Raw genomic sequence first — 72,089 nt, forward strand, 5'->3', positions numbered from 1 at the left:
TATTATATTTATATAATAAACCGTCGGCAAAGAAGATCCAAACTTGTGTGAGCTGTAAAAGCAAACTCCGCGAGTTGCGGAGTTTGTAGTGAAAAAATACCGCGACTCGCGGAGCCTCCCTGGACTAAAATGCCTATAAAAGCTCGCGCATTCTGAACGTAAAATATATCTTTTTCTTCTCCTCATTCAACGTAGTATATATATATATATATATATATATATATATATATATATATATATATATATATATATATATATATATATATATATTTTAATTTCAATTTTAATTTTAAATCCTAATAATAAGGGTATGTTAGCGAATGTTGTAAGAGTGTAAGTCGAAATTCTGTCCGTGTAACGCTACGCTATTTTTAATCATTGTAAGTTATGTTCAACCTTTTGAATTTAATGTCTCGTAGCTAAGTTATTATTATGCTTATTTAAAACGAAGTAATCATGATGTTGGGCTAATTACTAAAATTGGGTAATTGGGCTTTGTACCATAATTGGGGTTTGGACAAAAGAACGACACTTGTGGAAATTAGACTATGGGCTATTAATGGGCTTTATATTTGTTTAACTAAATGATAGTTTGTTAATTTTAATATGAAGATTTACAATTGGACGTTCCTATAAATAACCATATACACTCGATCGGACACGATGGGCGGGGTATTTATATGTACGAATAATCGTTCATTTAACCGGACACGGGAATGGATTAATAGTCTATGGAATTATTAAAACAGGGGTGAAATTATGTACAAGGACACTTGGCATAATTGATAACAAAGTATTAAAACCTTGGGTTACACGCAGTCGATAACCTGGTGTAATTATTAAACAAAGTATTAAAACCTTGTTACAGTTTAAGTCCCCAATTAATTGGAATATTTGACTTCGGGTATAAGGATAATTTGACGAGGATACTCGCACTTCATATTTATGACTGATGGACTGTTATGGACAAAAACTAGACGGACATATTGAATAATTCAGGACAAAGGACAATTAACCCATGGGCATAAAACTAAAATCAATACGTCAAACATCATGATTACGGAAGTTTAAATAAGCATAATTCTTTTATTTCATATTTAATTTCCTTTATTTTATATTTAATTGCACTTCTAATTATCGCACTTTTATTTATTGTCATTGTATTTAATTACACTTTTAATTAACGTACTTTTTAATTATCGCAATTTTATTTTATCGCAATTTCATTATCGTTATTTACTTTACGCTTTAAATTAAGTCTTTTATTTATTTAATATTTTACATTAGGTTTTAACTGCGACTAAAGTTTTAAAATCGACAAACCGGTCATTAAACGGTAAAAACCCCCCTTTTATAATAATAATATTACTTATATATATATTTGTATTTTTATAAATTAAAACTAATATAACGTTAAGCTTTGTTTAAAGATTTTTCCCCGTGGAACGAACCGGACTTACTAAAAACTACACTACTGTACGATTAGGTACACTGCCTATAAGTGTTGTAGCAAGGTTTAAGTATATCCATTCTATAAATAAATAAATATCTTGTGTAAAATTGTATCGTATTTAATAGTTTTTCCTAGTAAAATATAAGCTATTTCATATACACCTAGCATAACATCAAGTATTTTTGGCGCCCCTGCCGGGGAAACAAAATCTTGCTTAAAAGCCGGAAGCGCAACGCTATATAAAAAAAAGGATTTTTATTTTTAAGTTTACTTTTATAAAAAAATACGCTTTTGTAAAAATACGTTTTAAATATTCGAAAACATAAAAAGAAAACAAAAATATAAATATTTTTAAGAGTTTGTTAAATATTTAAGTTTTATAAAGTTTCTTTATTTTTATAAAAATATAAGTTTTATTTAAATATTTTGTTTTTATTTAAAAAAAACCGAACAAAAAAAAAAATATATATATATATAATTTTTTTTTAGATTTCTATTTATAAAATTATAAAGTATTTCTATTTTTATTTTAGTTTTTAAAACATAAGTTTTTATATAATTTATAAATATTTTATTTAATTATTAAAACAGAAAATATAAAACAGAAAAATATAAAAAACAAATAAATAAAAAACTGACCTGTCGAAAACTTGACCTGTCTCTTTTGAACCTGCAAACTCCGCGACTTGCGGGGGTTTTGAACTGGGTTCACCGCGACTCGCGGAGCCGCCCTGGCAGGCCAGACAAGAACCCTAATCTCGCATTTAATACAGAGTAATTAATTATTATTATTATAAAAACCCTAATTAGGTTAATGTTTTAATTTAATAATTAGTTTTAATTTTCTTATTTTGTTTTATTTAGTTTTAATTAGTTTAATTAATTTACAAAATTAATAGTTTTATATAATATAAAAATAATATTTTTATAAAAATTGTACTTTTTACAACTTTTAGTTTATTTTTATATTTTGTCCCTTTTTATTCGTTTTAGCATTATTTTTTGTATTTTTAGCTCGTATTTAGTTTTAAGTTATAGTTTTGGCCATAGTTATTTTTACTTCTAGATTTTTAGGCTTTGCCGTAAAATCCCTTAAGTGCTTTTTCTTTAGACTAAGATTTAAGTGCTTTAGAATTTTGCGACGCCTATCTAAGTTTTAGTACCTTTTTAAGTTATTGCCATTTGGGATATAGTTTTTCTTGTAAGCTTTAATATTTTTAGACGCAACTTTTAGTTTTTAGTTTTTAGTTCCTTTTTAAGTTACGATGCGCTACTTTCTTACTTTTATTTTTCGACGCCTTTTACCTATGTATCAATTATCACTCCAATTAGTAATCTCAATTTGCAATTTTAATTTTAAGTTAGTGATAGTAATAAGGTTGGGTTAGTCGAGTGTTTTAAAGTTTTATAAGTATCTCTTTTTCTTTCTTATTTTTCGACGCCTTTTATTTTTCAACCCTTTTCTTTTTCGACGCGCTCTTTTTCTTTCTTATTTCTCGCCATCCTAGTTTTAGGACATAGATTTTTATTCTACTTCTTATCTAAATTTCTTAAAATTACGAAAATTTATTTTAAGTGGTTAAATTGATAGACATCAAAATTTTCTGGTTCGTAGTAATAGTTGGATTTGTACGTGGACCGGGTTATTGGAGCCAAACAGTACTCAATTATATTGAGACCAAACGAATCCTGCCCCTCTGCTGCATCTTTTGGCTATTCGAAACGTGGGCAAAATCAGAAAAGTCTATTAATTGGATAGCTTATATAATTTTTCTTTCCTTTTAAAAACTTATAGGATATTTAGTGAATGCACCGAGCAAGACGTTCACCACCTTTTGTAAGTTCACCACCTGTAACCAGATCAAGACATCTAGCAAATATTTCCGTCGTTGATTTTTCTTTAGAATCGTCATCCAGTCGACCAAGTACTCTAATTCAAATTTCCGATAATCCATTTTTTGAACCCGACCTCACAATTGAGAATCCGGAGAATATTCAGGGACGATTCATAGATCCTGAACCATTAATTTTTCCTCCGGAACCACCAATCATTCAAACAGAGATTGTTGAAGAACGAACCATTAAATCAGAATCCTCTAGTGATTCAGATTCAACACATTCAATTATGGAAAATCTGGAACCTCTAAGTATGGAAGACCGAATGAGAGCTAAACGCACTGGCCAAGGTCACGCAATTACTCATCCAGACATTAATGCGCCAGATTATGAAATCAAAGGACAAATTCTACACATGGTGACTAATCAATGCCAATTTAGTGGTGCGCCGAAGGAAGATCCAAATGAACATCTTCGTACCTTTAATAGGATCTGCACACTATTTAAAATAAGAGAAGTTGAGGATGAACAGATATATCTCATGTTATTTCCCTGGACTTTAAAGGGAGAAGCCAAAGATTGGTTGGAATCGTTACCTGAAGGGGCGATTGATACATGGGACGTTTTAGTTGAAAAATTTCTTAAACAATTCTTTCCGGCATCTAAAGCCGTAAAACTTCAAGGAGAAATTGTTACGTTCACACAGAAACCAAATGAAACTCTATATGAGGCGTGGACAAGATTTGGAAAGTTATTAAGAGGATGTCCGCAACATGGTTTAGACACTTGTCAAATAGTACAAATATTCTACCAAGGATGCGACATCACTACGAGGAAAGACATAGACATAGCAGCTGGTGGTTCCATTATGAAGAAAACAGAAACTGATGCTTACAAAATTATTGATAACACTGCTTCCCACTCACATGAGTGGCACCAAGAAAAAGATATCGTTAGATCATCTAAAGCAGCTAGAGCTGATTCTAGCCATGACTTAGATTCCATTTCCGCAAAGATAGATGCTGTCGAGAGACGAATGGAAAATATGACTAAGGATATTCACTCAATACGAATTAGTTGTGAGCAGTGTGGAGGACCACATTTGACAAAATATTGTCTTAGTATTGAGCTAACGATGGAACAAAGAGAGAATATTTCATACATAAACCAAAGGCCTGGAAATAATTATCAGAATAATTATCAACCGCCAAGACCGATTTACAATCAAAACCAGAATTATAATCGAAATATTCCATACAACAACCAACAAGGTCCTAGTAATCAACAAGTATCCAACAATACTTACAATCAGCAAAGACCTAATTTTCAAAACAAACCACCACAAATCGATGATAAAAAGCCGAATTTAGAAGATATGATGACGAAGCTAGTTGAAACTCAAACGCAGTTTTTCACATCTCAGAAACAAACCAATGAACAAAATGCTCAAGCATTTAGAAATCAACAAGCTTCTATTCAAAACTTGGAACAAGAAGTAAGTAACCTAGCAAGGTTAATAGGTGAAAGAAAACCGGGAAGTTTACCTAGTGATACAAATGCAAACCCCCGGAATGAAACAGCTAAAGCCATTACCACAAGAAGTGGTACAACACTTAAACCACCTGAAATACCTGTAATTTCTGATGAAGTTATTCCTACTCCACAAGAACCACAACCTGATCAAGATAAGGAAAAAGAACCGATAGTTGAAAAGGTTAATGAAGATAACACAGTTAAGGATAAACCTTATGTTAAACCATATCAACCACCACTTCCTTACCCGAGTAAAATGAAAAAAGAGAAACTTGAAGCCGAGCAATCCAAATTTTTGGATATGTTTAAACAGATAAATGTAAATCTTCCTTTTATTGATGTGATTTCAGGAATGCCTAAATATGCTAAATTCTTGAAAGATCTGATCACAAATAGAAAGAAAATGGAAGAACTCTTGGCTGTTACTATGAATGCTAATTGTTCAGCAGTGCTGTTGAATAAGATACCAGAAAAACTATCAGATCCAGGAAGTTTCACAATTCCATGTTTTCTGGGTAGTCTTAGTTCAATAGAAGCATTGGCAGATTTAGGTGCTAGTATAAATTTAATGCCGTATTCACTATACACTAAACTAGACCTTGGAGAATTGAAACCAACACGAACAAGTATACAACTATGTCACGACCCGGAAAATTTCGACTAATTTTGAACCAAACTCATGATACTATTTCATAATTCTGACATGATAAGCAAAGTCCGTTATGTTGCGTCTCAAAAATTTTGAACTGTTCCATATATTCAATTGACCTTCGACTATTCCCGACGGTTCACGAACAACTATTTGTAAATAGATACATATATTTTAATATATATATATATATATATATATATATATATATATATATATATATATATATATATATATATAGATACGTATATATATAAATAAATATATTTATACAATAACTTGAACTGTTAGTAATTTATTGATGAAATTATTATTAGAAATAATTATGTAAAATAATATAAGACATGATAAGGTTGATATTAAAATGAATATATATATATATATATATATATATATATATATATATATATATATATATATATATATATATATATATATATATATACATATCTATTATATAACATTACATAATTAAAATTGTAATGTTGATATATGAAATTACAAGTTATAATTTAAACAATATCATAGATATTATTATATTATTATTATCATTCGATTATTATTCTCATGTGTTTACAATTGATATAGTTATTAGTCTAACTTTTTGGTGCCCATATCTAGCTATCTTATTCTATGTATATTTTTGATAAGTTCATTGCATGAATAATTCCACCCACTTGCAAATTATTGCTTTTCAATTTATTTCAACATCCAACCATTCCCTTAAATTATGCTACCCGTGAATTTATTTAAGATAATGATTGAATTGATTGGTGTTCATTACTGTTGCCTTTTAGAATTTATTTCCAACTGCATATTGTACTATATATGTATATATATATAATATATATACATATCACTTATAGATACATAGGGAAAACACAATATCATTTTGAAACCATCTTCTCCATCATTCACGTACGCCACCCTACTCCACATTCGGCCGCCATCCTCCTCCCCTAATCGCCAACACCCAGGAGACCACCGTGAGTCACCTTTCATCCGCCACCCTAGAACCACGAGAACCATCTCTCTATCTATATCCCTCTCCTTATCGTAAAACATGAACCACCACCTGCGTTTTGTTTCATTATCGTGATCACAACACCCTATAACCATTATCCGTCTCCACTAGTCACCCTAGAAACCCAACCGTCACCACATGTTCTCTCTCTCTCTCTCTCTCCCCCTTATTCTATTTTGAAACCGAAAACAAACACCACTTCAAGACTACCACTAAACCACCATAACCTTCACTCTATTATTTTTTTTCTTTCTTTCTTCCTGTTTATGTTCTTGTCGGAAACAACCCAAACAACCACTCCTAAAACCGCCACAACCACCACTTCTAATCACCATTTTTTTTCTTTGTAAGATAATTACTATCATCACCCATCACTCTTATCTCCCTTCTTTCTTTGATCAATCACCAACCTTCGTTGGCCGTCATCCCCAAATAACCGCCATCACCATCGTTTTTCTGGTTGCTACTGTTTACGGTATTATGACCGAACAAACCACCTGCAACTTCTTCTAATTTCTAGTTTCCTGTTATTCGAAACCCAACGTCGTCTCACAATTTCTGTTGCAGCCGCTGTATTTCTTTCTGTATCTATTCTAATTCGACCCAGATTTTTATTCGCCTCCCTTTTGTTCCTGTTCAATTAATTAAATGAAAGGGGTGATAGTGATCGTTTGATAATGATGAGATGATGTACCGAAATGATTAAAGAAAGTGGGACAGCCAAATACCAATTCAACTTTTAATCCACAAGCAAAAAGATCGAATCCTTATTTACTAGCTTCTGGGCCGTGACTTGTTTTAGACTTGGGCCGTGTTTTTATTAATGTTACTAGGCCGAGACCCGAGTTAATAATGATGATGAATTGATTTTATTGAATGTTATATACGTATACATTCTGTGGGTACCCCGGGTTTGAGCTAAAAGGTGATGTGATAAGAATAATTACGGAAAAGAAGAAGATAGATGGTAAGATTAATTAATAATGATATGAGATAGATGATGAAACCAGGGACCATCGAAATCCATGTGAATTGCTATTAGTGTATGGTCTATTTTGTTCCCATTTAATCAATTTAGTTTACGGGCTTATGGATACACTTAATTGAAAGAAATGGGTTTAGCTAAATGGGTTTAGGAAGTTGCTATTGGGCCGAAGGAGATATTGGGCCGTGAACTTGGTTTTATTATTGGGCCTTGGATTAATCCTACAAAAACATGTTGATTAGAAATAAAATGACGATGAAGAGATCATGATAAGTAAAACGGGTTATAGATATTAGTATGTCAAATAAATCAAAACCGAAACTGACAGAGTATTGGTTCGGACTGTTGGTGTTAAACGTGAGGTCCTAGGTTCGAGCCTGGACTGGGGTATTGTTTGTTTTCTTTTTCTTGAAAAAGAAAATGAAACAGAAAAATAAGTTTAATAAATCTAAATCCTAGTTATATTCAGAAAAAGTGTGATCAGATGAATGGTTAAGAATGTTATCGGGACGTCGCGGGTTCAAACCCGGACTTGGGCATTATTAGGGCTACTTCCTTAAGGATCTTGAATCCGAGACCAGCCCTATACTTATTCAATGGTGTCATATGTATTTTTACTACAAAATACAGTATGGTGAGTTTCATTTGCTCCCTTTTTAATTGCTTTTGCAATATATATTTTTGGGCTGAGAATACATGCGCTGCTTTTATAAATGTTTACAAAATAGACACAAGTACTTAAAAATATATTCTACGTTGAGTTGTACCACTGGCATACTTCCCTGTAGCTTGGTAACTACTATTTACATGGGTATTGTAAACGCGAATCCTGTTGATAGATCTATCGGGCCTGACAACCCCAACCGGATTGGACGACCAGTATTCAAAGGTTGCACAGTACTTTGTTTCGGTGACTACACTTGGTACAGTGTAGTGAGATTTCATAATAAAGGGAATATGCGACGTTGATTAAATGTTAAGTATGGTTACCAAGTGCTCAACCACTTAGAATGCTTTACATACACTTGCGAGTGTATTATGTTTATGATTATGAAATCTTGTGGTCTATTAAAATATTGAAATGATTATTATGATAAACCTCTGAACTCACCAACCTTTTGGTTGACACTTTAAAGCATGTTTATTCTCAGGTACGAATTAAGTCTTCCGCTGTGCATTTGCTCAATTTAAGGACATTACTTGGAGTTGATCATTGCAATGGGACCAAATGTTGATGACTTCGTCCAGGTGGATAAGGACGGGTCTTTACAATTGGTATCAGAGCGTTGGTCCTAGCGAACCAGGTCTTGCATTAGTGTGTCTAACTGATAGTTGTTAGGATGCATTAGCGAGTCTGGACTTCGACCTTAGCTACATATTATAAGTATTGTTTATCATTCCTAGTGGAAAATTACCTGCTTATTATTCCTAAGTCTAGACACGATTTCCTGCACTTATTTGATAGATAGTGTACAGATAAATTCATATCTTAGCGAATCTGTTACTGTAGACTTTATCTGACACGTTTCCTTAATTCTCTCCGTAATCTACGAGATCTTCTGTACTATACATAGATATTCTATGTAATTAGAATATCATCCGATATTCGAAATTCATTTCATACCAAAAACTCTTTATCTAACCGAGCAAAATGGAACTCACCACTAGTTCAAGCCTCTCGGATTCCGATATGGAGTCTCACTCAAGCTCCGAAAGCAGTATGACCGGAATGGACCAACCAATTCATCTGATGGGTTCGTAGTCGACTGAATTATTGGAGGCAAGAAGAAGGTGATCATTTCCACCAATCGAATTCACCTCTTGGCGAAGAACCTGAAGCACTTACCGGTGAACCAGTCCGAAACATCATTTTCACCCTCATTTCCTGAATATCTCATCATGATTATATTCTATCTCAAATTCAAAACCTTATTCACTCGCTCGTTCCTACCGACAATCATCCCGGAGTAATAAGTCAACGAACTTCGCACCTGAGTTGTAGCCTTGAAAAATATGGTGCAAAACGTACCAGCTTTAGCAACATCACCGGCACCAATAGTACCATCAACATCAACACCAGTACCACCAACAACCCAAGTTTTAACATCACATGCCTCAATATCTCATTCTGTACCTCGAGCATAATCATCGTTCTACGTATCATTCTATCTACTTTATCTTCGTTCTACATATCGTTCTACATCGATTATTTTCGTTCGACATGGCGATTATGTAATCTCTAATGTTTTAGAGATTACATATTCCTATTCTAACGGTAAATCAAATGAGTTTAATGTCATATTAACTCATGAATCCATGATTACATCTGAAGAAAATATATATGCATATATGTTTTCATAAAGATTGTAATTAAAAATTCTTTTGTACAAACTGTTAATGGTGAAAATATTTTAACGGGTAGGTAATACCCGAGGAATATTTAGATTTCACATTAATAAGTTACATTGTACATTTATCGAATCTGATTCAACAGTCATTTACTATCCTACTTACATCCACCTATATACGTATCCGTTCACCAAAGAACAACTATTTTCATTCAAATTCAATTTCATATTTGGATTTTGACCTATCAGAATCCAACAAGTGGCATAACGAAGAAAACATTAGACAAAATAAAATTTGTTAGAAACAAACAAATTAACTATGAAAAATTTTGTTAAGAATCCACGCTAACTGTTCCTAGCTAACTGTTCCTAGCTAACTGGTTACATTTAATTTATCGCAATTTAATTATCGCAATTTACATTCTCGCAATTTTATTTATCGTCATTTAATTTCTGTATTTATTTTACGCACTTTAAATAACGGGACACGTATACAAGGTTTCGACATATCATATTGACCCATCTATATATATATCTTGGAACAACCATAGACACTCTATATGCAAATGACGGAGTTAGCTATACAGGGTTGAGGTTGATTCCAAAATATATATATAGTTTGAGTTGTGATCAATACTGAGACCGGTACACGGGTCACGATACGTATTAATTAATTCGAATATTATATATTAAACTATATATGAATTATTGGACTATTGGACTACTAACTTTGGACAACTAAAATGGATTAAAATATTGATTATAACATATGAAACTAAACAATTCTTCAAGTTTGCCACTTGATTTCATTTTAATCCTCAATTGTATCTTGACGATTACAATCAGCATTCAAATCTTTCATGATTCTTGAAAACACCTCAATCGAGAAGATGAACCAGCCGCACTTCATCTACGGAAGAAAATATTGATGCATATAGTTATGCACCTGAAAAACCCTCGGAAACCTGAGTAAACGTTTAACACGTATCTGTGCTAGCTTCTTTGTCGTTGTTAATACCGAAATAACTCTGTAACCCCTTTCCAAAGTAGCCAATTTTGTCACAGTTTCAGCAAATCAACTTCGACTTTTCATTCGAACAAACCATATTTTAACTTTGGTATATAAGTTGCCCTTCATCATCATTACTGGAGAACCTTTTATATTCCACCATATTACCATCAGCGTTTAATCATCTAAAAACACAATTCTCCTGAAACCACCTCGGTTTGATAACCGATGATCCAGATCCGTTAACTTTGAAAATGCCGACGAAGTAGTATGTTGTAGATGGTCTTAATGGCCAAAAGTTGATGATAAAGAAGGAAGTGTTAGGGACGCTCGATAGAAAATTTGGTACTAAAAATCGGATTGAGCACACCATGAAGGAGATCAAGGATAAATACAAGGACCAAACCCTATATTCAAAGAATCCAGGTAATTCGGGACCCGATGAAATCTTTAGAATATCTTGCTTCGAAGTCATGTTAAAATCTTGCGAAAAATCTTTCTTCATCAACCATCGAACTTAGAAATTCTAAAATATCATCATAAATATCTTCGATATTTCTGAGGATATTTTCATAAATATTCTTGTCCAAAATTATCTACATCTTCGTGTTTTCTGCATTCCATTATATTGGAAACTTCTGTAAAATCTAAGTATGAATTATGAATGAATTGTGGAGAAGTGTTGGGAATTGAAGCATGAGTTAGTATAATATAATGACACTTGGCCAACGTGATTATATTACAGTAAGTCATGCTGAATTTCTAATGGAACGTGATAAAGGTTCACAGATCACACCCTCATCATGTGCCATGTTACACAACTCTTTCATTCTATTTAACCTCTAAACATATCCGGAAAATATTTCCGTGATATTCTTGTTCTTCCAAAATTCCAACGGTTTGCTAATAAATCGTGCTATTTTATTTTCTTTCTGATTAGAAGATTTCTTTAAACTCCTTAAATTTCGAGAATCAACTGTGACTACGTCAAAAGTTAAGACGAACCTGTATTTTCCTCATATTAACTCTTTTGTGATAGCTTCACTCATACGTTTCAAGTAACCAAATCGTTTTATCTATATTACTCAATAATGATAAAACTCTATTTAGCAACTCATATTCATCATGAAAACATTTTTGCTGTTAGCTATAACGACCTCGATCAAATTTCGGGACGAAATTTCTTTAACGGGTAGGTACTGTCACGACCCGGAAAATTTCGACTAATTTTGAACCAAACTCATGATACGATTTCATAATTCTGACATGATAAGCAAAGTCCGTTATGTTGCGTCTCAAAAATTTTGAACTGTTCCATATATTCAATTGACCTTCGACTATTCCCGACGGTTCACGAACAACTATTTGTAAATAGATACATATATTTTAATATATATATATATATATATATATATATATATAGATACGTATATATATAAATAAATATATTTATACAATAACTTGAACTGTTAGTAATTTATTGATGAAATTATTATTAGAAATAATTATGTAAAATAATATAAGACATGATAAGGTTGATATTAAAATGAATATATATATATATATATATATATATATATATATATATATATATATATATATATATATATATATATATATATATATATATATATACATATCTATTATATAACATTACATAATTAAAATTGTAATGTTGATATATGAAATTACAAGTTATAATTTAAACAATATCATAGATATTATTATATTATTATTATCATTCGATTATTATTCTCATGTGTTTACAATTGATATAGTTATTAGTCTAACTTTTTGGTGTCCATATCTATCTATCTTATTCTATGTATATTTTTGATAAGTTCATTGCATGAATAATTCCACCCACTTGCAAATTATTGCTTTTCAATTTATTTCAACATCCAACCATTCCCTTAAATTATGCTACCCGTGAATTTATTTAAGATAATGATTGAATTGATTGGTGTTCATTACTGTTGCCTTTTAGAATTTATTTCCAACTGCATATTGTACTATATATGTATATATATATATATAATATATATATACATATCACTTATAGATACATAGGGAAAACACAATATCATTTTGAAACCATCTTCTCCATCATTCACGTACGCCACCCTACTCCACCTTCGGCCACCATCCTCCTCCCCTAATCGCCAACACCCAGGAGACCACCGTGAGTCACCTTTCATCCGCCACCCTAGAACCACGAGAACCATCTCTCTATCTATATCCCTCTCCTTATCGTAAAACATGAACCACCACCTGCGTTTTGTTTCATTATCGTGATCACAACACCCTATAACCATTATCCGTCTCCACTAGTCACCCTAGAAACCCAACCGTCACCACATGTTCTCTCTCTCTCTCTCTCCCCCTTATTCTATTTTGAAACCGAAAACAAACACCACTTCAAGACTACCACTAAACCACCATAACCTTCACTCTATTATTTTTTTTTCTTTCTTTCTTCCTGTTTATGTTCTTGTCGGAAACAACCCAAACAACCACTCCTAAAACCGCCACAACCACCACTTCTAATCACCATTTTTTTTCTTTGTAAGATAATTACTATCATCACCCATCACTCTTGTCTCCCTTCTTTCTTTGATCAATCACCAACCTTCGTTGGCCGTCATCCCCAAATAACCGCCTTCACCATCGTTTTTCTGGTTGCTACTGTTTACGGTATTATGACCGAACAAACCACCTGCAACTTCTTCTAATTTCTAGTTTCCTGTTATTCGAAACCCAACGTCGTCTCACAATTTCTGTTGCAGCCGCTGTATTTCTTTCTGTATCTATTCTAATTCGACCCAGATTTTTATTCGCCTCCCTTTTGTTCCTGTTCAATTAATTAAATGAAAGGGGTGATAGTGATCGTTTGATAATGATGAGATGATGTACTGAAATGATTAAAGAAAGTGGGACAGCCAAATACCAATTCAACTTTTAATCCACAAGCAAAAAGATCGAATCCTTATTTACTAGCTGCTGGGCCGTGACTTGTTTTAGACTTGGGCCGTGTTTTTATTAATGTTACTAGGCCGAGACCCGAGTTAATAATGATGATGAATTGATTTTATTGAATGTTATATACGTATACATTCTGTGGGTACCCCGGGTTTGAGCTAAAAGGTGATGTGATAAGAATAATTACGGAAAAGAAGAAGATAGATGGTAAGATTAATTAATAATGATATGAGATAGATGATGAAACCAGGGACCATCGAAATCCATGTGAATTGCTATTAGTGTATGGTCTATTTTGTTCCCATTTAATCAATTTAGTTTACGGGCTTATGGATACACTTAATTGAAAGAAATGGGTTTAGCTAAATGGGTTTAGGAAGTTGCTATTGGGCCGAAGGAGATATTGGGCCATGAACTTGGTTTTATTATTGGGCCTTGGATTAATCCTACAAAAACATGTTGATTAGAAATAAAATGACGATGAAGAGATCATGATAAGTAAAACGGGTTATAGATATTAGTATGTCAAATAAATCAAAACCGAAACTGACAGAGTATTGGTTCGGAGTGTTGGTGTTAAACGTGAGGTCCTAGGTTCGAGCCTGGACTGGGGTATTGTTTGTTTTCTTTTTCTTGAAAAAGAAAATGAAACAGAAAAATAAGTTTAATAAATCTAAATCCTAGTTATATTCAGAAAAAGTGTGATCAGATGAATGGTTAAGAATGTTATCGGGACGTCGCGGGTTCAAACCCGGACTTGGGCATTATTAGGGCTACTTCCTTAAGGATCTTGAATCCGAGACCAGCCCTATACTTATTCAATGGTGTCATATGTATTTTTACTACAAAATACAGTATGGTGAGTTTCATTTGCTCCCTTTTTAATTGCTTTTGCAATATATATTTTTGGGCTGAGAATACATGCGCTGCTTTTATAAATGTTTACAAAATAGACACAAGTACTTAAAAATATATTCTACGTTGAGTTGTACCACTGGCATACTTCCCTGTAGCTTGGTAACTACTATTTACATGGGTATTGTAAACGCGAATCCTGTTGATAGATCTATCGGGCCTGACAACCCCAACCGGACTGGACGACCAGTATTCAAAGGTTGCACAGTACTTCGTTTCGGTGACTACACTTGGTACAGTGTAGTGAGATTTCATAATAAAGGGAATATGCGACGTTGATTAAATGTTAAGTATGGTTACCAAGTGCTCAACCACTTAGAATGCTTTACATACACTTGCGAGTGTATTATGTTTATGATTATGAAATCTTGTGGTCTATTAAAATATTGAAATGATTATTATGATAAACCTATGAACTCACCAACCTTTTGGTTGACACTTTAAAGCATGTTTATTCTCAGGTACGAATTAAGTCTTCCGCTGTGCATTTGCTCAATTTAAGGACATTACTTGGAGTTGATCATTGCAATGGGACCAAATGTTGATGACTTCGTCCAGGTGGATAAGGACGGGTCTTTACAAACTCGCCGTTCGATCAATAAAATATTCTAGAGGGATAATGGAGAACATGCTAGTTAAAGTTGGTACTTTAGTATTTCCAGTAGATTTTGTTGTTCTGGATATGGAAGAATATTCTCAAGTTCCTCTCATATTAGGAAGACCATTCTTAAACATGGCTAAAGCAATGATAGACGTGTTTGGTAAGAAATTGACCCTAAGTATAGAGGACGAGAGTGTTACCTTTTCAGTTGATAGAGCAATGCAACAACCGCAATCTGCAGATGATACATGTTATTATATTCAAACTATAGAATCACATGCAGAATTGTTAGAAGAATTTCCAGAATTACAAGGAACAGGAGAATGTTCTTTAGGAGAAGGAACTGAACCAATTGATGAAACTGAAATGTTAGCTACACTAATAGCTAATGGATATGAACCAACAACAGAAGAAATTCAAATGCTAAAAGAAGAAGACAGATATCGATACAAATCATCGATAGAAGAACCACCGACATTAGAGTTAAAGCCACTTCCAAACCATTTGGAATACGCTTATTTACATGGTGAATCTGAGTTACCTGTAATAATAACGTCTTCTCTTACTAAAAATGAAAAATCTTAACTCATTTCTGTGTTAAAAGCTCATAAACCAGCCATTGCATGGAAGATTCATGATATTAAAGGAATAAGTCCTTCGTATTGCACACATAAAATCCTTATGGAAGAAGGTCATAAAACGTATGTGCAACGCCAACGAAGACTAAATCCTAATATGCAAGATGTTGTTAAGAAAGAAATTATTAAACTGCTAGATGCAGGTTTAATTTATCCAATTTCTGATAGTCCATGGGTAAGCCCAGTTCAATGCGTACCTAAGAAGGGCGGCATGACTGTCATCACAAATGAGAAAAATGAGCTTATTCCTATTAGGACTGTAACAGGATGGCGTGTATGTATTGATTATAGAAAATTAAATGATGCCACCAGAAAAGATCACTTTCCCTTACCTTTCATTGATCAAATGTTGGAAAGGTTAGGCGGAAATAGTTACTATTGTTTTCTTGATGGATTTTCCGGATATTTTCAAATTCCAATAGCACCCGAGGACCAAGAGAAAACCACATTCACGTGCCCTTATGGTACTTTTGCTTACAAACGCATGCCATTTGGACTTTGTAACGCCACTGCAACCTTTCAAAGGTGCATGATGGTGATTTTTCACGACATGATAGAAGAATGCATGGAAGTTTTCATGGATGACTTTTCAGTCTTCGGTGATACATTTGAAACATGTCTAGCTAATCTTGAACGAATGCTTATTAGATGCGAACAATCAAATCTAGTACTTAATTGGGAGAAATGCCATTTCATGGTTAAAGAAGGCATCGTTCTTGGTCATAAAATTTCAAAGGAAGGAATTGAAGTGGATAGAGCTAAAGTAGATGTAATTGCTAAACTTCCACATCCCACCAATGTTAGAGGAGTTAGGAGTTTTCCAGGGCATGCCGTTTTTTTACCGACGTTTCATAAAAGATTTTTCTAAAATTGCCACTCCTATGAATAAACTCCTAGAAAAGGATGCTCCATTCATCTTTTCAGATGAATGTATCAAATCTTTAAATATTCTTAAAGAGAAACTCACTAATGCGCCGATCATGATAATACCAAATTGGAATATACCGTTTGAACTAATGTGCGATGCAAGTGATTTTGCAATGGGAGCCGTTTTAGGACAAAAGATTGAAAAAAGATTTCAACCTATATATTATGCTAGTAAGACGTTACAAGGAGCACAAACAAATTACACAACTGCTGAAAAAGAACTCCTTGCTATTGTCTTTACTTTTGACAAATTTCGTTCATATCTCGTTCTAGCTAAAACGGTGGTCTATACCGACCATTCTGCTCTTAGATAACTATTTTCGAAACAAGATGCCAAACCAAGATTAATCCGTTGGATCTAACTCTTACAAGAGTTCGATATTGAAATCCGAGATAAAAGAGGAGCAGAAAATCTCGCAGCTGATCATCTTTCTCGTCTTGAAAATCCCGAATTAGAAGTTCTAAATGAATCGGCCATACAAGACAACTTTCTTGATGAATATCTATTGAAGATAGATTATAATGAAATACCATGGTTTGCAGACTATGCAAACTACTTAGTATGTAGATTCCTTGAGAAAGGATTATCGTACCAAAAACGAAAGAAATTCTTCAGTGATATAAAACACTATTTCTGGGAAGATCCACATTTGTTTAAAAGTTGTTCCGATGGAATAATACGCCGATGTGTATTTGGAGATGAAGCTAGTAAAATCTTAAAACATTGTCACACAGGACCAACAGGAGGGCATTATGGGCCTCAGCTAATAGCAAGAAAAGTTTATGATGCTGGATTCTATTGGCCTACAATTTACAAAGACGCACACCTTCTTTACAAATCCTGTGATGCTTGTCAAAGGGCCGGAAAAATAAGTCAACGTGATGAAATGCCACAAAATGTCATTCAAGTATGTGAAGTATTTGACATTTGGGGTATTGACTTTATGGGTCCATTTCCAAAATCTCATAATAATCTCTACATTCTCGTAGCCATTGATTATGTATCTAAATGGGCGGAAGCACAAGCTCTCCCAACTAACGATGCATGAGTTGTAGTCAATTTTTTAAAACGTCTTTTTGCAAGGTTTGGAACACCGAAAGCTTTAATAAGTGATCGGGGAACTCATTTTTGTAATAATCAACTTGAGAAAGTTCTTAAAAGATATGGAGTAACTCATAAAATCTCCACTGCATATCATCCACAAACAAGTGGACAAGTTGAAAATACCAACCGAGCTTTGAAACGTATTCTAGAGAAAACCGTAGGTTCAAATCTGAAGGAATGGTCTATAAAATTGGAGGATGCACTCTGGGCTTTTAGAACAGCCTACAAAACTCCAATTGGAACCACACCTTTCAGACTCGTTTATGGAAAAGCATGTCATCTTCCAGTAGAAATTGAACACAAAGCATTTTGGGCTTTGAAGACATGTAATCTTGATTTACATGAAGCTAGACGTCTACGGTTAAGTCAACTAAACGAATTAGAAGAATTAAGACATGAAGCATATGAAAATTCGTTAATCTATAAGGAAAAAACGAAGAAATGGCATGATAAAAGAATCAAAAGTTCAAAAGAATTTAAAGAAGGAGACAGAGTTCTTCTTTTCAATTCACGATTCAAGCTATTTCCTGGAAAATTGAAATCAAGATGGTCTGGACCATTCATAGTCAAAAGAGTTTTTCCATACGGAACAGTAGAATTAATAAATTCAAATGGGATTGAATTTAAGGTTAATGGTCACAGAGTTAAACATTACATAGATAGTCCGATGGAAGTTGACAACGAAGTTAATCACAATTTCGATACCACAGCTAACTAAGTGTGGGGAGAATCAAGTCTTTGAAGGATAATATGTATTTCTGTTAGAGTTAGATTTTCTAGTTTTCGTGTAGTTCTCGAAAATGGAACCCGAATGGTCTTTCCCTAGCAGACCGTAAAGAACAAGTCTTCTCCCCCCATTCTGAATTTTTATTTTTTTTAGGTTTTACGAAATGAAGATTTCCTGTGAACTAAACCATGGTCTAATGCTTCACGCTTTGATCACTAAACGTAATAATGACACACTTCCAAGTGAAATAGTATCACTAATCAGAGGTAAATTGGAAGGATTAAGAAAAGAATCCAGATGCGAAGATAATAAGTTACAATTTGGTAAAGGAAAATCAAAATCCGCAGCGAAAAGAAGAGCACGATACCTTGAAAGATGTCACAAATGCGAAAAATGGTCACACGAAGGTAAATGTTCAAATAATCAAACCTATTCAAATACCGAATTTGTTACTCTATGCAGAGACGGACCGTTCATATGTTTAGAAGAAAAAACATTAAATGCTCGAGGTTACGCCTATGTAGCCATGGAAAACCAATTAGTCCGACTATCTTATGAGTGGGCTAGAGCATATCACTAAGAAATATATTTCACAGGTAAGTTTGTACAGTTTTCATTTTTATTTTTATTTTTATTTTTAACCTTTTGATAATAAACGCTAATTTGTTCGCTATAAAGTATTAAATTGGTATTCGATGAAATTAGGTCTTGCGACCGATATTATTGATATCATACAAAAAATTTATTACATCACTGCGAAATTTAACGTTTATTCTTAAGGTATAAATATCTTTAATCAATCAACCCAAAATATTTCAAAAATTCGTCATGAGTTAAATTAGGTCATGGAACCGAAATTACTTTACCGAAAAGAGGGGCGCATATTTTTGATAATATTTGATTGATTAAAGTGGGATAAAAGACCAAAAAGATTTTTAATTTTATTTTTACCATGTTTTTTTAAAATTAATATATAAATATTAATTTAATATTGTAAACTTATTTAAAATTGTAAATATTTGAAAAATTAATATAAGTTTGTATGTATAAAAACAAATATATATAATATAAGTTTGGTGTGAATTTTTAATTTTATGCATTCTAAATTTAAGTTTGGTGTGAATTTAAAAACAAAAATTTACTTTATTTCGCTAAGTTAAAAATATGATTTTTAAAATTCGTCGTGAGTTGAAGACTAGGTCGTTGAACCGAAATTGTTTTACCCGAGGGAGGGACGAGAACTTTTATTATCATTATTTTTAATCTTATTGAATTAAAGTATTTCAAAAACATTAAAAAACCCAAAAAAAATCTTTGCTTTTAAACAATCGTTTGAAAAAGACAAATTTTAAAATTTTGTCGAGGGACGGACTAGGACATCGTTCCGAAACGACCTCGTCCTAAAACCCAAGGAAAACAAAATTTTAAATTTATTTTATATTTGTTTTATAAGTTAAGGTTTTTATAAAAAAATAAAAAATAAAATACAAACGCCGCGACTCGCGGAGTTTGTAAAGGGTAAATACCGCGACTCGCGGAGTTCAGAAAAAACGAAAAAATAATAACTGGTCGATCAGACCAGTTTCTCTCCCCATTTCCACATTTTACTGCGAAAAACACCCGAAAAAAACACACAAATCCGCAATTTTTGGCCATTTTTCATCAAATCTTTTACAAAATCATGTTGAGAAGGATGCTATCAAGGAATTACTCAAGGAAAATGGTAAATTTCTACATCAAAACACCCTTTAATCCGAAAATTAGTGTTCTTGAGCAATTTTATACCCAATTAGATTTTGATGCTTTTTAGTGTAATTATGCTTAAATTGCTTATGTATTATGCTTGTATAACCTAGATTGATGCTATTTAACATGATTAGAAGCCTTAAACTTCAAATTTTGAGTAATCTAGGGTTTGTGTTCTTGAGCAATTTGGGACTTTTTGATATAAACAGGTTATGGCCGATTTTTGTCATGAATTATTGCTAAATTAAGTAGTGTAACATGTTTAGGTAGTTAAATGATCCAAACTTTGAGCCTAAACATGATTTTTGAGAATTAAAGTGGACTTTTTCAAGTCTAAAATTCATGAACTTGATTTTTGAGAGATAATGGCATTTGAAACTTGTTTAATTGCTAATAATGATTATTTTGACATGTTATTTGAGTTGAATGCTTATGAACTTGGCGAACATTTTCGTATATGCTTATTTGAAAAAGTGTAGATTTGATAAAAATATGAAAATGAGCATAAGTTTGATATAAATTGAACATGTCATTGTAATTATTTTGATTAATGATTTTGCTGACACTAATGCATATTTGGATGCACAAAAATTGTGTTTGATGTGTTTTGCAGACTGAAAGGGGTGAATCTTCATCCCAAGCTCGCATTGCTCCTCCTGAGAATGCGGAACAACAAGATGTTGATAACCATTACAAACAAGATATACCTCATCCAGTTATGACATTTTCAGATATGCACGTGGAAAATTTGCACCCGAACTTGAGATTAGACAGACGTTGGATAGATTATCCAAAATACCAAAGGGGCTTGCACACTCTTCATTCTAAAGCTGTTGAAGTACCTAGGGTAATAGAATGGGAACCATTAGAAGCTGTAGAATTGGCCGAGCCAATTAGAGAATTACTTACACAGAGGTATGGTAATTCTACTTTTAACGATTGGGTACGATTATTCAACATGCGTAGACCTGTATATAAAGTATGATGTGAAGAATTATTATGTAGTATAGAAATAAATGATCGGGTAGCTAGTTTAACCGATCGAAGTTTTATTAGATTTTTGTTAGGAGGTTCGATGCGCCACATGTCTCTACTAGACATGGCTCAGGCCTTACGTATATATACGCCTGAGGAGCTAGCATCTGCCGATTGTCGAGGGTTGATATTAAATGGTAGGAAGATTGATGAAAATTTTGATACGCATGGTGTATGGAGTCAAATGACTAGCCATCACCGATTTAAAGGGGGAAATTACTCTTATTTGGATATAGATAGAGCTGAGTTAAGAGTAATTCACAGGTTTCTAGCGAACTCGATTACACAGCGAGGTAAAAATAAGGAAAAGGTAAATGAGCAAGATTTATTTTACCACATGTGTATTCGAGACCCACAAAGTGCTGTAAGTATACCTTATTGTGTGGGTTATTATTTATCAGCTATGGTTAGGGGGATGAGACCGCACAGTATAATAGGAGGTGGTATATTTATTACATTAATTGCTGAGTATCTCGATGTGGATATAAGTCGGGGGGGATTATTAATCGAAGAACCAGAACCCCACGATACAATTGGTTTAAATGTATATCATGGTGCTAAGGTTTTGAAGAGGCGAAATAACGCCGAGTACAGTATAATGGAAGACATCCACAGGTTGAGAGAAATCAACAGCCAGGTAATGTGGGAGGGGGAAATGAAATGACAGAAATGCAAAGGTTTATAGCTTCACAAGAGTATGAAAATGCTAGACATCGAGCATTTGAAGATTGGCAAGTTCATCAAAACCACATCATAGCTCATTGCCACCATATAGGTAGACACTATATTCCTACTCCAAATCCCGTATTCCCTCCCTGGTCTATAGAGATCCAACCACCGTATCCTACTTATAACCCAGCTGAAGCATTTTATAACACATACGGTTACGCATGGAACCCCTACTGGTATCAGTAACAACCCTAGTTTATTTAGTTTTATTTATTTTATTTTTGTAATGTTACTACATTTAGCACTTATGTTGATATTGTAATAGTTTTTATAATTTTCTAACTTTTATTAGATTTTAATAATTTTTGAATGTGGGGTAATATACCAAACTTCAAAAATATGTATATATGTTTGCAGTTTATCTTATGTACACAACAGGGTAAAACAATGCATTTTTAAAGACTGGCATTAAGTTCAGCAAAAGCTACTAATTTTGACGACAAGATGAAAAATAAATGTGATGTAACAACAAGACGGAATGAACAAATGATGTGCACCATTTATCATTCAACACAAACAACAATATGTTTGGAAACTTTGGTAAAATTTAATCATTTTTCTACGCTAATCACCCTCAATAATTCAAATTGTTACTGATTTCTTGCAAATGAGGGCATTGCAAGATCTTAAGTGTGGGAAGGGGTTAAATTCTTTCGGATTTTAAAATTTTTACTTTATACACTTGGTTACCATTAGAAATACTAGTAAAGCAGTAGTTGTATTAGAATCTAGTGCTCTCTGATAATAAAGAACAGCCCTAGTCTTATATACTGACTACTCAATTCTAGTAAAAATTTTTCAAAATTATCAATTAAATGAATTCAAAATCATGTTTATACATATTTATGAACGATAAAACTAGGTGTTAACACCGAAATTATTGTTACCTCGGAAAGGACATAAATTGAGAAACAAACCAAAATGTTAGAATTCATTTAAAATGGAATAGAGGAGAACAAAAAGGAAAAATAAAAGCCAAGTGTGGAAAAATTCACCAAGTAATTTTAAACATATGTCACATATTTCTGTAACAAATAATTGAAGATACTTTTGTTTTGGACTAATCTAATCAGTTTTACCTGATTTACTGTAAGAAAGATGGATCTACACGATGAATCAATTCCATCATTAAAAGGAAGTAAAGTCTTCCGAAAAAGAAACGCGCTTCTTGATTTAGGTCATGAAGTTGTCGTCCAGACCAGCTGTAGGTTGACGAAAAACCTAGAAAAGTCATCACTAAAATCAGCAGGAAATCCACGGACCTCAGCATCAAACAGGGTCGCCAAGTGGTCAGACTTATCCTAACCATGAGAGGATCTGTCTTGTAAAATGGGGAGAACGCCGTGCAAATTAGCTTGATAAGACTAATGAATCAGATCCCCAGAAAGGATAATCTCCTTAAAAGATCAAAAATCAGCTTTTAAGACTGATATTACTCAATCCTTGAGATTGACCTTAAAGATTGAGAATTCAAACTCATGGAATTCAATGATATCTAAACTCGAGCTTGAACGAGAAAATATTTTGATCAAATTAAAACCGATTTGTTTTCTGAAAACCCATTTTCAATACGTTCATTACCATTGAACGTAAAATCCTAGGAATTCACCTGGAATTCATTAGGTCACCTGAACTAAATCGGGGGTCAACCGTAAGAACGATGGTTGCATAGTATGGTCAAAGACAGGACCTTGTGCCAGACCAAAAAATTATAAGGGTGAGCTTTACTATTGCTCCTATCAAGGATAGTAATTGCGTCCGACACATTATAAGACCATAATTAAAAGCATGTCAGGGGACATTGCCTTAACAGTTGCTTGTTCAACGCTTTCCTTTACAACCGGACGGTAGTTTATCGAAACGTAATATACGGAGCAAGTATACTGGACGTGTTGCTTTCCCAATACAAGGTTAGCAAGTGGGTGACACAAAACCACAAGTTTTGAGCTAAAATTTTAAATATGAAACCCACCAAACCCACAAAAAGAATTTGCAAACACCGGTGAAGGGTTATTTCGGAAAACTTATCTAGGGTAAAAACTAGATTTAATTTTCAAAAGATCAAATGTTTTCATAAAGATCCAATTTCCTTAATGGATCTAAATTTTTATAGTCATGTGGGACTGTAAACCACATCGTTACTACCATTGTTTATACCGCCGTAAAGAAATCACTGATGTACAAAGTGTGAAGAATAAAGAAGTGATTCTAGTATTTCAAGACTATATTGCTTGAGGACAAGCAACGCTCAAGTGTGAGAATATTTGATAATGCTAAAAACAAAGATATATTTCATAGCATTATCCCTCAAGAAAGACAAGCTTTTAGTTGCAATTATCCTATTTACAAGTGATATTCGTTTAAATAATAAAAGGTGAAGACAAAAGACAGATTCGACGAATTGAAGACGCAAACGACCAAAAAGCTCAAAAGTACAAAATACAATCAAAGAGGTTCCAATTATTGATAAGAAACGTCTCAAAATTACAAGAGTACAAGATTCAAAACGCAAAGTACAAGATATTAAATTATACGCAACGACGTTCGAAAATCCGGAACCGGGACCAAAGTCAACTCTCAACGCTCGACGCAACGGACTAAAAATTACAAGTTAACTATGTATATAAATATAATATAATATATAATTAATTATATAAATTATATATATATATATATATATATATATATATATATATATATATATATATATATATATATATATATTATATTTATATAATAAACCGTCGGCAAAGAAGATCCAAACTTGTGTGAAAAAATACCGCGACTCGCGGAGCCTCCCTGGACTAAAATGCCTATAAAAGCTCGCGCATTCTGAACGTAAAATATATCTTTTTCTTCTCCTCATTCAACGTAGTATATATATATATATATATATATATATATATATATATATATATATATATATATATATATATATATATATATATATATATATATATATATATTTAATTTTAATTTTAAATCCTAATAATAAGGGTATGTTAGCGAATGTTGTAAGAGTGTAAGTCGAAATTCTGTCCGTGTAACGCTACGCTATTTTTAATCATTGTAAGTTATGTTCAACCTTTTGAATTTAATGTCTCGTAGCTAAGTTATTATTATGCTTATTTAAAACGAAGTAATCATGATGTTGGGCTAATTACTAAAATTGGGTAATTGGGCTTTGTACCATAATTGGGGTTTGGACAAAAGAACGACACTTGTGGAAATTAGACTATGGGCTATTAATGGGCTTTATATTTGTTTAACTAAATGATAGTTTGTTAATTTTAATATGAAGATTTACAATTGGACGTTCCTATAAATAACCATATACACTCGATCGGACACGATGGGCGGGGTATTTATATGTACGAATAATCGTTCATTTAACCGGACACGGGAATGGATTAATAGTCTATGGAATTATTAAAACATGGGTGAAATTATGTACAAGGACACTTGGCATAATTGATAACAAAGTATTAAAACCTTGGGTTACACGCAGTCGATAACCTGGTGTAATTATTAAACAAAGTATTAAAACCTTGTTACAGTTTAAGTCCTCAATTAATTAGAATATTTGACTTCGGGTATAAGGATAATTTGACGAGGATAATCGCACTTTATATTTATGACTGATGGACTGTTATGGACCAAAACCAGACGGACATATTGAATAATCCAGGACAAAGGACAATTAACCCATGGGCATAAAACTAAAATCAACACGTCAAACATCATGATTACGGAAGTTTAAATAAGCATAATTCTTTTATTTCATATTTAATTTCCTTTATTTTATATTTAATTGCACTTCTAATTATCGCACTTTTATTTATTGTCATTGTATTTAATTGCACTTTTAATTAACGTACTTTTTAATTATGGCAATTTTATTTTATCGCACTTTTATTTATCGCAATTTCATTATCGTTATTTACTTTACACTTTAAATTAAGTCTTTTATTTATTTAATATTTTACATTAGGTTGTAACTGCGACTAAAGTTTTAAAATCGACAAACCGGTCATTAAATGGTAAAAACCCCTCCTTTTATAATAATAATATTACTTATATATATATATTTGTATTTTTATAAATTAAAACTAATATAGCGTTAAGCTTTGTTTAAAGATTTTTCCCTGTGGAATGAACCGGACTTACTAAAAACTACACTACTGTACGATTAGGTACACTGCCTATAAGTGTTGTAGCAAAGTTTAAGTATATCCATTCTATAAATAAATAAATATCTTGTGTAAAATTGTATCGTATTTAATAGTTTTTCCTAGTAAAATATAAGCTATTTCATATACACCTCGCATAACATCAATATGATACATTTTACAAATATTGCATTCGTTTTTAAGTGACAAACTTTCATTACATCGACAGTTAACGGCATGCATACCATTTCATAATATATCCAACTATAAATGATTTAATAATAATCTTGATGAACTCAACGACTCAAATGCAACGTCTTTTGAAATATGTCATGAATGACTCCAAGTAATATCTCTAATATGAGCAAATGCACAGCGGAAGATTTCTTTAATACCCGAGAATAAATATGCTTTCAAGTGTCAACCAAAAGGTTGGTGAGTTCATTAGTTTATCATAATCGATCATTTTCATCATTTTAATAGACCACAAGAATTTCATTTCCATTTCTCATAAATATACGTCCCATGCATAGAGACAAAAATCATTCATATGGATTGAACACCTGGTAACCGACATTAACAAGATGCATATAAGAATATCCCCTATCATTCCGGGAAATCCTTCAGACATGATAAAAATGAATTCGAAGTACTAAAGCATCTGGTACTTTGGATGGGGTTCGTTAGGCCCAATAGATATATCTTTAGGATTCGCGTCAATTAGGCGTGCACTAATTCTCAAAATTAGTGATGTTCCCTAATTCTTAGGCTACCAAGCAAAAAGGGGCATATTCGGCTTCGATCATTCAACCATATAATGTAGTTTCGATTACTTGTGTCTATTTCATAACACATTTATAAAAGCACATGTATTCTCAGTCCCAAAAATATATATTGCAAAAACATTTAAAAAGGGAGTAATGAAACTCACTATACGATATTTTGTAGTAAAAATATGCATACGACGATACTGAACAATGCAGGGTTGGCCTCGAATTCACGAACCTATATCATTTATATATATATTAACACGCATCATTGTAATCGAACAAATTATATATATATATATATATATATATATATATATATATATATATATATATATATATATATATATATAAATATATAAATTTATTAGTTATATCATTTTTGTATTAATAACCTATATGTTTCATATATTCATTTTATATATTTAACATAAATAAAAATATTACTTTTATTATGTTATATGTATTAAATATATTTTTGTATATATATATATATATATATATATATATATATATATATATATATATATATATATATATATATATAGTTTCTTTGTTAAAATTATAATAATACTAAAATAATATTAGTACTTATAAAAATAATAATAATGATAATAAAGTTAAAAATGATACTTTTAATATTAATGATAAAAATGATAAAAATGATAATTTTAAATAAAAATATTAATTTTAATAATAATGAATACTAATAATAATAACTATAAAAATAATGATGTTACTAATAATAATAATAATAATGATACTAATATTTATATTAGTAACTATAATGATAATTATACTACTAATAATAATACTAATAGTTATGATAATAATAATAATAATAATAATAATAATAATAATAATAATAATAATAATAATAATAATAATAATAATAATAATAATAATAATAATAATAATAATAATAATGAGTAATAAGTAAACTACCTCAAAGGAGTAGCTCTTAGAAAAAAATGCCCAAGTTCGGGTTCGAACCCGCGACCTCCCGCTAACCCGATAATTTTCCCCAACCATCGCTCTATCTGTGTCTTTCTAAATCAACTAGGATTTTAAATCCTTTTAACCCTTTTTATCATCATCACCCGAATCATCATAATTATAACTCATAATCCATGATTATAATCATAATTCGTGATCATAATTATCATATATACATCACGATTATAATCTTAATTATCCTATCATTTTCGTCTTAAATCATCATCGTCTAAACACGATTATCATCATTATCATAAACACTTCATCATCATCACTTGTCATCACCAACGTTCTTCGTTGCTCGTCATCTTCATTCTGTCATCATCCGTCACTAATACATCATCATCATATCTTAACTTCCACTAACATCATCCTTGTGCATCATCGAATATCAACAACAAATAAACACTCGATTTGCAACTGATAATAAGATTGTTCGAAACCAAAAGGTGGTATAATTTATTCCATTAACAGAAAACTCAAATGGGTGTGTATAATGAAGGAGCCCAATAAGGAAATGGATTTAATAGCCCATTTAGAAATCTAAATAACCCACTAGAATTTTGTGGCCTATTCTATTTCGACAATATGCTTCGACCGAAAATAAACAAATACATGCAGTAGTTAATTATGAATGTGTCACTATCTCCTTGTGATTTCTTTTGTACGCCCACTAGTTACTTTTTAATTCCAACATGATGTAGTGGGTGGGGTTTTTTGTGAAACAAAACAACATGTATCCATAATTCAATCGCCTATTATATTATTCCTATAATCATTCATGCCTTCCACATTTGCTAGTTATTGTTGCAGAGAAAAGAAAAGTGGGTAGATGAAGCCCGATGGTTGTACGGGGTTTTTGGTTGGGTTACGTTTGAAGCCAAACAAAAGCAAAAGGAGCAGCAAAATTGTTGTGGTGATATATTTGAATCGAAACAGAAAAATACTGCAGCAGTAAATAAGGCTTGTTTGTGTATGTGAGTTGTTGGATTATAAGGCTGTGAATCAGGAACAAGGTAACAGCAATTGTTAATAATCATGGTGATCATGTTGGTGGTGTTTGTCGACGGTCAACTGTACAACAGACAGGTTATAACGATGGCAGTTTTGATTGTTGAGGTGCAGTGGTAGTGATTTGGGTAGCAATCTTTATGGTGATGTTTCTAACCGAAGAAGAAGAAGAAGATCACATGTTTTCTAATTGATGTTTGAATAAAATAGCTTGATGGAGGTGATGAGATTTGATGGTTTATGATGGAGATATAAATGGTGGTGTTGTTTCACCCAAATCCCAAGCAAACGGTAACTGTAGCAGCAGGAGTTCCATGGTGGAATTGTGATTGTCTATAATGGTTTGGTGATCGAAACTAAATAGTACAACTAATTTCAGATGAGATTTTGGAGTTGCTTTCGTGGGTTATCATATTCATGTCCGTTCAAGAATCATCCATTCTTGATTTAGGGAGTCTAGAACATGAAGCCAGGCATTTGATTTTTGCTAACAATAAGTAAATTTTGACACGGGGCTTTGTAAGGAGGTCACGTGATAATTGGTATAGATGGAACGACAGAAAAATTACATACAATTTACAATTAGTGGATGAAGGTGGTGATTGTAGGTGAAGAAGAAAGTGTTGCAAGGTGATGGTAGTGTGATTGGTGCTCGAACTAACCTCGAAACAGAAACACAGTTGCAACACCTCATTCTCGAGTTGTTTCTTCATGATAGAGACAAAAAAATATATCAAGTGGGTGTTCGATGATTGAGGGTTGGTGATATGGTGGTTGTTCTTGAGATGGTGTTCGAGTGTGGTGGCGGTTGTAGTGTCGGAGGTGGTGATGAAGCGAAGACAATGAGTGGTGAGGCTATTTTTAGGTGATGGAAGATGATTGTGTAAGGTTGGGTTGATCAAAGTGGAGATGGTTGCAAGAGTGGTTTCATCGGTTACATGTAATATGTACATGTATATATATATATATATATATATATATATATATATATATATATATATATATATATATATATATAAGGTGGATAGATAGGAAAGAAATCATTAAGTCAAGTAGATACTAATAATACACAATAAGATGAATTCACAATCAAATGATCACGGGTGTAGTTTAACAATTAAAGTAATAATATAATATTAATAATAATTAATAATAAATAATATAATAATAATATAATAATTAGAAATTATTGAATTGAAAAGTGGGTACAGTTAAGCAGCCGGAGACTTGTCATATTATCAAATCATGCAGTGCGATATCTTGCTCCGTTGTTAATTAGTGGCGAATAAAAAGTCTTTGGAAAAATCCCATATTTTTAAATTAAATAGTTTTATTTATTTTGGTCATTATGGTATAAAATTTGATCATTAATTTGTTAAATAAAGATTACATCAACTGTCCCCCTTAATTCTGGGTAAAATATAAAAAGTGTTGAAATTTAATAACTAGACCATAAATACACTTCTAGTAAGCATAAAATTTATAGAACTCATTTTCGGATCACCGTTTATTTTAAAATTATAAGAGTTCGTTTTTAACTTGTTTAATATCTATCGAATGGTAATTGAGTGTTACTGTCGTTTACTAAATAGATTTGAAATCATAAAATATATATTTAATATATTATATATATATATATATATATATATATATATATATATATATATATATATATATATATATATATATATATATATATATAATATATATTAAATATATATATATATGTTTTAAATAATAATTATCATAATATCATATTTTTATTTTACATAATTAATTTTAATATCAACAACATATAATATTTTAAATTATATTTTCAATTAATATTTATATATACATACACACATGACTATTTACAATTAATTGTTAGTGAATCGTCGAAAGCAGTCGAAGGTCAATTGAATATATGAACTTTGTTTCAAAATTTTCTAGACACAACATTACATACTTTGCTTATCGTATCGAAATCATATAAAGATTAAGTTTAAATTTAGTCGGAAATTCCCGGGTCGTCACAGTACCTACCCGTTAAAGAAATTTCGTCCCAAAATTTGATCGAGGTCATCATAGCTAACAATAAAAATGTTTTCATAACGAATATGAGTTGATAAATAGAGTTTTATTACCCTTGAGTAATAAGGATAAATCAATTCGATTATTTGAAGAGTACGAATGAAGCTATCACTAAATAGTGAAATGAGATTGACAATTTTCATCATAACTTTTCACTAGTCATGGTTGAATTCCAGGATTCAAGGGATTTAAAGAAAATCTTCAAAATCTAAAAGATTTGATTCTTCAGCGAATAAGGAATTAAGATCTCTATAATTAAATTATTTGATCTGCCTCGGTTACTCTGTCTGATATTCCCACTATAAATTAAACATTTTCTGTTCCATTATTTTCACCATCCCTATACTTTCTTTCTTAGTTCATACATCCAAAAGATTGTCAAAATGCTTAATCCCGTTCTAATCCTTGTTATTTTGCTAATTATCATTTCTGTCATCCTTCTTTTCAATCTTCCACCAGAAAAATCTATTTACTTCTACTATTACCATGGGGTGATACTATTCTTAATTCTACCGTGTCTTTATATTGCTATTCGTATTAATATCCACTGTTTGTAACCTCCATGTTGTTATTGGGCTTTATATTTTCTCTTATATTTCGGAGTTTTATGCTTTTATTTTCTCTTCCCGACCTTAAGTCAAGCGAATAATAGTCCAGAATTTGTAGTTATGAAATTTCGGAATGAACATGACTAATGTTCTAAGATGGAAATTGTAATAGCACAATCTTGATTAGTTAAATTACCAGATTTCAAGAGAAAAGATAGAACTATCAACAAAATATGTTCTTGATATGTTTAGAGAGTAGGTAGAATGTAAGAGTCGTGTAAAATGGCACATGATGACGTTATAAACTGTGAATCATCACGATCCATTTAGAAACTCAGCATGACTTACTGTAATATAATCACGTTGATCAAGTGTCATTATATTATACTAATTAATGCTTCAGTTCCCAACATTACTTCAAAAACATTCATATTTTAAATTCGAATTTTTCAGAATTTTAGAAACTAAAACAGTTTCTTTTATGATATAACACAGATAGAGCGGAGAGATGATTAATATCGGACAAAAATATTTATGAAGATATCTTCAGAAATATTGAGGATATTAATAAAGAAAGATACGATGATATCTTAGAATTTCAGAATCAAATTGTGATGAAGAAATTCATTCACGATGATTTAGAGCGGTTAAGGAGTAAGGTATTCGCTAAAGATTTCATCAGAAACAGAATCATCAGAATTCTTTATGTAAGTTTAGTCCTTTTGATTTGTTCAGAGTCTCCTTCATGGTTTGCTCAATTCATTTTTTCAGTACAAATTTCCCATTGAGTGTTTCAAACGCTCCATTCTTTATCATTAAACTTTTGACTGTTAAGGCAGTCTTCAATTTTCACTGCTTCATCAGCTTTTTCAAAGTTCAATGTATTGATTCATAGGCTGGGTACTTTTCAGAATTTCAGAACGGAGGATCATAATTCTAAGAGATAGATGTTATATGTATACATATAAATGTTGATGTAGAGACGCTGCGAGATTTAAAATACTGATTGCTAATTCTCGGTAATTGGTATGGCCATTCTCGTTATAAGATGCGGATGAGTATATGATAGGGTTTCGATAAATATAGTGATTTTTCGGAAAGTCCAAGATCAATGAAGTTGTTGGTAAGTTTTCTGCTAATGTGGTGGAATATAAATGGTTTCCCGGTAATGATGACGAAAGGAAAACTTATATATCAAGGTTATAGTAAGACTATTCAGAATGAAAAGTCGAGGTTGACTTGCTGGAGCTGTGACAAAATTGGCTACTTTGAAAAGGGATTGCAAAGTTATTTTCAACGCCAAAGGAGTTAGCACAGATACGTGTTAAACGTTTACTCATGTTCTGAGTGTTTTTCAGGTGCATAACTATATGTATCAATCTTTTTTCCATAGATGAAGTGCGATTGGTTCATTCTCTCGATTGAGGTGTTTTCAAGAATCATGAAAGGTTTGAACGCATATTGTATTCGTTAAGATACAAATGAGGTTTAAGATGAAATCAAGTGGCAAACTTGAAGAAATATTTAGTTTCATATGTTATAATCAATATTTTAATTCATTTTAATTGTCCAATGTTGGTAGTCCACAGTTAGCAGTCCAATAATTCATATATAGTTTAATATATAATATTCGAATTAATTAATACGTATCGTGACCCGTGTACATGTCTCAGACTCGATCACAACTCAAAGTATATATATTATTGTAGAATTAACCTCAACCCTGTATAGCTAACTCTATCATTACTGCATATAGAGTGTCTATGGTTATTCCAAATAACATATATAGATGCGTCGATATGATATGTCAAAACCTTGTATACGTGTCCCGATATTTAAAGTGCATAAAATAAATAACAGAAATTAAATGACGATAAATAGAATTGTGAGAATTTAAATTGCGATAAATAAATTACGATAAATAAATTACGATAAATAAAATGTAATATGGAATTAATCAGTTAGCTAGGAACAGTTAGCTGGATTCTTATCAAAATTCTTCTCATAATTAAATTGTTTGTTTCTAACAAGTTTTATTTTTATCCAATGTTTCCTTCATTATGCCACTTGTTGGATTCTGATAGGTCAAAATCCAAATATGAAATTGAATGAAAATGGTTATTCTGCGATGAACGGATACGTATATCTGTGGGTGTAAGTAGGATAGTAAATGACTGTTGAATCAGATTCGAAGAATGTACAGTGTAACTTATTAATGTGAAATCTAAATATTCCTCGGGTATTACCTACTCGTTAAAATATTTTCACCATTAACAGTTTGTACGAAAGAATTTTTAATTACAATCTTTATGAAAATATATATACATATATATTTTCTTTAGATGTAATCATGGATTTAATGAGTTAATATAATATTAATCTCATTTGATTTACCGTTAGAACTAGAATACATAATCTCTAAAACATTAGGGATTACATAATCGCCATGAAGAACGAAGATAATTGATGTAGAACGATGATTATACTCGAGGTACAGAATGAGATGTTGAGGCATGGATTGTTGATGGTACTGGTACTATTTATTGATGGTACTGTTGGTGTCGATGATGTTGCTGAAGCTGGTAGATTTTGCACCATATTCTCCAAATTGATTATTCGAGCGCGAAGTTCGTTGACTTCTTATATTATTTCGGGATGATTGTCGGTCGGAACGAGTGATTGAATAAGGTTTAGAATTTTAGATAGAATATAATCGTGGCGAGATACTCTAGAAATGAGTGTGAAAATGGTGTTTTGAATGGGTTCGCTGGTAAGTGCTTCAGGTTATTCTCCAAGAGGTGAATTCGGTTGGTGGAAGGGATCGCCTTCTTCGCGTCTCCATTGATTAAGTCAACTTCAAACCCATCCCCAATTCAGTCAGAATTGAAGATGACTAGTTAGTTGATCCATTTCGTTTACACTGCTTTCGGAGCTTAGGTGAATATCCATGTCAGAATAGCTGTCGGAATAACAATCGGAATAGCTATCGGAATCTGAGGGACTCGAACTGGTTGAGGGATTCATCTCGTACGATCAGATGAAGGATTTTCGATAAGAAATAGAATATAGGATATAGATTAGTACCCTGCAATACATAATTTACATATGCATATATAATACTAAAATCCCATAAGTTACGGAGGAATCTACGGAAGCTGTCAGGCAAAGGTAACAATAATAGATACACTAAGATATGACATTATCTATACAATGTCTATGCCATAGAGGCAGTAAGACGTGTCTAGACTTTAAGAATGATAAGCAAATAATTTTCAACACTAAATGATAAGCAAAACTTTTGACATGCAGACACGGTCGAAGTCCAGACTCACTAATGCATCTAAACAACTATCAGTTAGACACACTAATGCAAGACCTAGTTCGCTAAGACCACCGCTCTGATACCAACTGAAAGGACCCGTCCTAATCCATCTGGACGAATACATTACATTTGGTTACATCGCGAGGTACTGGACCTCTATATGATACATTTTACAAACATTGCATTTGTTTTTAAAAGACAAACTTTCATTACATCGACAGTTGACGGCATGCATACCATTTCATAATATATCCAACTATAAATGACTTAATAATAATCTTGATGAACTCAACGACTCGAATGCAACGTCTTTTGAAATATGTCATGAATGACTCCAAGTAATATCTCTAATATGAGCAAATGCACAGCGGAAGATTTCTTTAATACCTGAGAATAAACATGCTTTCAAGTGTCAACCAAAAGGTTGGTGAGTTCATTAGTTTATCATAATCGATCATTTTCATCATTTTAATAGACCACAAGAATTTATTTTCCATTTCTCATAAATATACGTCCCATGTATAGAGACAAAAATCATTCATATGGATTGAACACCTGGTAACTGACATTAACAAGATGCATATAAGAATATCCCCTATCATTCCGGGAAATTCTTCGAACATGATAAAAACGAATTCGAAGTACTAAAGCATCCGGTACTTTGGACGGGGTTTGTTAGGCCCAATAGATCTATCTTTAGGATTCGCGTCAATTAGGCGTGCACTAATTCTCAATATTAGTGATGTTCCCTAATTCTTAGGCTACCAGGAAAAAAGGGACATATTCGGCTTCGATCATTCAACCATATAATGTGGTTTCGATTACTTATGTCTATTTCATAAAACATTTATAAAAGCGCATGAATTCTCAGTCCCAAAAATATATATTGCAAAAGCATTTAAAAAGAGAGTAATGAAACTCACTATACGATATTTTGTAGTAAAAATATGCATACGACGATACGGAACAATGCAGGGTTGGCCTCGAATTCACGAACCTATATCATTTATATATATATTAACACGCATAATTGTAATCGAACAAATTTATATATATATATATATATATATATATATATATATATATATATATATATATAAATTTATTAGTTATATCATTTTTATATTAATAACCTATATGTTTCATATATTCATTTTATATATTTAACATAAATAAAAATATTACTTTTATTATGTTATATGTATTAAATATATTTTTGTGTATATATATATATATATATATATATATATATATATATATATATATATAGTTTGTTTATAAAAATTATAATAATACTAAAATAATATTAGTACCGATAAAAATAATAATAATGATAATAGAGTTAAAAATGATACTTTTAATATCAATGATAAAAATGATACTTTTAAATAAAAATATTAATTTTAATAATAATGAATACTAATTATAATAACTATAAAAATAATGATTTTACTAATAATAATAATGATACTAATATTTATATTAGTAACTATAATGATAATAATACTACTAATAATAATACTAATAGTTATGATGATAATAATAATAATAATAAAAATGAGTATTAAGTAAACTACCTCAAAGGAGTAGCTCTTAGAAAAAAAATGCCCAAGTCCGGGTTCGAACCCGTGACCTCCCGCTAACCCGATAATTTCCCCCAACCATCGCTCTATCTGTGTCTTTCTAAATCAACTAGGATTTTAAATCCTTTTAACCCTTTTTATCTTCATCACCCGAATCATCATAATTATAACTCATAATCCATGATTATAATCATAATTCGTGATCATAATTATCATATATACATCACGATTATAATCTTAATTATCCTATCATTCTCGTCTTAAATCATCATCGTCTAAACACGATTATCATCATTATCATAAACACTTCATCATCATCACTTGTCATCACCAACGTTCTTCGTTGCTCGTCATCTTCATTCTGTCATCATCCGTCACTAATACATCATCATCATATCTTAACTTCCACTAACATCATCCTTGTGCATCATCAAATATCAACAACAAATAAACACTCGATTTGCAACTGATAATAAGATTGTTCGAAACTGAAAGGTGGTATAATTTGTTCCATTAACAGAAAACTCAAATGGGTGTGTATAATGAAGGAGCCCAATAAGGAAATCGATTTAATAGCCCATTTAGAAATCTAAATAACCCACTAGAATTTTGTGGCCTATTCTATTTCGACAATATGCTTCGACCGAAAATAAACAAATACATGCAGTAGTTAATTATGAATGTGTCACTATCTCCTTGTGATTTCTTTTGTACACCCACTAGTTACTTTTTAATTCCAATATGATGTAGTGGGTGGGGTTTCTTGTGATACAAAACAACATGTATCCATAATTCAATCGCCTATTATATTATTCCTATAATCACGCATGCCTTCCACATTTACTAGTTATTGTTGCAGAGAAAAGAAAAGTGGGTAGATGAAGCCCGATGGTTGTACGGGGTTTTTGGTTAGGTTACGTTTGAAGCCAAACAAAAGCAAAATGAGCAGCAAAATTAGTGTGGTGATATAGTTGAATCGAAACAGAAAAATACTGCAGTAGTAAATAAGGCTTGTTTGTGTGTGTGAGTTGTTGGGTTATAAGGCTGTGAATCAGGAACAAGGTAACAGCAATTGTTAATAATCATGGTGATCGTGTTGGTGGTGTTTGTCGACGGTCAACTGTATAACAGACATGTTATAAATATGGTGGTTTTGATTGTTGAGGTGAAGTGGTGGTGGTTTGGGTAGCAATCTTTATGGTGATGTTTCTAACCGAAGAAGAAGAAGATCACAGGTTTTCTAATTAATGTTTGAATAAAAGAGCTTGATGGAGGTGATGAGATTTGATGGTTTATTATGGAGATATAAATGGTGGTGTTGTTTCACCCAAATCCCAAGCAAACGGTAACTGTAGCAGCAGGAGTTCCATGGTGGAATTGTGAATGTCTATAATGGTTTGGTGATCGAAACTAAACAGTACAACCAATTTCAGATGAGCTTTTGGAGTTGCTTTCGTGGGTTATCATATTCATGTCCATTCAAGAATCATCCATTCTTGATTTAGGGAGTCTAGAACATGAAGTCAGGCATTTGCTTTTTGCTAACAATAAGTAACTTTTGACACGGGGCTTTGTAAGGAGGTCACGTGATAATTGGTATAGATGTAACGACAGAAAAATTACATACAATTTACAATTAGTGGATGAAGGCGGTGATTGTAGGTGAAGAAGAAAGTGTTGCAAGGTGATGGTAGTGTGATTGGTGCTCGAACTAACCTCAAAACAGAAACACAGTTGCAACACCTCATTCTCGAGTTGTTTCTTCATGATAGAGACAAAAAAAAAATATTAAGTGTGTGTTCGATGATTGAGAGGTGGTGATAGGGTGGTTGTTCTTGAGATGGTGTTCGAGTGTGGTGGCGGTTGTAGTGTCGGAGGTCGTGATGAAGCGAAGACAATGAGTGGTGAGGTTGTTTTTAGGTGATGGAAGATGATTGTATAAGGTTGGGTTGATCAAAGTGGAGATGGTTGCACGAGTGGTTTCATCGATTACATGTAATATGTACATGTATAGATATAAATGGTGGATAGATAGGAAAGAAATCATTAAGTCAAGTTGATACTAATAATACACAATAAGATGAATTCACAATCAAATGATCACGGGTGTAGTTTAACAATTAAAGTAATAATATAATATTAATTATAATTAATAATAAATAATATAATAATAATATAATAATTAGAAATTATTGAATTGAAAAGTGGGTACAGTTAAGCAGCCGGAGACTTGTCATATTATAAAATCATGCAGTGCGATTTCGTGCTCCGTTGTTAATCAGTGGCGAATAAAAAGTCTTTGGAAAAATCCCATATTTTTAAATTAAATAGTTTTATTTATTTTGGTCATTATGGTATAAAATTTGATCATTAATTTGTTAAATAAAGATTACATCAACTGTCCCTCTCAATTCTGGGTAAAATATAAAAAGTGTTAAAATTTAATAACTAGACCATAAATACACTTCTAGTAAGCCTAAAATTTATAGAACTCATTTTCGGATCATCGTTTATTTTAAAATTATAAGAGTTCGTTTTTAACTTGTTTAATATCTATCGAATGGTATATATGCAAAGTGTAAAATATATATTTAATAAAATATTATGTAATAATATATGATATTATAATAATTATTATTTAAAATGTATCCATATATATATATATATATATATATATATATATATATATATATATATATATATATATATATATATATATATATATATATATATATATATATATATATATATATAAAGTATATTAAATATAATTATTTAATGATTGTAATACTCGTTTATGGGTTCGATCATTATTAAACAAGTCTAAATACAAGTTTATAAGAATTCAAAAATAAACGGTGATTCGAAAATGAGTTATATTAATAGTTTTATTAAAAATAGATTTGGGAACTATTTGTTAAATTTTTACACTTTGCATATTTTACCTGGGATTGAGCACTAATAGTTGATTTAATTTTTATTTAATATTTTAAAACAATTAATGACCGTTGTTACAAAATAATGATTAAAATAAATAAAATATATTTTTTTACATATATCACAGATATACTAATATTACATAATATTATGTTTTTAAAATACAAACTAATATAATATTATTTATATTGATATAACATTAATTAAATTATATATCATATACATATTATAATCTATTATAAGTATTAATATAATTATATATAAGGGTATTAATCTTAATACATTATAAATATATATAAACTTAGTTGATTAATATTATATGTGTTAATATATATACTTGATATAGGTTCGTGAATCCGAGGCCAACCCTGCATTGTTCAGTTCCGTCGTATGCATATTTTTACTACAAAATATCGTATCGTGAGTTTCAGTTGCTCATTTTTTAAATGCTTTTGCAATATATATTTTTGGGCTGAGAATACATGCGCTATTTTATAAATGTTTGATGAAATAGACACAATTACTCAAAACTACATTCTATGGTTGGATTATTAGACCGAATATAGCCTCTTTTAGCTTGGTAGCCTAAGAATTATGGAAATGGCCCCTAATTGAAGCGAATCCTAAAGATAGATATATGGGCTTTGACACGCCCCAGTCAGAGATATGAACTGCCTAAATACTTCGATTTATATATATATTGATTGCGATTGTCGGTATATATGGCATACAGATTGCGATGTGCCGGTATGCGGGGGATATTCTATATGCATTATGTTAATATCGGTTACCAGTTGTTCATCATATAAATGATTTTTATACATATTGCGAAATGCCTGTATGTTGATTATGGAAAAAATGAAATCTTGTGGTCTATTAAAATTATGAAAATGATTGATTATGATAAATTAATGAACTCACCAAACTTTTGATTGATACTTTTAAGTATGTTTATTCTCAGGTATTAAAGAAATCTTCCGTTATGCATTTGCTCATTTTAAATATATTACTTGGAGTCGTTCATGGCATATTTCAAAAGACGTTGCATTCAAATCTTTTAAGTTTAAAAAGACTGTTATTAAGTCAATGACAGATTAAACATTCATATTATTAGAATCATATATCATTTGTATAGAAAGGTTATATTTTGAAGCAAGTTTATCTTTTAAAATGAATCCAATGTTTATAAAACGTATCATATAGAGGTCAGTACCTCGCAATGGAACCAACTAATGTGAATCATTTCTAAGCGGTATGAACGGGTCCTTTCAGTTGGTATCAGAGCGTTGGTCTTAGTGAACCAGGTCTTGCATTAGTGTGTCTAACCGGATATTGTTAGGATGCATTAGTGAGTATGGACTTCGACCGTGTCTGTATGTTAAGAGTTTTGCTTATCATTTCTTGTCGGAAATTACTTGCTTATCATTCTTATTCTAGACACATCTTACTGCATTTATTGCATAGATAGTGCATAGACAAAATTCATATCTTAGCATATCTATTACAGTAAACTTTGCCTGACATCTTCCAAAAATTTCCTCCGTAATTTATGGGATCTTGGTATTATGTATACATATGTAAATTATGTATTGAGAAATACCAATCTAAGTCCTATAATCTATTTCATATTAAAAATCAATTCCCTAATTTTACAAGATGGATCCAGCAACTAGTTCAAGTTCCTCGAATTCTGACAACTATTCCGATATGGATTTCTCACTTGATTCCTCGAGTTCCTCGAGCTACAAGGGCAGCGTAACCGGAATGAACCAACTAGTTAGTTATCATCTTTTCTGGATGGATTGGGGATGGGTTCGTAGTCGACTTAATTAATGGAGACAAGAAGAAGGTGATCCCTTTCACCCACCAAATTGCCCTCTTGGCGAAGAACCTGAAGCACTTACCGGCGAACCCGTTCGAAACACCATTTTCACCCTCATTTCCAGAGTATCTAGCCACGATTATATAATATCTCAATTTCTAAATCTTATTCATTCCCTTGTTCCAACCGTCAATCATCCCAGAGTAATAGAAGAAGTCAACGAGCTTCACGCTCGAGTAATGGCTTTAGAGAGTATGATGCACAACTTACAGGCATCATAGGCATCAACAGAACCACCAGCCTCAACACCAACAACATCACCAGTACCACCAACAACACGCCTCAACATCACACGCCTCAACATAACAATCTATACCTCGTGCATAATGTTCATTCAACATATCTTTCTACATCATTTATCTTCATTCTACATGGCGATTATGTAATCTCTAATGTTTTAGAGATTATTTATTCTAGTTCCAACCGTAAACCAAATGAGATTAATATTATATTAACTCATTAAATCCATGATTACATCTGAAGAAGATATATATTTATATGTATATCTTCATAAGGAGTGTAATAAAAAAAATTCTTTTGTACAAACTGTTAATTGCGGAAATATTTTAACGGGTAGGTAATACCCTAGAAATATTTAGATTTCACATTAATATGTTACACCGTACATTCTTAAATTCTGATTCAACAGTCATTAATTATACTATTTACATCCACAAATATATGTATCCGTTAACCAAAGAACAGCCTTTTTCATACAAATTAAGTTACATATTCTGATTTTTATAGATCAGAATCCAAGTCAAGATTCAATAGAAGAATATTCGTATCATTCAAAATTCACGATGATTTCATCTTAAATAATCATATGTATCTTGACGATTACAGTCTGCGTTCAAACCCTTCAAAATTCTTGAAAACACCTCGGAGTGATAACCAATGATTAAGATATATTAATATTGAGAATGCTAATAAAGCAACGAAAGCTGCAGATGGTCTTAATGGCCAGAAGCTTAATAATAAAGAACAGTGTGTTGGAAAAGCTCAGAAAAATAGAAAATTTGGGACTGAAAAATGGATTGAGCAAAATATGAAGGAGACTGTGGACAAATCACAAGGACTAAACCTGTACTTAAAGAATCTAGATGATTCAGTATCTGATGAAACCTTTAGCGAATACCTTGCTCCTTACTTATTTTAAGTTCTTGCGAAAAAAATTTCTCCATCATCCTTCGATCTTAAAAATTCCAAGATATCATCGTATCTTTTAGTATAAATATCCTCAATAGTTCTGAAGATATCTTCATAAATATTCTTGTCCGAAATTATTTATCTCTTCACGCTATCTGTGTTACATCATAAAGGAAAGTGTTTTAGTTTTAAATTTCTGTAAAATTCGAGTTTAAATTATGAATGAACTCTGGAGTAATGTTGGGAATGGAAAGCATGAGTTAATATAATATAATGATGTCTGACCAACGTTGTTATATTATAGTAAGTCATCCTGAATTTTTAATGGAACGTGATGATGGTTCACAGACCTTACCCTCATCATGTGCCATGTTACATAACTCTTTCATTCTAATTAACCTCTAAATATATCAAGAAAATATTTTCTAGATAGTTTTATCCTTACCGTGATTTCCAGTAATTTACCAAATAAAATCGTGCTATTACAATTCCTTTTTGCTTAGAACATTAGTTATGTTAATTCAAAACTTCATACCTACAAATCCGAGATGTTCTAATCGCTTTACTTTAAGTCGGGAAGAGAAAACAAAAGCAGGGAGATCTGAAATATAAGGGAAAATATAAGCACGGCAACAACATAAAAATTACAAACCGTGTATATCAATACGTATAGCAATATAGAGACACGGTAGAATTAAGAATAATATCACCCAAAGGTAATAGTATAAGTAAATAGATTCCTCCGGTGGTAAATAAAAAAGAAGAATAACAGATGCAATAGTCAGGAAAATATCAAGGATTAGATCAGGATTAAGCATGTTAACGGATCTTTTGGAAGTATGAATTGAGGAAGAAAGAATAGGAGTAGTGAAAATAATGGATCGGAAGAGGTAAATTTATAGTGAAATATCAGACAGAGCAATTTAGGCAGATAGCCGCATTTAATTAAAGAGGATCATAATTTCCTTAATTACCGAAGAATCAAATCTTATATAGATTACGAAGATATTCTATAAATTCCTTGAATTTCAGAAATCAACCGTGACTACGTCAAAAGTTAAGACGAATCTGAAATTTCCTCATTTCGCTCTTTTGCGATAACTTCACTCATACTCTTCACGTAATCGAATTGTTTATTCCATATTACTCAATGGTGATAAAACTCTATTTTACAACTCATATTCATCATGAAAACATTCTTGTTGTCAACCATGACGACCTCTGTCAAATTTCGGGACGAAATTTCTTTAACCGGTAGGTACTGTGACGACCCGAATTTTTTTGACTTATTTTGAATCAAATTCTCTTCGGGACGAAATTTCTTTAACCGGTAGGTACTGTGACGACCCGAAATTTTTTGACTTAATTTGAATCAAATTCTCGATATAATTTAATATTTCTGGCACGATAAGGAACGTCTGTTAAGCTGAGTCTCAAAATTTTTGAACTGTTTTCATGAATTCAATTACACTTCGTGTAACACCCGCGTTTTGGGCCTAGATGAAATGACCATTGTACCCTTAGGGTATGGTGTAATTAGTGATTTTAATAATTATATGTTTATAATTATTTGGTTATTTAGTTGAGACCAGTTTGTGACAAGGGTCACAGAACAGGTTCGTTTGTTGAATTTGGACTCCGTTAGGACCTCCTAACGATGTACGAAAGATATTAGATAACTGGTAAATACCCGTGTGTTATGAGGTATGGGTTTATAACCCATTTATATGTATGTTCTGGACACTTCTTGATCATTTTCCTAATTGAAAAAATATACACACCGTACCTAAACTCTTTCACCTTGAAACCCTAACTTGATCCAAGCCTGAAATTGGTTTGTGGAGCTTTAGGAACTGATTTATATCATCTTTGTAATCATCAAACCAGGTTAGCATGCTTGAATCATTGCTTGAATCTTGTGTAAATTGGGTTTTTGTATTCTTGAGCAAAAGTGTGATTTTTAGCTTGAATCTTCATGAATTGTGTTAGTTATGCTTAATTGATGTTAGAAATAGGTTGTATATATGTTTAGTAACTTTCTTGTGCTTAAAATTTGGTCAAAAACACTTAGAAATCGAGTTTTTGGGGAAGAAATCACAAAATCAGCGAAATTGGTTCGAAACCCAGTTTGCTACAGTACCCGAGTTGCTACAGTACCCCCGAGTTGCTACAGTACCGAGTTGCTACAGTGTTACTATTTGCTACAGTGTCACTATTTGCTACAATCCCTTTTATGAAATTGAAACGGGCGTAACTTTCAAAACGTAACTCTGTTTTTGATGAATAAACTATCGTTAGAATCATAATAAAGAATACTTTTCAATGATGAACTTTTAAGAAACTATATCAAACTGTTTTTGGGTCGGAAAAGGAGTTTTAGTGTGTATATCGTGTTTTGCACGCACCTGTATGCCATTATTGAATGGAGTCATGATGTAGACTCATAAAATTATGAATATATGGTGTTATGACCTAGTTTATAGTATGATTTGATTATACTATTGATTGAGATATGTATATTGACTTCGTTGTGTTGTTCTCAGGTGATAAGAACAAGGAAGAAGCTCAGAAGTAAGATAACTGAGCTGTAGCTGTTAATCGGTGAGTGGGATTATCTCCGGGTGTAGTATAGAGTAGCAAGTTGTGCTACTACGTTATACTGTTATAGTTGCTATGCTTAATAGATATGTTGTAATAATGATCATCGTAGAGTTGCCATGCTAGTCGTAGGAATAGTTGTTCATAGTGATAGTTGCTTAACAGTTATGTGCACAAGTTGTAGCCTGTTGGAACCTATTGTTGTTAGGTTCAGCTCAGAGAGGTCAACCTTGTTGTGGTTGGGTCCAGTTGGCTACTGTTTGTTGAGTATAGTACTGAATGACGCATCACCTGCGTGTGGATTTACTATACTGGAGATTCAGTAGTAAGGACTTTCGGTAGACGCTAGACTGATCAGCTAGTGGTCGTGTGCTCGTACAAGCTGCCGAGTCTCTAGTTGGAGCATAGTTGCTAGTTGATTGTTGCCAGTTGATAGTTGCTAGTTATTAGTTGTCAGTTGCCTGTTATGGATTGTTGTAGTTGTACAAGTTGGTACTGTATGCTAGATCTGTTAGATGATTCCATTCACTTAGCCTCGTGCTAACCCCCCCTCACCTCCTCCCTTGCAGGTTTTCGATCTTAGTGCTGGTAGGGACGGGAGTTGGGTTGACGATATGTTTGACAAGACGAACTCTGATGTCTTAACTTTTATAAATATGTAACTAGTTGTTTAACGTAACACCGGTTGTTTGTAATAAGTAACTAGCTAATGATTTGTGATAATCATGTTCGTAATTAACTAAGGGAATTTATGTGAATTAAGTCTTCCGCTGTGATTTAAAAAAATAATAATAAAAAAAATCAGGGTGTTACAACTTGGTATCAGAGCATAGGTTTGGCCGCATGTACATTGTGTTGAATGTCATGTTCCCAAACCTTGTGTTGTGTCAAACATATATGAGGGAACGGGTTAAGTGAATGTAGGGATTATATGTGTTAGTTGATAGGTACTAACCTGTTTTCCACTAAGAGTTTGTGTGAGTTGTTGTGGTAGTGTAGATATGGCAGATAATGCAGGAAACGCAACTGGTCCGTCAGCCCCCGGAAAATTCAGAGCCCCAGATGAAGACGGGTACGTGTCAGAAGAGGATCCACAGGAACAAATAAGAGATTTGCAAAGTAAGTTAAAGGAAGCACATGATCGAATAAGGGAATTAGAACAACGTCAGGTAACCGTGAATCCAAGTGGTAGTGTACCGAATCAGATGTTTAGTGGGTATCCGGTGCAGCCAAATATGTATCAGCAAACTGGAAGTGCTTTCCAACAACAGCAATGGTTACCATCTCAGTATCAGTTTCCTCAACAGTTTCAGATGCCACCTCAGTTTAATCAACAGTTCCTAAATCAGATGTGGGGTCCTTATCAGATGCCGACGTTTCAACAACAGAAGAAATTTACGTTTAAACAGTTTCTGAATTGTAATCCACCAGAGTACTCAGGAAGTTCTAACCCAACGGTAACCCTTAACTGGTTAAGAGAGATAGAAAAGGTTTTTGAGGCCTGTCAGTGCGAACCAGAATTAAAGGTTATTTATGCTAGTCGTATGTTAAAAAATAGGGCTATGGTTTGGTGGGATACGGTTACTTCTAGTATCCCAAAAGAGCAAGTGAGCATGATTACTTGGGAACAATTTTATAGTAAAGTTTGCGAACAGTATTGCTCAGCCTATGATCTCAATCGAATTAAGACAGAATTTTTGGAAATGAAAATGACGCCTCGAATGACGATAGATGAGGTGATTGAGCAGTATATGGATAAATTAAGGTTCGTTCATCAGTGGGTTCCAGATGAACAGTCCAGAATTCAGCATTTTGTTAATATAATTTTACCAGAGTATAGAACAATGGTTAGGATGGCGACGACGTTATCGCAAGCGTTTGTTATGGCCAAGATGGTGGAAGATGATGTCAGAGCAGCAAGAAACAGAATGGAAAATACTGTAGCAAAATACTGTAGCAAAATACTGTAGCAACTGAGTTTCGAAGCAGCCGCTGTTTTTACGATTTTTTTCCCAAAAAACTCGATTTTTGAGCAATTTGATCAAATTTTAAGCACATGGAAGCTACTAAACATATATACAACCTATCTCTAACATCTATTGATGTTTTTAAACATTAAACAACAAGATTTGAGCTAATTTCTTCAAAAACTCATAAGAACACTAAAACCCAATTTTTAACAAGATTAATACATAATTCTTTGTAATACTTACCTTAAGATGATCACAAGAACACAAGGAATCGATTGCTAACTTCAATTAATCCAAAAGCTCACAAATCAAGTTAGGGTTTATGATCATGGGTGCGTTTGGTATGCGTTTGTATGTGTGTGTTTATTTTGAGAAAATGGTAGAAGAATCCAGGACATACACTTAATATTGGGTTATAAACCCATACCCCATATCACACGGGTAATTAGTGATTTTTATAATTATATGTTTATAATTATTTGGTTGTTTAGTTGAAACCAGTTTGTGATAAGGGTCACAGAATAGGTTCGTTTATTTAATTTGGACTCCGTTAGGGCAGTCAAATTAAGTACGAAAGATATCAGATAACTGGTAAATACCCGTGTGTTATGGGGTATGGTTTTATAACCCAATATAAATAGCTTGAATCTGGATTATTCCATCATTTTCCCCAAATTAGAAATATTACTCCCGTACCTAACTCCTTCACTCTTGAAATCCTAATTGATCTAAACTTGAAATTGGATTAAGAGACTTTAGAGACTGATTTCTAGCATCATTGTGAGCATCATCTCAGGTTTGTCTTGTTGAATCCATGCTTTGATTGTTAGAAATTGGGTTTTTGTGTTCTTGAATAAAAAGTGTGAATATGAGCTTGAATCTTCATGAAATATGTTTATTATGCTTAATTGATGTTAGAAATAGGTTGTATATATGTTTAGTAACTTTCTTGTGCTTAAAATTTGGTCAAAAACACTTAGAAATCGAGTTTTTGGGGAAAAAATTACGAAATCAGCGAATGTGTTCGAACCAGTTGCTACAGTATTTTGCTACAGTACCCGAGTTGCTACAGTACCGAGTTGCTACAGTGTCACTATTTGCTATAGTGTCACTATTTGCTACAGTAACGAGTTGCTACAGTACCCGGGTTGCTACAGTAAGTAGCAGGGACTATCGGTAGACTCAAGTCCGATCACTAGGAGTCGTGTGCTCGTACAAGCCGCCGATCCTCGTATTGTCTTATTGTATGCTAGTTGATAGTTAGCATGTGTTGTTGTTAGTATATAGCTTGTGTGTGACTTAAGCTATATCTGTTAGATAGATTTCATTCACTTAGCGGTGCGCTAATCCCCCACATGTTTCCCCCTTTTGCAGGTTTAGGTACTGCTAGTCGGGATGGGTGCTGTTGCAGAAGACATGTTTGACAACCCAACTCTGATGTGGTCTTTTGTATAAATAATGTTTTGTGATAACGTAACACCGTTGTGTAAACTTAAACTTAATTACTCAGATTAATGTAATGACGCGACTTATAGTGTGTTTGTTAATAAAGTCTTCCGCTGTGTTTTAAAAAAAAAAAAAAAAATTGCCGGTGTTACAAGTTGGTATCAGAGCCAGGTTTGGCAGCAAATACGTGCGCGTATTTTGTTCCCAAACCCTGAGGCAAGTCAAACATGTCTGTGGGAGTGGGGGCTAAGTGAAAATAGGATATACGTGTGTTAGTTGTGATTGAACTAACTGTTATCCACTAAGCTTTTGTGTGAGCTGTTTTGTAGCACAGGTATGGCTGATAGAAACGCAACTGGCCCATCTAACCCCGGAACATTCAGAGCACCAGAAGAAGGTGTTGAGTCAGATGATGATCAGAGTAGTTACATCCTTCAGTTAGAAAGCAAGCTAAAAGAGGCCGAGGACAAAATTAATGAGCTTGAATTGGCGAGGCATTCTGGAAATGATGATACACCACCTGGATTCCCAACCGCGCAATCCCAAACGATACCTAATGTGCCCCAGAACCAGTTTCAGAATCAAATACCTAACCAATATTATATGCCACCACAAAACACCTTTACTTACCAAAATCCCATGATGATGAATCCATACCAAATGCAAATGTTCCATCAACCTTACATTCAACCACCCAAAAGATGTACGTATAAGAACTTCCGTGATTGCAAACCCTCCGAGTTCTCTGGAAGTACTGATCCGACTGTAACTCTCAATTGGTTGCGAGAAGTTGAAAGGGTATTTGAAGCGTGTCAGTGTGAACCCGAGCTGAAGGTAACATATGCTAGTAGACTATTGAAAGGTAGGGCTATGATTTGGTGGGATTCTTTGATTTCTAGTATACCAAAAGAACAAGTGAGTATGATCACATGGGAGCAGTTTCATGGGAAGGTGTGTGAACAATATTGTAATCCATTTGATATGAACCGAATCAAGACTGAGTTTCTTGAAATGAAGATGACACCTCAAATGACGATCGATGAGGTAGTAGAGAAGTTTATGGATAAACTGAGGTTTGTACAACAATGGGTTCCAGACGAAGCGTCTCGTATCCAGCATTTTGTTAATATCATTCTGCCTGAGTAAAGAACTTTTGTTAGAACAGCTACATCCTTGTCTCAAGCTGTTGTGATGGCTAAGATGGTAGAAAGTGATGTTCAGGCTGCCAGAAACAGAATGTTTGGTAATGTGCTACAACAAGGTGGGCAAGTATCTGGTCAATCAGGATCTAAATTCAAGAAGTCTAGTGGGTTTAAATCGAAGGGTAAAAGTGGTCAGAGTAGTACTGGATCTGGATCAGGTAAAGGGAATTGGTGTCACACATGTCGATCTTCTCACATTGGTCAGTGTTCTGAGGCTACAAGAAGATGTTTAAAGTGTGGTGTTGTTGGGCATGAGTCTTCAGCATGCCCGTATCCGAATAGTGTGTGTTGGAGTTGTCACAAACCAGGGCATCGTGCAATTAGTTGTCCGTCGAAGAGTGGTAGTTCCGGGGCAGGGTCAGGGGCGTGTTCAGCATCAGCTGGAGGGTCAACTGCCTCGAGTGGGCAGAAGAGGAAGAACCCTCCAACAGCAGAGGCTAGAGCTTTTCAGATGTCGGTGGAAAATGCTGTGGCAACCGACGAAGTAATCACCGGTATGTTTCTAATCAACTCAATACCTGCTCGCGTATTGTTTGATTGTGGTGCCAATAGGTGTTTTATGTCCCTAGATTTCTGTGCTAAGTTGAATTTACCAGCTACTATGTTACCCAAGCCGGTTAGTGTAGAAGTAGCTGATGGTAAGACCACACCCGTCACAACCTATGTGACTGGGGTTTGTATAGAGATCGAAGGGAAGTCTTTCCCGGTGACTTGTTTAGTGTTACCTATTCCTAGCTTTGATGTAGTACTAGGAAAGGATTGGTTGAGCTCGCTTAGGGCTAATATTAAGTGTGATAGGAAAATGATTACCTTTCGTTCGACCGATGGAACCCGTGTTGTGGCCCGAGGGGAGCGGGGAGGGTATAATTTTCTGTTGATAACCATGATGAAAGCGAAAAAGTCGATGGCAAAGGGTTGTGAATCATTTCTTGCATACGTGATTGATGCAAAGAAAGAAAAGAAAACAGTGGCCGATATTCCGATAGTATCAGAATTTCCCGAAGTGTTCCCAGATGAGTTACCAGGTCTGCCGCCGGTAAGGGAAGTTGAATATAAGATTGAATTGGTTCCTGGAACAACTCCAGTTGCAAAAGCTCCATACCGATTAGCGCCGTCTGAAATCCGTGAAATGATGTCACAGATTCAAGAACTATTAGATCGTGGGTTTATCCGACCGAGTTCTTCACCGTGGGGTGCTCCGGTATTGTTTGTTAAAAAGAAAGATGGGTCAATGCGTATGTGTATTGATTATCGTGAATTGAACAAAAGAACAGTGAAGAATAAGTATCCGTTACCTCGAATAGACGATTTGTTCGATCAGTTACAGGGTGCTTCATTCTTTTCTAAGATAGACTTACGATCCGGATATCATCAGGTTCGTGTTGCTGAATCAGATATACCGAAAACAACGTTCAGAACAAGGTATGGTCATTATGAATTTCTTGTCATGCCGTTTGGGTTGACGAATGCGCCAGCAATCTTCATGGATCTAACAAACTTATCTAAGAACGGGCGACACACTCTATTCATTAGATCCATGAAGATTGCTGGCGCATTCGTCAACCCAAACGGCATGACAAGAAATTCATAATGACCATACCTTGTTCTGAACGCTGTTTTCGGTATATCTGATTCAGCAACACGAACCTGATGATATCCGGATCGTAAGTCTATCTTAGAAAAGAATGAAGCACCCTGTAACTGATCGAACAAATCATCTATTCGAGGTAACGGATACTTATTCTTCACTGTTCTTTTGTTCAATTCACGATAATCAATACACATACGCATTGACCCATCTTTCTTTTTAACAAACAATACCGGAGCACCCCACGGTGAAGAACTCGGTCGGATAAACCCACGATCTAATAGTTCTTGAATCTGTGACATCATTTCACGGATTTCAGACGGCGCTAATCGGTATGGAGCTTTTGCAACTGGAGTTGTTCCAGGAACCAATTCAATCTTATATTCAACTTCCCTTACCGGCGGCAGACCTGGTAACTCATCTGGGAACACTTCGGGAAATTCTGATACTATCGGAATATCGGCCACTGTTTTCTTTTCTTTCTTTGCATCAATCACGTATGCAAGAAATGATTCACAACCCTTTGCCATCGACTTTTTCGCTTTCATCATGGTTATCAACAGAAAATTATACCCTCCCCGCTCCCCTCGGGCCACAACACGGGTTCCATCGGTCGAACGAAAGGTAATCATTTTCCTATCACACTTAATATTAGCCATAAGCGAGCTCAACCAATCCATTCCTAGTACTACATCAAAGCTAGGAATAGGTAACACTAAACAAGTCACCGGGAAAGACTTCCCTTCGATCTCTATACAAACCCCAGTCACATAGGTTGTGACGGGTGTGGTCTTACCATCAGCTACTTCTACACTAACCGGCTTGGGTAACATAGTAGCTGGTAAATTCAACTTAGCACAGAAATCTAGGGACATAAAACACCTATTGGCACCACAATCAAACAATACGCGAGCAGGTATTGAGTTGATTAGAAACATACCGGTGATTACTTCGTCGGTTGCCACAGCATTTTCCACCGACATCTGAAAAGCTCTAGCCTCTGCTGTTGGAGGGTTCTTCCTCTTCTGCCCACTCGAGGCAGTTGACCCTCCAGCTGATGCTGAACACGCCCCTGACCCTGCCCCGGAACTACCACTCTTCGACGGACAACTAATTGCACGATGCCCTGGTTTGTGACAACTCCAACACATACTATTCGGATACGGGCATGCTGAAGACTCATGCCCAACAACACCACACTTTAAACATCTTCTTGTAGCCTCAGAACACTGACCAATGTGAGAAGATCGACATGTGTGACACCAATTCCCTTTACCTGATCCAGATCCAGTACTACTCTGACCACTTTTACCCTTCGATTTAAACCCACTAGACTTCTTGAATTTAGATCCTGATTGACCAGATACTTGCCCACCTTGTTGTAGCACATTACCAAACATTCTATTTCTGGCAGCCTGAACATCACTTTCTACCATCTTAGCCATCACAACAGCTTGAGACAAGGATGTAGCTGTTCTAACAAAAGTTCGGTACTCTGGCAGAATGATATTAACAAAATGCTGGATACGAGAAGCTTCGTCTGGCACCCACTGTTGTACAAATCTCAGTTTATCCATATACTTCTCTACTACTTCATCAATCGTCATTTGAGGTGTCATCTTCATTTCAAGAAACTCGGTCTTGATTCGGTTCATATCAAACGGATTACAATACTGTTCACACACCTTCCCATAAAACTGCTCCCATGTGATCATACTCACTTGCTCTTTCGGTATACTGGAAATCAAAGAATCCCACCAAATCATAGCCCTACCTTTCAACAGTCTACTAGCATATGTTACCTTCAGCTCAGGTTCACACTGACACACTTCAAATACCCTTTCAACTTCTCGCAACCAATTGAGAGTTACAGTCGGATCAGTACTTCCAGAGAACTCGGAGGGTTTGCAATCACGGAAGTTCTTATAAGTACATCTTTTGGGTGGTTGCATGTAAGGTTGATGGAACATTTGCATTTGGTATGGATTCATCATCATGGGATTTTGGTAAGTAAAGGTGTTTTGTGGTGGAATATAATATTGGTTAGGTATTTGATTCTGAAACTGGTTCTGGGGCACATTAGGTATCGTCTGGGATTGCGCGGTTGGGAATCCATGTGGTGTATCATCATTTCCAGAATGCCTCGCCAATTCAAGCTCATTAATTTTGTCCTCAGCCTCTTTTAGCTTGCTTTCTAACTGAATGATGTAACTACTCTGATCATCATCTGACTCAACACCTTCTTCTGGTGCTCTGAATGTCCCGAGGTTAGATGGGCCAGTTGCGTTTCTATCAGCCATACCTGTGCTACAAAACAGCTCACACAAAAGCTTAGTGGATAACAGTTAGTTCAATCACAACTAACACACGTATATCCTATTTTCACTTAGCCCCCACTCCCACAGACATGTTTGACTTGCCTCAGGGTTTGGGAACAAAGTACGCGCACGCAATTGCTGCCAAACCATGCTCTGATACCAACTTGTAACACCGGCCATTTTTTTTTTTAAAATACACAGCGGAAGACTTTATTAACAAACACAATATAAGTCACGTCATTACGTTTAATTTTACACAACGGTATTACGTTATCACAAAACATTATTTATACAAAAGTCCACATTAGAGTTGGGTTGTCAAACATGTCTTCTGCAATAGCACCCTTCCCGACTAGCAGTACCTAAACCTGCAAGGGGAGAATATGTGGGGGATTAGCGCACCGCTAAGTGAATGGAATCTATCTAACAGATATAGCTTAAGTCACACACAAGCTATATACTAACAACAACACATGCTAACTACCAACTAGCATACAATAAGACAATACGAGGATCGGCGGCTTGTACGAGCACATGACTCCTAGCTGATCGGACTTGAGTCTACCGATAGTCCCTGCTACTCAATTCACAGTATAGTTATCCAGATGCAGGGGATGCATCGTTCACACTATACTCTACAATCAGTAGCCTATGGACCCAACCTCCCCTAGGCACGGTTGACCTCATACGGACTCTAACCTCTCCTAGGCACGGTCTCGAGTCCCCAGTCTCCCTAGGCCCGACTGGTGCCATTCACACAGTGTACACATAAATCACATACAACATCAGGCATACAATATTATTCTAATATGGCAATTTCTACACTATGAATGGTAAAAGAGTCAACCACAGTAGCATGATATGCTACTTAAACTCTATCCGGAGATAGACCCACTCACCAATTACCAACAACGGCTCAGTTATTATTTCTGAACTTCCTCCTTGTCCTTATAACCTGAGAACAACACAAACAAAGTTAATATACATATCTAATAAATAATATAATCATTTCATACATTTAACTAGGTCATAACACCATATATTCATAATTTTATGAGTCTACATCATGACTCCATTCACTAATGGCATACAGGTGCGTGCAAAACACGACATACACACTAAAACTTCTTTTTCGACACAAAAACAGTTTGATCTAGTTTCTTAAAAGTTCATCATTAAAAAGTACTCTTCAATACGATTCCAACGATATTTGATTCATCAAAAACGGAGTTACGGTTTGAAAGTTACGCCCGTTTCAATTTCACAAAACTGTATAGTAACACTGTAGCAACTCGGGTACTGTAGCAACTCGGGTACTGTAGCAAATAGTGGTACTGTAGCAATACCGAACACTGTAGCAAATAGTAACACTGTAGCAATTCGGACACTGTAGCAAATAGTGACACTGTACCAACTCGGGTACTGTAGCAACTGGGGTACTGTAGCAACTGGGTTTCGAACAAAAAACGCTGATTTTGTGAATTTTTTTCCCCAAAACTCGATTCCAAAGTGTTTTTGACCAAATTTTAAGCACAAGAAAGTTACTAAACATATATACAACCTATTTCTAACATCAATTAAGCATATCTAACATATTTCATGAAGATTCAAGCTCAAAAACCACACTTTTATTCAAGAACACAAAAACCCAATTAATCAAGAATCAAAGCAAACAAACCTGGATTAATGATCACAAAGATGATGTAAATCAATCCTTACAGCCTCTTGATTCAATCTCTAGCTTAGTTTAGAATAGGGTTTGAAAGTGAAAGAGTTTAGGTACGGTGTTTATTTTAGGAGAATTCTAGAAATGAGAAGAAATGAGTAGTTTACACTCTTAAGTATGTATTAAAACCCATACCCCACAACACACGGGTATTTATCAGTTATCTGATATCTTTCGCACAAGATTAGATAATCCAAACGAGGTCCAAATAAATAAAATAAACCTGTTCTGGGACCCTTGCCACAAACTGATCTTAACCAATTAATAAAATAACACCAATAAAATAATTAAAATAAAAGTACTTAAAACTAAGCATAACCCTAAGGGCAAGATAGACAACTTACAACTAGCCCGGGTTTCAGTCTGTTACAAATCCACCCCCCTTAAGAAGATTCCGTCCTCGGAATCTGGTCTTGGTCAAACAAATGAGGGTAACGGGCCTTCATCAACTCTTCTGTCTCCCACGTAAGATTAGAACCCAAACTGTGTTTCCACTCAATCAACACCATCGGAATCTCTTTCTTTCTCAGCTTAGTCACCTTTTGGTCAACCACACGTACCGGCTCTTCCACCAATTTCTTATTCAAATCGACCCTTAAATCTTCTAAAGGAAGAAGTTGTGTTTCATCGTTGACTTTACACTTACGAAGATAACATACGTTGAATGTATTATGAATACTAGCTAACTCTGGCGGAAGATCTAACACCACAGTCTGATCATTCAACACTTCACTGATCGGAAACGGACCAATAAATCTCGGTGCTAACTTACCACGTTTACCGAATCTGATAACCCCTTTCCACGGTGAAACTTTCAGATACACTCGTTCACCCACATTAAAGGTTACCGGACGTCTACGCGGATCAGCATACATTTTCTGCCTATCTCTAGCGGCTTTCAACTTTTCTCTCGCAATTGCAACTTTTTCGGCTGTCATTTGAACAATTTCGGGACCTGCAAACTGTTTCTCCCCGGCTTCTAACCAACAAGTCGGAGTTCTGCAACGACGACCGTATAACATTTCATAGGGCGGCATCCCTATACTCGAATGATATGAATTATTATACGTAAATTCGACCAACGGCAAATGTGTATCTCACGAACCACCGTATTCTAACACACAAGCCCTTAACATATCCTCCAAAGTCTGTATCGTTCTTTCACTCTGACCGTCTGTCTGAGGATGATAAGCTGTACTTAAATTCACACGTGTACCCAAATTCTGTTGAAGACTATTCCAAAAATTCGACAAAAATCTGGAATCTCTGTCTGAAACGATCGATAACGGCACACCATGACGACTAACTATTTCTTTCACATACAATTCGGCTAACTCACTTAACGAAGCTGTCTCACGAGTAGCAAGAAAATGAGCACTTTTAGTTAGACGATCCACTATTACCCAAATCATATCATGTCTTTTCTGAGTTCGAGGTAATTTGGTCACAAAATCCATCGTTATATGTTCCCATTTCCACTCTGGAATCTGTAACTGACGTAACGAACCATAAGGTTTCTGATGTTCTGCCTTTACTTGAGCACAAATATGACACTTTTCGACATAACGAGCGATATCTGATTTCATTGTTGGCCACCAATACACTGTTTTCAAATCATGATACATCTTATTACTACCCGGATGTACTGTCAATCTGGATTTGTGAGCTTCCGTCATGATTAAATCCCTCAAATCTCCAAGCTTAGGCACCCAAACACGATTGTTTAAGGTCTTTAGTCCACGTGAGTCATCAATTAAGTCCACTTTTCGTTTGGTCATTTGTTCAGATTTAATATGTTCGTCCTCTAAAGCACAGGCCTGAATGGTTTTTAAGCTGTTAATCAAATCTGAAGTTATATTCAAACGAAGAAATTTCACATTTTCACTTGACTTTTTACGACTTAGCGCATCTGCAACCACATTTGCCTTACCCGGATGGTATTTAATTTCACAATCGTAATCTTTGATCAACTCTTGCCATCGTCTCTGACGCATATTCAATTCTTTCTGTGAGAAGATATACTGCAAACTCTTGTGATCTGTACATATAACACAATGGGTTCCATACAAATAGTGTCTCCACAGTTTCAAAGCAAACACTACTGCAGCCATTTCAAGATCATGCACTGGATAATTCTTCTCATGAACTTTCAACTGTCGCGAAGCGTAGGCGATTACTTTATCTTTTTGATTGTTTGATTGACTAAATAAAACCGAGTTAATCGATTAGGCTAAATTTAAAATCCTAAGATTCAAAACTACGAGGTGTTATGTTTAAAATGGGTACTCTGATCGATTGCGGTATAGAGGAAGAAGATGAAACATAGTAAACGGGTTATAATTAATTGCTGGGTATAATAAATCAGATATGGGGCAACGGCCCGATGGTTACGAGTGTTAACAGTGAGTGGCAGGTCACGGGTTCGAGCCCTGCTCGGGGCATTTCTTTTTATGAAAGGATTAGTGAGGTAGTTTCAACTCTATTGTTATTAATAACATTATTATTATTCTTATAATTATTATTATTAATTATTAAAGTTGTTATTAATTGTAAGTTATTATTATTATTATTATTATTATTATTATTATTATTATTATTATTATTATTATTATTATTATTGTTATTATTATTAATAGAATTATTAAATGTATTAGTGGAATTATTATTATTAGTAAAATTATTAAAAGTATCAATTTTCTTAAAATCATTATTTTTAGAATTATTATACATTATTATTATTAAAATTAACATTTTTATCTATTTAAAAGTTATCATTTTATCATTAAAAATAAAAGTATCATTTTAATTCTATTATTATTATTAAAATATCATTACTACTAAGGTTTAACATTTTTTTTATTAAAGTTATCAATATTACTAAAATTATCATTTAAGATTATTATTATTATTATTATTATTATTATTATTATTATTAACAAAATTAGTATTATTAATATTATTATTTTTATATTAACAATATTATTAATACAAATTAAATATATAAGATATCTAACTTAAAATACAATATATAAATTTGTTTGATTACAATTATGTGTGTTAATATATATATAAATGATATAGGTTCGTGAATCCAAGGCCAACCTTATACGTGTTCAATGATGTTATATGTATTTTTACTACAAAATACATTAGGTGAGTATATAGTTCCCTTTTAAACTTTAAATATTTTTGGGCTGAGAATACATGCGCTGTTTTTATAAATGATTTACGTTATGGACACAAGTGATCAAAAATAAATTCTACGTTGAGTTGTACCATGGCATATTTCTTTATACTTGGTAGCTAATATTTACGTGAGGAGCGTAAACGCGAATCCTGTTGATAGATCTATCGGGCCTGACAACCCCAACCGGGCTGGACGACCAGTTTTAAACGGTTGCACAGTACTTCGTTTCGTTACTACACTTGGTACGGTGTAGGGTTTATTTAAGAATATGCTGCTGTGATTTAAATGTTAAGTATGGTTACCAAGTGCTCAACGACTTTTCATACACGAGGAGTGTATTATGTATAAACATGAAATCTTGTGGTCCATAGTTATTACGCTGCTAGCATCAAACCTATATATCTCACCAACTTTATGTTGACATTTTAAAGCATGCTTATTCTCAGGTACGAATTAAGTCTTCCGCTGTGCATTTGCTCATACTAAAGATATTATTTGGAGTCGATCATCGCAATGGGACCAACTGTTGAAGACTACGTCCGGGAGGATTAGGACCGGTCCTTACAGGTGGTATGCACCTGTGAGGACCCGTCCTTATCCATCCGGACGAAGTCTCCAACATTTGGTTCCATTGCGATGATCGACTCCAAGTAATATCCTTATCATGAGCAAATGCACAGCGGAAGACTTAATTCGTACCTGAGAATAACATGCTTTAAAAGGTCAACATAAAGTTGGTGAGATATATAGATTTGATGCTAGCAGCATTATAACTGTGGACCACAAGATTTCATATACATACATAATACACTCGCAAGTGTATGGAAAAGTCGTTGAGCACTTGGTAACCATACTTAACATTTAAATCACAGCAGCATATTCTTAAATAAACCCTACACCGTACCAAGTGTAGTAACGAAACGAAGTACTGTGCAACCGTTTAAAACTGGTCGTCCAGCCCGGTTGGGGTTGTCAGGCCCGATAGATCTATCAACAGGATTCGCGTTTACGCTCCTCACGTAAATATTAGCTACCAAGTATAAAGAAATATGCCATGGTACAACTCAACGTAGAATTTATTTTTGATCACTTGTGTCCATAACGTAAATCATTTATAAAAACAGCGCATGTATTCTCAGCCCAAAAATATTTAGAGTTTAAAAGGGACTATATACTCACCATACTATATTTTGTAGTAAAAATACATATAACATCATTGAACAATTGTAAGGTTGGCCTTGGATTCATGAACCTATATCAAATATATATATATTAACACACTTACTCACAATCAAACAAGTTTATATATTAATACTTTAATAATCTTTATGTCATGTTAATAAACAGATTAATTGTAACTATTTTATATATATATTATATTTTTAATTCTTATTAAAGTATTTTAATGTATATTATTTATTAAAAATATTATATAATGTTTTAAAGTTAATATTTACCTATATGATTATATATTCAAAAATATATTTATATATGCTATATAAATTTATTAATATTATAGATAGTAACATTTTAAAGAAAATAGCATGTAATATTAAAATAATCATGATATATGTAGTAAAAATATATTTTGATATAAGTATGTTTTGTTTGTTAAAATAATATTATAATAATACTAAAATAATCATAATACTAATAATTTTAATAAGATTGATAGTTTTAATAATGCTAATAAAGATATCACTAATAATAATGATAATATTAGAAATTATACTTTTAATGATAAAAATGATAATTTTAATAATAAGAATGATTCTTTTATTATTAATGATAATTTTTAATAAAAGTTTTAAATGATAATGATGTAAACTAGATTAATACTAATGATGGTATTCGTAGTAATAATAATGTTAATACTAATTATAATAACTAATGATAATAATAAAACTAATAATAATGATAATAATAATGGGTTGTTAATGGAACTACCTTTGAAATCTCAAAAAAATAACAAAATGCCCAAGCCGGGACTCGAACCCGCGACCTCTAGAACACCCCGCACCCTTCTTAACCGTCCCTCTATCCTTGTTTTTCTGTTTTATTATTAATTCAAATATTTATAAATCGTGTATTTCGATGCTCATCTTCTTCTTCCTAAAAGTCAATTCAATCTTCAACCATAACCAATCCAGCAATGGATAGTTTATCTAGTGTTAGGATTTAATATGAAACAGAAACGATCACGATTTATTTAAATAAAGTTTTCATAACAGAATAAAAATAAAAAATATATAGCAACAGACTTTAAAAAAATCCGATACTTCTCAAACTGCAATTTTGATTTTAAGAACATTTCAGGCTTCGTTTGTAATATGAAAAAGACTTTAAATCTTCCCTACAATCTATCTGAATCGACAATTTAATTGGAGATTTCAAATTGGGTTCGAATTTTACCAAGAACGAATCTCCGACTTTTAAAAATTAAAATTTGATTTTCAAAATTCGTATCTGTTAAATCAAATTGGCATATGAAGTTTTTCAGATAGTTTTAGTAATTAGTTTCTAACTCAACCACATTTAAGAATTGTAGAATGGTATTCAAATTCGAAGTTTTTGATAAAAAGTTCAAGTTTAGAGGTAACGACAGGGTGTTCTTCAGCTTCTGACTTAACTCAATCCAGTTGGAGTATTTAGGTGCAGTATAGAAGTTTGGTTGATTACAGGAGGTTGTGTGAATGAGCTAATACTGGAATTGATCGAATATAAAGCGACGTGGTATTCAAATTCCCAATCAGACAACATAAGAGGACAGATAAATAAGCAAAAGCAGATAAAACCGAATCCCATTATTATCTGATTGGTACGGTTGATTGAGATGGGTTACAATTTTTATAGACTCAAACAAAAATTTAATACAGTAATTGGATTTAGATTGAAAACCGATTTTTTTGGGATCCTATGATTTTTATTATGTAGTTATTTATTTATTTATATATGGAACTGTAATTATATACACATCCATATCTGTATATATATACATATAACTGATTTTATATTTATATATATCTAAATATCCGTATATTTGAAATCTGTATATATATATCTGTATCACAAATTTGTATATCAGGTTATATCTGTATTAATGTTTTCATAAATATATATATATCAATTACTGACATATATCTGTTATATTAACATCGTTAATATATATCTATTTATTAAATCTATTAATATTATTATTTTTTTTTATAAGAATACTAGTAATAAAATTACTAAATATAATGATATTAATAATAACTTTATCAAAATTATACTAATAAGGATAAGTAATTATGAAAATGATAATAATATTAATGTTAGTGATTCTAATGATACAAGTTACAATAATATTAATAGTAATAGTATGACAATTTATATTTACATCCTATTCCATCATGATGTAAATGATTCTATTGTAGCTGTTGTTATTGAGAAAAATATTATTACTCTAACCATTATAGTTTAATCTATAATTTCATTTATTATAATAGATGTTATTAATTACATGATATATATCATCCTTGTGATCATTTATCCAGGTTTGTTAGCTTGAATTCGTGCTTTAATTCATAGAAATTGGGTTTTGGGTGTAAATGGGTTTTTGATGAATTTTGAGCTTGAATCTTCATATTATGTGTTTGTATGTGTTAATTGATGTTAGAAATAGGTTTTATATATGTTTAGTAGCTTCCATGTGCTTAAAAATGGATCAAAAACACTCAAAAATCGAGTTTTGGGCGAAAAATGCTCAAAATCAGCGTAAGAAGTTCGAAACCCAGTTGCTACAGTGTCACTATTTTGCTACAGTGTCACTATTTGCTACAGTCCGAGTTGGTACAGTGCCCGAGTTGCTACAGTACCCGAGTTGCTACAGTGTCACTACTTGCTACAGTGCCGAGTTGCTACAGTGTCACTATTTGCTACAGTGCCGAGTTGCTACAGTGTCACTATTTGCTACAGCGCCGAGTTGCTACAGTGTCACTATTTGCTACAGTACTTTTATGAAATTGAAACGGGCGTACCTTTCAAAACGTAACTCCGTTTTTGATGAATAAACTATCGTTAGAATCGTAATAAAGAATACTTTTTAATGGTAAACTTTTAAGAAACTAGATCAAACTGTTTTTGAGCCGGAAAAGGAGTTTTAGTGTGTATGTCGTGTTTTGCAAACACCTGTATGCCATTATTGAGTGGAGTCATGATGTAGACTCATAAAATTATGAATATATGGTTTTATGACCTAGTTAATTGTATGAAATGATTATATTATTTATTGAATATGTACATTAACTTTGTTTATGTTGTTCTCAGGTTATAAGGACAAGGAGGAAGCTCAGAAATAATAACTGAGCAGTTGCTGGTAATTGGTGAGTGGGTCTATCTCCGGATAGAGTTTAAGTAGCATATCATGCTACTGTGGTTGACTCTTTTACCATGCATAGTGTAGAAATTGCCATGTTAGAATAATATAGTATGCCTGATGTTGTATGTGAATTATGTGCACACTGTGTGAATGGCACCAGTCGGGCCTAGGGAGACTGGGGACTCGAGACCGTGCCTAGGAGAGGTTAGAGTCCGTATGAGGTCAACCGTGCCTAGGGGAGGTTGGGTCCATAGGCTACTGATTGTAGAGTATAGTGTGAATGATGCATCCCCTGCATCTGGATAACTATACTGTGAATTGAGTAGCAGGGAATATCGGTAGACTCAAGTCCGATTAGCTAGGAGTCGTGTGCTCGTACAAGCCGCCGATCCTATATTGTCTTATTGTATGCTAGTTGGTAGTTAGCAAGTACTGTTGTTAGTATATAGCTTGTGTGTGGCTTAAGCTATATCTGTTAGATAGATTCCATTCACTTAGCGGTGCGCTAATCCCCCACATATTCTCCCCTTGCAGGTTTAGGTACTGCTAGTCGGGAAGGGTGTTATTGCAGAAGACATGTTTGAATAAACCCAACTCTGATGTGGACTTTTGTATAAATAATGTTTTGTGATAACGTAACACCGTTGTGTAAACTTAAACGTAATGACGTGACTTATATTGTAACACCCTGATTTTTTTTTAAATCACAGCGGAAGTCTTAATTCACATAAATACCCTTAGTTAATTATGAACATGATTATCATAAATCATTAGCTATTTACTTATTACAAACCACCGGTGTTACGTTAAACAACTAGTTACATATTTATAAAAGTTAAGACATCAGAGTTCGTCTTGTCAAACATATCGTCAACCCAACTCCCGTCCCTACCAGTACTAAGATCGAAAACTTGCAAGGGAGGAGGTGAGGGGGGTTAGCACGAGGCTAAGTGAATGGAATCATCTAACAGATCTAGCATACAGTACCAACTTGTACAACTACAGCAACTACAACAATCCATAACAGGCAACTGACAACTAATAACTAGCAACTATCAACTGGCAACAATCAACTAGCAACTATGCTCCAACTAGAGACTCGGCGGCAGACCTGGTAACTCATCTGGGAACACTTCGGGAAATTCTGATACTATCGGAATATCGGCCACTGTTTTCTTTTCTTTCTTCACATCAATCACATATGCAAGAAATGATTCACAACCCTTTGCCATCGACTTTTTTGCTTTCATCATGGTTATCAACAGAAAATTATACCCTCCCCGCTCCCCTCGGGCCACAACACGGGTTCCATCGGTTGAACGAAAGGTAATCATTTTCCTATCACACTTAATATTAGCCCTAAGCGAGCTCAACCAATCCATTCCTAGAACTACATCAAAGCTAGGAATAGGTAACACTAAACAAGTCACAGGGAAAGACTTCCCTTCAATCTCTATACAAACCCCAGTCACATAGGTTGTGACGGGTGTGGTCTTACCATCAGCAACTTCTACACTAACCGGCTTGGGTAACACAGTAGCTGGTAAATTCAACTTAGCACAGAAATCTAGGGACATAAAACACCTATTGGCACCACAATCAAACAATACGCGAGCAGGTATTGAGTTGATTAGAAACATACCGGTGATTACTTCGTCGGTTGCCACAGCATTTTCCACCGACATCTGAAAAGCTCTAGCCTCTGCTGTTGGAGGGTTCTTCCTCTTCTGCCCACTCGAGGCAGTTAACCCTCCAGCTGATGCTGAACGCGCCCCTGACCCTGCCCCGGAACTACCACTCTTCGACGGACAACTAATTGCACGATGCCCTGGTTTGTGACAACTCCAACACACACTATTCGGATACGGGCATGCTGAAGACTCATGCCCAACAACACCACACTTTAAGCATCTTCTTATAGCCTCAGAACACTGACCACTGTGAGAAGATCGACACGTGTGACACCAATTCCCTTTACCTGATCCAGATCCAGTACTACTCTGACCACTTTTACCCTTCGATTTAAACCCACTAGACTTCTTGAATTTAGATCCTGATTGACCAGATACTTGCCCACCTTGTTGTAGCACATTACCAAACATTCTGTTTCTGGCAGCCTGAACATCACTTTCTACCATCTTAGCCATCACAACAGCTTGAGACAATGATGTAGCTGTTCTAACAAAAGTTCTGTACTCAGGTAGAATGATATTAACAAAATGCTGAATACGAGACGCTTCGTCTGGCACCCATTGTTGTACAAACCTCAGTTTATCCATAAACTTCTCTACTACCTCATCGATCGTCATTTGAGGTGTCATCTTCATTTCAAGAAACTCAGTCTTGATTCGGTTCATATCAAATGGATTACAATATTGTTCACACACCTTCCCATGAAACTGCTCCCATGTGACCATACTCACTTGCTCTTTTGGTATACTAGAAATCAAAGAATCCCACCAAATCATAGCCCTACCTTTCAACAGTCTACTAGCATATGTTACCTTCAGCTCGGGTTCACACTGACACGCTTCAAATACCCTTTCAACTTCTCGCAACCAATTGAGAGTTACAGTCGGATCAGTACTTCCAGAGAACTCGGAGGGTTTGCAATCACGGAAGTTCTTATACGTACATCTTTTAGGTGGTTGCATGTAAGGTTGATGGAACATTTACATTTGGTATGGATTCATCATCATGGAATTTTGGTAAGTAAAGGTGTTTTGTGGTGGCATATAATATTGGTTAGGTATTTGATTCTGAAACTGGTTCTGGGGCACATTAGGTATCGTTTGGGATTGCGCTGTTGGGAATCCAGGTGGTGTATCATCATTTCCAGAATGCCTCGCCAATTCAAGCTCATTAATTTTGTCCTCAGCCTCTTTTAGCTTGCTTTCTAACTGAAGGATGTAACTACTCTGATCATCATCCGACTCAACACCCTCTACTGGTGCTCTGAATGTTCCGGGGTTGGAGGGGCCAGTTGCGTTTCTATCAGCCATACCTGTGCTACAAAACAGCTCACACAAAAGCTTAATGGATAACAGTTAGTTCAATCACAACTAACACACGTATATCCTATTTTCACTTAGCCCCCACTCCCATAGACATGTTTGACTTGCCTCAGGGTTTGGGAACAAAATACGAGCACGTATTTGCTGCCAAACCATGCTCTGATACCAACTTGTAACACCGGCCATTTTTTTTTAATACACAGCGGAAGACTTTATTAACAAACACAATATAAGTCACGTCATTACGTTTAAGTTTACACAACGGTGTTACGTTATCACAAAACATTATTTATACAAAAGTCCACATCAGAGTTGGGTTGTCAAACATGTCTTCTGCAATAACACCCTTCCCGACTAGCAGTACCTAAACCTGCAAGGGGAGAATATGTGGGGGATTAGCGCACCGCTAAGTGAATGGAATCTATCTAACAGATATAGCTTAAGCCACACACAAGCTATATACTAACAACAGTACTTGCTAACTACCAACTAGCATACAATAAGACAATACGAGGATCGGCGGCTTGTACGAGCACACGATTCCTAGCTGATCGGACTTGAGTCTACCGATAGTCCCTGCTACTCAATTCACAGTATAGTTATCCAGATGCAGGGGATGCATCATTCACACTATACTCTACAATCAGTAACCTATGGACCCAACCTCCCCTAGGCACGGTTGACCTCATACGGACTCTAACCTCTCCTAGGCACGGTCTCGAGTCCCCAGTCTCCCTAGGCCCGACTGGTGCCATTCACACAGTGTACACATAATTCACATACAACATCAGGCATACTATATTATTCTAACATGGCAATTTCTACACTATGCATGGTAAAAGAGTCAACCACAGTAGCATGATATGCTACTTAAACTCTATCCGGAGATAGACCCACTCACCAATTACCAGCAACTGCTCAGTTATTATTTCTGAGCTTCCTCCTTGTCCTTATAACCTGAGAACAACATAAACAAAGTTAATGTACATATTCAATAAATAATATAATCAAATCATACTATAAACTAGGTCATAACACCATATATTCATAATTTTATGAGTCTACATCATGACTCCATTCAATAATGGCATACAGGTGCGTGCAAAACACGACATACATACTAAAACTCCTTTTCTGACCTAAAAACAGTTTGATCTAGTTTCTTAAAAGTTCACCATTGAAAAGTATTCTTTATTACTATTCTAACGATAGTTTATTCATCAAAAACGGAGTTACGTTTTGAAAGGTACGCCCGTTTCAATTTCATAAAAGTACTGTAGCAAATAGTGACACTGTAGCAACTCGGCGCTGTAGCAAATAGTGACACTGTAGCAACTCGGCACTGTAGCAAATAGTGACACTGTAGCAACTCGGGTACTGTAGCAACTCGGGCACTGTACCAACTCGGTACTGTAGCAAATAGTGACACTGTAGCAAAATAGTGACATATTATGTGTTTGTATGTGTTAATTGATGTTAGAAATAGGTTGTATATATGTTTAGTAGCTTCCATGTGCTTAAAATTTGATCAAAATCGCTCAAAAATTGAGTTTTTTGGGAAAAATATTCGAAATCAGCGTTTTTTGTTCGAAACCCAGTTGCTACAGTATTTTGCCACAGTACCCGAATTGCTACAGTACCCGAGTTGCTACAGTGCCTGAATTGCTACAGTGCCTGAATTGCTACAGTGCCACTATTTGCTACAGTACCGAGTTGCTACAGTATCACTTTTGCTACAGTGTCACTATTTGCTGCAGTGTCACTATTTGCTACAGTGTCACTATTTGCTACAGTACCCGATTTGCTACAGTGCCCGGGTTGCTACAGTGCCCGATTTGCTACAGTGTCACTATTTGCTACAGTACCGAGTTGCTACAGTGTCACTATTTACTAGATCAAACTGTTTTTGGTCCGAAAAAAGGAGTTTTAGTGTGTATGTCGTGTTTTGCACGCACCTGTATGCCATTATTGAGTGGAGTCATGATGTAGACTCATAAAATTATGAATATATGGTGTTATGACCTAGTTAATCGTATGAAATGATTATATTATTTATTGGATATGTATATTAACTTTGTTTGTGTTGTTCTCAGGTTATAAGGACAAGGAGGAAGCTCAGAAATAATAACTGAGCAGTTGGTGGTAATTGGTGAGTGGGTCTATCTCCGGATAGAGTTTAAGTAGCATATCATGCTACTGTGGTTGACTCTTTTACCATGCATAGTGTAGAAATTGCCATGTTAGAATAATATAGTATGCCTGATGTTGTATGTGAATTATGTGTACACTGTGTGAATGGCACCAGTCGGGCCTAGGGAGACTGGGGACTCGAGACCGTGCCTAGGAGAGGTTAGAGTCCGTATGAGGTCAACCGTGCCTAGGGGAGGTTGGGTCCATAGGCTACTGATTGTAGAGTATAGTGTGAATAATGCATCCCCTGCATCTGGATAACTATACTGTGAATTGAGTAGCAGGGACTATCGGTAGACTCAAGTCCGATCAGCTAGGAGTCGTGTGCTCGTACAAGCCGCCGATCCTCGTATTGTCTTATTGTATGCTAGTTGATAGTTATCATGTGTTGTGGTTAGTATATAGCTTGTGTGTGACTTAAGCTATATCTGTTAGATAGATTCCATTCACTTAGCGGTGCGCTAATCCCCCACATATTCTCCCCTTGCAGGTTTACGTACTGCTAGTCGGGATGGGTGCTGTTGCAGAAGACATGTTTGACAACCCAACTCTGATGTGGACTTTTGTATAAATAATGTTTTGTGATAACGTAACACCGTTGTGTAAACTTAAACTTAATTACTCATATTAATGTAATGACGCGACTTATAGTGTGTTTGTTAATAAAGTCTTCCGCTGTGTTTTAAAAAAAAAAAAATTGCTGGTGTTACAAGTTGGTATCAGAGTTGTAACACCCTGATTTTTTTTATTATTATTTTTTTAAATCACAGCGGAAGACTTAATTCACATAAATTCCCTTAGTTAATTACGAACATGATTATCACAAATCATTAGCTAGTTACTTATTACAAACAACCAGTGTTACGTTAAACAACTAGTTACATATTTATAAAAGTTAAGACATCAGAGTTCGTCTTGTCAAACATATCGTCAACCCAACTCCCGTCCCTACCAGCACTAAGATCGAAAACCTGCAAGGGAGGAGGTGAGGGGGGGTTAGCACGAGGCTAAGTGAATGGAATCATCTAACAGATCTAGCATACAGTACCAACTTGTACAACTACAACAATCCATAACAGGCAACTGACAACTAATAACTAGCAACTATCAACTGGCAACAATCAACTAGCAACTATGCTCCAACTAGAGACTCGGCAGCTTGTACGAGCACACGACCACTAGCTGATCAGTCTAGCGTCTACCGAAAGTCCTTACTACTGAATCTCCAGTATAGTAAATCCACACGCAGGTGATGCGTCATTCAGTACTATACTCAACAAACAGTAGCCAACTGGACCCAACCACAACAAGGTTGACCTCTCTGAGCTGAACCTAACAACAATAGGTTCCAACAGGCTACAACTTGTGCACACAACTATTAAGCAACTATCACTATGAACAACTATTCCTACGACTAGCATGGCAACTCTACGATGTTCATTATTACAACATATCTATTAAGCATAGCAACTATAACAGTATAACATAGTAGCACAACTTGCTACTCTATACTACACCCGGAGATAATCCCACTCACCGATTACCAGCTACAGCTCAGTTATCTTACTTCTGAGCTTCTTCCTTGTTCTTATCACCTGAGAACAACACAACGAAGTCAATATACATATCTCAATCAATAGTATAATCAAATCATACTATAAACTAGGTCATAACACCATATATTCATAATTTTATGAGCCTACATCATGACTTCATTCAATAATGGCATACAGGTGCGTGCAAAACACGACATACACACTAAAACTCCTTTTCTGACCCAAAAACAGTTTGATATAGTTTCTTAAAAGTTCATCATTGAAAAGTATTCTTTATTATGATTCTAACGATAGTTTATTCATCAAAAACGGAGTTACGTTTTGAAAGTTACGCCCATTTCAATTTCATAAAAGGGATTGTAGCAAATAGTGACACTGTAGCAAATAGTAACACTGTAGCAACTCGGGTACTGTAGCAACCCGGGTACTGTAGCAACTCGTCACTGTAGCAAATAGTGACACTGTAGCTCATAAAATTATGAATATATGGTGTTATGACCTAGTTTATAGTATGATTTGATTATACTATTGATTGAGATATGTATATTGACTTCGTTGTGTTGTTCTCAGGTGATAAGAACAAGGAAGAAGCTCAGAAGTAAGATAACTGAGCTGTAGCTGGTAATCGGTGAGTGGGATTATCTCCGGGTGTAGTATAGAGTAGCAAGTTGTGCTACTATGTTATACTGTTATAGTTGCTATGCTTAATAGATATGTTGTAATAATGATCATCGTAGAGTTGCCATGCTAGTCGTAGGAATAAATGTTCATAGTGATAGTTGCTTAACAGTTGTGTGCACAAGTTGTAGCCTGTTGGAACCTATTGTTGTTAGGTTCAGCTCAGAGAGGTCAACCTTGTTGTGGTTGGGTCCAGTTGGCTACTGTTTGTTGAGTATAGTACTGAATGACACATCACCTGCGTGTGGATTTACTATACTGGAGATTCAGTAGTAAGGACTTTCGGTAGACGCTAGACTGATCAGCTAGTGGTCGTGTGCTCGTACAAGCTGCCGAGTCTCTAGTTGGAGCATAGTTGCTAGTTGATTGTTGCTAGTTGATAGTTGCTAGTTATTAGTTGTCAGTTGCCTGTTATGGATTGTTGTAGTTGTACAAGTTGGTACTGTATGCTAGATCTGTTAGATGATTCCATTCACTTAGCCTCGTGCTAACCCCCCCTCACCTCCTCCCTTGCAGGTTTTCGATCTTAGTGCTGGTAGGTACGGGAGTTGGGTTGACGATATGTTTGACAAGACGAACTCTGATGTCTTAACTTTTATAAATATGTAACTAGTTGTTTAACGTAACACCGTTTGTTTGTAATAAGTAACTAGCTAATGATTTGTGATAATCATGTTCGTAATTAACTAAGGGAATTTATGTGAATTAAGTCTTCCGCTGTGATTTAAAAAAATAATAATAAAAAAAATCAGGGTGTTACAACTTGGTATCAGAGCATAGGTTTGGCCGCATGTACATTGTGTTGAATGTCATGTTCCCAAACCTTGTGTTGTGTCAAACATATATGAGGGAACGGGTTAAGTGAATGTAGGGATTATATGTGTTAGTTGATAGGTACTAACCTGTTTTCCACTAAGAGTTTGTGTGAGTTGTTGTGGTAGTGTAGATATGGCAGATAATGCAGGAAACGCAACTGGTCCGTCAGCCCCCGGAAAATTCAGAGCCCCAGATGAAGACGGTACGTGTCAGAAGAGGATCCACAGGAACAAATAATAGATTTGAAAAGTAAGTTAAAGGAAGCACATGACCGAATAAGGGAATTAGAACAACGTCAGGTAACCGTGAATCCAAGTGGTAGTGTACCGAATCAGATGTTTAGTGGGTATCCGGTGCAGCCAAATATGTATCAGCAAACTGGATGTGCTTTCCAACAACAGCAATGGTTACCATCTCAGTATCAGTTTCCTCAACAGTTTCAGATGCCACCTCAGTTTAATCAACAGTTCCTAAATCAGATGTGGGGTCCTTATCAGATGCCGACGTTTCAACAACAGAAGAAATGTACGTTTAAACAGTTTCTGAATTGTAATCCACCAGAGTACTCAGGAAGTTCTAACCCAACGGTAACCCTTAACTGGTTAAGAGAGATAGAAAAGGTTTTTGAGGCCTGTCAGTGCGAACCAGAATTAAAGGTTATTTATGCTAGTCGTATGTTAAAAAATAGGGCTATGGTTTGGTGGGATACGGTTACTTCTAGTATCCCAAAAGAGCAAGTGAGCATGATTACTTGGGAACAATTT

This window comes from Rutidosis leptorrhynchoides, chromosome 4 (assembly GCF_046630445.1).
Source record: "Rutidosis leptorrhynchoides isolate AG116_Rl617_1_P2 chromosome 4, CSIRO_AGI_Rlap_v1, whole genome shotgun sequence".
In the NCBI taxonomy this organism is placed as follows: Eukaryota; Viridiplantae; Streptophyta; class Magnoliopsida; order Asterales; family Asteraceae; genus Rutidosis; species Rutidosis leptorrhynchoides.